The sequence below is a fragment of the Notechis scutatus genome, chromosome 2 (assembly GCF_049901735.1).
Source record: "Notechis scutatus isolate UNSWTSFEM ecotype Mainland chromosome 2, rNotScu1.2, whole genome shotgun sequence".
NCBI lineage: Eukaryota > Metazoa > Chordata > Lepidosauria > Squamata > Elapidae > Notechis > Notechis scutatus.
In genome coordinates, this window is record NC_142010.1 from 81,110,497 (window position 1) to 81,182,585 (window position 72,089).

A 72,089-nucleotide genomic window follows, 5' to 3' on the forward strand; every position below is an offset into this window, starting at 1 on the left:
AGGAGGAAAAACACTTTGTAATGATATATGCAAGTGTGCACAGTGCCCTCTACTGGTTGAAAATAATAACTGCACCATTTCTGCTAGCATTTCCCCTTTCAAGAATAAAGAAGTCTTTTTTACATAGCATATTGTGTACAGGTAAACCTCGACTTGCAACAGTTCTTTTAGTTATAACTGCTCTGAAAAAAACCTGACTTATGACCATTTTTCATGCTTACAACCATTGCAACATCCCCAGGGTCATGTGATGAAAATTCAGACATTTGGCAGCTGACTCATATTTATGATGGCTGCAGTGTCCTGGAGTCATGTGATAACTTTTTGCGATCTTCTGACAAGCAAAGTCAATGGGGAAGCCAGATGCACTTAACAACTGTGTTACTAACATAACAACTGTGGTGGTTCACTTAACAACTATGGCAGGGAAGGTCGTAAAATGGGGAAAAATTCACTTAACAACTGTCTCACTTAGCAACCAACATTTTAGGCTGAATTGTGGTCGTAAGTTGAGAACTACCTGTATTATATTTATTTTGAAACACATATTGTTACTTTATATAAATGTAATATCCAATTCACATTTAATATCAACTCTTTTTTTAATCCTATATATCCTGTATCTTTTATTTTGATGCAATTGGTGAGTTCATTTAGTTTCTGCACATTCCCAACCTGTAATCTGGCTTAAAGTGGGTAACAACAGAATAAGTTACACAATTAAAAAAGAAAAAGCAACGTAGTTTTGTGATGTTTATTATTCTAAAACTATAAGCAAACACAACAATTAAGTCAAAAGACATCACTCTTAAAACATAATAAAGAGCCTGACTGGTCTTTATGACCCCTTAAAATAGCATAAAGAAGCTCCACTTCACTGAAGTGTGTGTCTATGAACAAAAAGTGCTACATGAATAATTTCCTTTCTAAGAACATCAGAGGCTAGGGAAGCTATCAAAATTGGCAGAACCAATGTATACAAATATTAATATGTACACAAGATATATGTACCCAGATGACACACTATATAACTGAAAGATGGTTTTATTTTTTGTTTTTATTATTAAAAAAAGAATTACCATCTTCTTTAATTGCATGGAACCTATATTCATGAGTAATACATAGGCTGGAAGGTGGGGAGAGATGTCTCACTTCTAAACATATACCTCCCATGCTTTCATCTTCTTATTTGGAATATCCTCACCTTTCATCTCTTCTCAGCAGGCATAATAAACGTTTATACTTAACAACTCCTAGAGCATTATTACCACATCCAAGTCCCCTTAGGACTCTATTCAAAATTTTCTTCATTAGCTTCCAATCAGCTATTACTTCCAGTACAGAATGTTTCTTTACCTTAAATGGGGTTTGTTTGTTTGTTTTAGCCCTTCATTTGCTTGGCCTTTGTTCTGATGATGCTGATGCTTGCTCCCCAAGTCTATCAATAAATAAATAGACTCTTAATGGGCTTTATTCTTTGCTGAAAGTTACTATAAATGAAATCCTGGAAGCATCCATGGATCCACATTGTAAGTTTTTATTTCTTAGATATTATTTCCTGCATTCTCACTCAATAACAGGAGCAGCTGCTGCTGCCCGTGAGCAAAGATGCAACTGTGGCCACATAAAAGCACCTGAAAGTCTTACCAAATTAGGAACATTCGTACTTAAACAGAGTGATCAATATTGTTTATGTATTTCAGCTAGATAGGTATAAAATGGATTTTTAAACTATGTACAATTTAATATTGAGACAATTTTAGGATATGCTCATTTGTTGCAATAGTAGCAACGTAAATCTAAACTCAGAATCTTAATATTGTGCTATGTCCTCAGGATTTTGCAAATGCTAGATCAGCTAAATAGGTCAGGGTCATTTATCACTGCCACTAAACATGGCTCTTATGAACCAGTCCCAAAGTTTGACAGCTGTTCAAGAGGTCTAATTCTGAAAGAGAACTCGGAGCCAAGGAGGGCTGGAACCAATTAAGAGCCTGGGAAGCAGAATCCTCCAGAAAACAGCCTAGATCCTTCAGGAAATAAAAGATTCAGGAAAATCTGCAGCAGAGAGAAAATGCGTACATGTGCTTTGCATCTCAGACTGCAACCTTTTCCCCAGTGATGTACTCTGGCTTCCACCATTTCAATGGCTGCTCCTCCTCTGGCCAGATGCCTCTTGGCGGCTGTCGAGGGCCAGGGCCAGGGAGGCAGCGGACAAGGGGGACCCAGCAGGCGGCATCGCAGGGGATTTACCTGCGGTCCTCTTAACGTGGAGGCCTGGCAGCAGTGCCCCCTTGCCACTGGCTGTGATCCATTCCACTGCTGGCCCGTGACCAGAGAGAGGGCAATCAGTGGAGGGGGGCCCAAGTGGGGAGGAAGAAGGGAAGGAGGGAGAAAGATGGGAAGGAGGGAGGGAGGAAGGAAGGGAATGAGAGGGAGGAAGATGGGATGGGAGAGAGGAGGGAATGGAGGGAGGAAGATGGAAGGAGGGAGGAAGGGAATGAGAGGGAAGAAGATGGGAGGAAGATGGGATGGGAAGGGAATGAGAGGGAGGAAGGAGGAAGATGGGATGGGAGAGAGGAGGGAATGAGGGAGGGAAGGAAGGAAGGGAATGGAGGGAGGGAGGAAGAGGGCAAGGAGGGAGGAAGATGGGAAGGAGGAGGGAGGGAGGAAGGGAATGAGAGGGAGGAAGGGAGGAAGATGGGATGGGAGAGAGGGAGGGAAGGAGGAGGAAGGGAGGAAGAGGAAGGGAAGGAGGGGTGGGAGGGAGGGAATGAGGGAGGGAGGAAGATGGGAAGGAGGGAGGGAGGGAATGAAAGGGAGGGAGATGAGATGGGAGGAGGGAGGGAGGGAAGGGAATGACAGAGGGAGGTAGAAAGATGGGAAGGGAGGAAGGAAGGGAATAAGAGGGAGGGAGGAAGACGGGAAGAAGGAGGGAGGGAGGAAAGAAGGAAGGAAGGGAATGAGAGGGAGGAAGATGGGAAGGAAAGAAGGTGTCGTGCCGCCGAGCGAGCGCGCCGAGGCCCCGAGTCGGGGTAGGAGGAGGGGATGTGACGAGGGCTGCGCGCTGTGCATTGTGGGACGCGCTTGCACGTTCGCCTGAATCGTTCCAGTTCACGCGTGACGGAGCTCAGAGGGGAGCGGGAGAAGCCGGGAGGGGGGGACGCATTGCTACCGCTGCCGCCGACCCCGCTGCGCCGTAAGTGATCCACGCCGCGTTTCTTGCCCGGAGCCTCCAGGACGCGAAGGCTGCCCGGCGGCGGGGCTTGTCCTCTGAATGCTCGCCGCTCTTCTCTCGGTCGCTTGGGAAGGTGGGGTTGGGAAACGGCTGGCTCTTCGCTCTTTCTTTCTCTTGCCGTTGCAGCCCCGGAGGTGTCCGTTTTGCAGGCAGCAGCCCCTGTCTTGCCTGCCCGGCAGTCGCCGCCAAGTTCGGCTCTTGGGCGATCTTTGGGAGAGCTCAGCCGCGACTTTTTTTGGCATCTGGGATCTCAGTGGGGGGTGGGGCATGGGAGAGAAAAGATCCCTCTCTCGGGATCGACAGGGTTAAGAGAGAGCTGGAAGACTTCCCCGCTATGCCCTTAAAAGAGAACCAGGAAATAAACTCTCTCCTCTCTCGTTGCATCTATTCTCATTTTGACTTCAGCTCGAGCAGGGTCGGATCGGGAAGCGATCCGCAAATCCCGAGGAAAACAGCTCTGTTGCTCCCCAATGTAAAAAATTAAAGAAAAATGGTTTGGTTTGCTTCGGTTACGTTTCTCCTCCCTCCCTCCGACCGTCCTTCACTTTCCCCTTTCATCTCAACTCGGGTCATTGGACACGAACAGATAACGAACCGGGATTGCAAATAGAAATGCTGGGGGTGGGGAATTAATGGGGGTCATGTTCCTTGTTTCAGGGCAAAGGATGCTCCTGGCCCAAAATGCTTTGCTCAAAAGTAGCTTTTTAAAGTAGCTCATTATCAAAGGGATGGATGAAACAATGTAGCGGAAAATACCATGTCAGGAAAGGGGACGGACACACACACACCAAAACACATCTAAGAAAGTATTTTAGAAATCTGAACCAAAGCTGTGATGCTGAACCTGCAAGATTTACCCTGTCTTCTGAAGCGGGCAGCCATAATAAAATGAATAATAAATGTGTTTAGAAGAGCTGTTAATTGAATTATGACCTTCAGTTTATAAAAAGACTTCAGAAGAAGGTGAATTGTGGAAATAAGAGTTAAGAATTAAGGGCAGTCATAGCTCATACAAGAGAATAAAGTCCAAATTGTGGTAGCTCTGCTTGTTTACATGTGGGTCCCCCAATATTAATAAGATACGGTTTGAATCTGTTCAAAGTATGAAGTACACTTCTTACTAATTTGGATATTTCTCTGAAGTGTACATGCATGAAATTTCAAACTTACTTCCTGGCAAACGTATTTTGTCATTTTCAGTTTGGGGACCAAATTATCTTATTACTTATTATTACCCTGACTTAATTCATAACTCCATATGTAGATTTTGGCTGTGTTGAGTTATATCAGTTTTTCACGATCGGATATTTTGTTCATCTCACTAGAGTATTAATATTTATGCCTTAACGCCTATTGGGAGAATGTTACTTAGCAACAGGTGTATGGGGACTACTCCAGCTTACACGTTTCTTCTGTTTCTTAGGGTTTGAAAAGAACAAGCCCCAAAGTCAGTCATTCTTTCAATCAGGCAAGAAATGCATGAGTAGGTGAACAGAAATCTTTAGTAGGACTCTATATGCTTTAGATTTGATTTCAAAATAGCCATTTGGAGCATACAGAGGAGTAAATATAGCATCTGTGTGCAACTTTTTGAAGCAGCTGCATTTTCTCCTGGTATTGCATGGCTGTTCTCTGTAACTGCTATTATGAACCCTGGAAAAGATGTCACTGCTTTAAAGAATTGTAATAGGTATTACATTCATGCATCCTCATAATCCAAAGCAGTTTTTTGGAATCATATCCAAAACATGGCATAACCCTAATATTTAAGACAGTCAGAAACCAGAATAGTAGTTACTGATATTTGATAATACATTAATTTACTAAGAAACTTCTGTTGTGGATTTGCAATATATTTTATTCTTGACACATATTCAGCCATTTTTAATTGACTAAATCTTTCTTTAGATTTAACTAAACCTATACTTTTCTTTCTTTCTCTAATCAGATTCTACAAATAGGAAATGTGCAGTAATGCCTATACTATGTGTATAATTAAATACTTAATTATAAGTATTGATTATTATCAACTGCCATATATATTTCAACTGTTTCTACTGTAGCTTTACACTTGTGTAATTGAGAACAGAATCTGAATAACTTGGTTCAAGTGACAGTGACAAATTTGGAGTTTGCATCTGAATGCGGTCTGTACATAGTCTTTGGTTAGGGAATGTATCAGCAGTTGTAGAGTCATTGGAATTTAAGACATTCAATTTGGAATTCTGCCAGTCGCATTAGTAGATTTTAAAAGAAGATAATTGGAAATAAAACTGATGTACCATTTAAGAATTGAAACAAAAGTGTGTATGTGCATGAAAGCACCATCCCAGAATATCAAAATGGTTTAATAAAAACTACTTGACAAACTCGAGGAGGATGAATAACTGTCATTGTGCTATGCTTTTCCCTGCATTCTATGTATTTATGTTGTCTTGTGCTGAGAGTATATGTAAGCAAAATCTCACACTAAAAGAAGTGCATACATAAGTAGGCAAGTAGCCAACGTATATCTTCAGCTAGAGCAGTTTTATGACACGGTTACACAAAAATACAAAAATATTGCAGAATGAGGAAGTACATAGCATATATATTTCAACCATAAATATTGCCAACCACATCAACATTTTCTTTCACTTTGCCTCCCTGATTATATTTGGTTATGTTTTATTAGCATAATATGTTTTCCCTTCAGCAGAGAGCAATAAAATGGAAAGGCCCAGTTCCACCAAATATGCTTTCTGAACTCCATGTGTGTATGTCATTAATGCTTCATTAATAGCTTCAAAAAAGCAGATTTATACTCAGCTTAAAAAAAGATTGTGAGAAGGCTATAAGTACTTCACGCATTCATTCTTTTAAAAAAAGTTTGCCTAAGAGCTTTATGTATATACTGTAATAGAATCAATTGCTAGGTTGAGTATCAAGTGTAAGAATAGATAGAATAGAATAGAATACTTTATTGGCCAAGTGTGATTGGACACACAAGAAATTTGTTTTGGTGTAAATACTCTCAGTATACATAAAGAAAAGGTACATTCGTTAAGAATCAAGAATCATAATGTACAACATTTAATGATAGTCATAGGGTACAGTCAACAAGCAAATCATACTAGGAAACAGTCAAGTGGGAGGGGATGGGTGATAAGGAGTGGTGAGAAGATTAACAGTAATAGTAGTGTACACTTTGTAAATAGTTGAACATTGTTGAGGGAATTATTCGTTTAGCAGAGTGAGGGCTTTCGGGAAAAAACTGTTCTTGTGTCTAGTTGTTCTGGTGTACCGTGCTCTATAGCGTCGTTTTGAGGGAAGGAGTTGAAACAGTTTATGTCTGGGATGTGAGGGGTCTGTAAATATTTTCACAGCCCTCTTTTTGACTCGTGCAGTATACAGGTCCTCAATTGAAGGCAGGTGGGTAGTAATTGTTTTTTCTGCAGTCCTAATTATCCTCTGAAGTCTCTGTCCTGTTGGGTTGCAGAACCAAACCAGACAGTTATAGAGGTGCAGATGATAGACTCAGTAAGTTTGTTCAACTATGGTTTATTGATTTTAAGGGAAATTAAGATGAGGGTATTTAAACAGATTTGGTTTTGGTTCAATTTTTTTCAACAAAGAAAATTTATGTTCCATCAGGAAACTGTGAAGAACAGGAATTAAAGTTGAGGTTGACAGAGCCATGGGTAGAGAATGTTTCTTTTGAATGTATTTAAATCTCAGTGCATCCTAGGATACTGAAGTCTGGCTGAAATGTTACATAATACGTTTCAAAAATCTGCAGAAGTGGTGAGTACCAGATAAATGGAAAAGTATAAAGCTCTGTGTCTTCAAAATCAGGAAAAAGGGGGAACTATAATATGGTGTGTTGCTTAGAGGCACATACACACTTTTCTTTCAATTTTTAAGTGATAAGAAATTTTCATTTCCAATTGTCTTTTAAAATGCAATGCTACTGGTAGAATTCCAAACTGTGTACTACAAATTGAAGAAAATATGTGGGAAGAAGTAAGGAAAAATAAAAGACAACTCAATTCTGGAAAAGGGGAAAATGTGAGAAAGAAACTCAAAATAACCCTACTTTGATTCTGTTGGGTATAAGAATGGAAAGAGGGAAACTCTGCCAGTCTTCAAGATTCGGTACAATTCCTCTAATCCTTGCACTGTTTCACAACTTGGCCTACCTCAAAATATAGACTACTTGGGAAGATTCTAGACCAGATTACGAAAAGATTTATGTATGAGCACTTTAAAAGCAACACAAATTAACATATTTGCAGATAACACTAAATTAGGACATATACATTTATTAAAAGACAAAAGTAATTTTGGGGTTATTTTGATGGGATATAGAAATGGGTTGAAATTGCAAAATAAATATGTAATGGAGACTTATGCTTAGCTGTTTACATTTTAAAAAAATCAAATTCTCAGATGTAAGTTACTTAGCTTGGAAATAATACTTAAAGATTTATTGGAATGTGTAGTGCAGCTGACTTCTTACTGAATATGAGTCAGCAGTATAATGTGGCTGCACGAAAGCAAATGCAATGTGGGTGGCATAAAGAGAATGCTTGATCAGATCTCAGTTTCAATATTGATTGAGTATTGATAATCTCCAATTGTCTGGAGAAATTGTGGGATCTCTGTCGTTATATAAGTCCAAGAAGAAGCTTAATACCTGTATGGTAGGGATGCTTTAATTAGGATTGGGCTTGATGGCCTAAGGAACTCTTGACTTTTTTCAATTGACCTGAATCATAGTGATTTTACACAAAACCCTAAGCTAAACTCAAACCTTATTGTGAAGTACAATGTGTGAAACAAGTCTCCACCAAACTAAGATACTTTAAAAAGAAAACAGAATTTATGAAAAACATGCTAATGTTTGGTTATCATTCTGGATATATTTTATATATCTTGTTGTCGGTGACTTGGGACTGAGAGCCTGCTATTGTACTCAGTTTGTGATCTTCAACTTAGTGTCTAGATGCTCACCAAGATTCCTAATAACTCTTTTGTTTGATTCAGCAACAGTAACCGTATGTTCTTAAAGCTTGTTCTTACTTGATTTTCTCAAGGACACATAAAAGGATGTTAACAGTGGTGATTACTTTTCGTTAGTTAAACAGTTCAGGGAGAAAAATGGAGACCCTTTCACATGTGGGTAGTTCCAAAGAGATGTGCATCTTCTTTTGAAATTGGCAATTTATGATGGTTAAAGTTTTCCTGTGTCATAATAATTAGTTGGGGCCAAATGTACTGATTCTATAAAACATTTGAATATTCAGGGTTTATAGGGCTTGAAAGTTGCTTTGATTTCACTGTCTTAAATATACAGTATACAGTATAGAGTATAGACAAATGATTCTGCATAGAGTTGGAAATAAAACTTTCTTGAACAGACTCTGTAGTAGAATGTTTCAAATTCCACAATTCTGGGTAGAAAGACAGCTTCTAGCATAGTCTCTGTAGCAAGCACTGTGTTTTAAGTGCTGAATAAAGAGGAAGGAAACAGTACATTTTTTTTAACAAAGCCCCACTTTACACTGAGTAATTTTCTTGATGCTGTTACACAACTATAGTGCAGTATTAATCTGGCATTCTATCCTATCTGTCAGTAAGAGTGCAAGAGACAGCTTTACACTGTGGAGAAAAAACAGGAAACACCCATCTTCTGAGGGCCAGCTGTCAGTCTATTATTAAATTAACTTTCTTGACAAATATGCTTCAGAAGCTAGCTTTGTCAGTGTGAAATATGTGGCCCAACTTGTTCATTGGAACAGTCTTCATCTGTTAAGATCGTGAAGTGATCTAGTGATATATGGAAGTGGCCTTGGGAGAGGAGTCGGAAAGCTGCAGATTGGACAGTCAGTGTGTAAAAACTACATCAGCCCCAAGGAAGAGAGGGCATGGGAAATATTTCAGACGGGACCCATGTTAGTTTTCTGGAGAATAAAAGGAAAGGAGGGGAGAAATAACTTCTTTGCATGATTCTGTTAATATAATCTTAAAATAAACATAGAGCTACTATTTCTGGTCTGGGCTAACTTGCAGGGCTGACATCCTTTTAGTTGAGCTTCTGGTGACTTCATGGTCTTGCCATATTGTGGCAATAATAATATCTTCTTCAAGATTTTTCCCCAATTTGACTTGTAGTCTTAGTAATTCATGAGATATTCAAGTCCTAACCTAGTTCAATTCTGCTTAGCTTTTTAAGATCACTTGCATGCTATCTGATGTGGATACAACATTGTAGCACACCCAATGAAATTGGAACACGTTGGCATATACATACATACATACATACATACATACATACATACATACATACATGCCTTATAAGAGATCAGATCAGATATGACTTTTTTCTCCTGTCTTCATTTCTGAGCTACTAACAGAAGTTTAGCATCTTATTTAGAATATTATTTGAATTTAGTTGATTAAAATTATTTGAATTTAGTTGATTAAAATTATTTGAATTTAGTTGATTAGAATTTAGTTGTTCCAATTCTGGGATTCTGTTGGAAAATGGTAGATTGGACAGCTTTATGGAAATTGTCAAATTACAGTGATATGTATATTAACTTTAAGAAAATATTCAAACAATAACTTCAGGTGGCATTTGACTTTATAACTGTTATTAATAAACCAGCCTCTTTTCAATAACTGGTAGATTTTAAAAATTCAATAGATGTAGTTTTAAAGTTGTTTTAAATGGTTTAGATTGACATTTCAATATAAAATATGAAAAATATCCATTACTATTATTTAGTTGTGAATGGTTTTATAATGCTCAATTTCCAGAGTGATTGAGGCATCTATTGTTTTTAAAGACTGGTGGAAGAGCCAGAATTAACCAGATGTTTTGTTAGTTACATGCCAGTTTTCATTTTTATTTTAATTCCAAAAGAAAAAGAAAAAAGGAATGGAGTGAAGCTTCTTAACTTTTTACAATGCTTCATTAAGTTTCTGAACAATTGTTGTTGCTGTGAAAAGATTCTATATTCAGTTAGGACTGTCATGATAGCCTCAGTTGAAATAGTACGTCTGTTCTGCAATATAAACAAATTTCTATATATGGAATAATAAAAAGTTTAACTACAATCTGTCTGACATTACAGCCTTGTATGAAAACATTCATAGAAATAGTTAAATATTGGATCAATCTGGATAAACTATTTTGTTTGGAAATGCCTTTACTTGTGTTTTGATAGATCTTGGTTGCAAATACACAAAAAAGACTTAGTGATGAATTTGAACCAAGTGGGGTCAAAAAAGAATGGAGAGCAAGCAAATCAAAAATTCAAAACAGAGATATCATTATTTAATAACAGGGAAGGGAAAAGAAAGAGTGAGAAAAATTACTGTGAAATAATTTCATTTGATGTCAGATCAATTTTGCCTGAGAAGGTCAATAAATGCCAATAGGTTTTCCTTTGGTTTATAAAATTTTGTTTATGGAACTGTCTATCTCCACACTGGTAAAGGAAAAAAGCCACAACACGAAATCAAAAGTTTAAGTCTTTGGAAAGATTTTTTTTTATTTTTTTTTTAAAAACCCACCAGTTCCCAGCAGAGCCACAGTTTGTAAACTACACCTCCCCACAGAGCTTTTTAGCATTTTATGGTAATGCCTATACTTTTAGAAAAATGCAAGGTAAAAATTACAGGCACTCCGCAGAATTATCCATTAAAAGGTTGTGCATGGTAGTAAATTAACTTGCAGGTTTTGGCCATCCTTCATGGGTGTCAAGTGCAATTATGTTTGTGGAAAGTAGTTGTCAGACTGAAGTTTATGAAACTCCATCTGGGGAATGGCATAAAAGTCTGATTGGTAAGGAGATGAATTCCACCATTCCACATTCCAGGAATTTAATTGGAACTCTTTATCCTTTCCAAAAAGATAAAAGGACTATATATTGTATATGCAAGTGTTGTTTACAGGACTTAGTAAGAAGTAGGCCTTGCTAGCCTTGGAATTTGCTGTAAAGGTCAGTCCAAAAACTTAAAAGATATATTGAAGACTAGTGTACTTTCATGTGAAAAGTGCCGATAGCAAACTTTATTCAAGTGGGACTAACCAGAACCATACTGTATATCCTATCTTCTTCCTCCTTCCCTCCCTCCCTCCCTATCTTGCAATAATTGATAGAGGAAGTTTTCATGTCTTTATAAAAACAGGAAGCAAAATTACCCATTTCTAGAAACAACTAATAGGTGGAAAAATAGGCTAGGGAAAATTAGTGTTGTTGTATCAACAGGTTTTTCTGATCTGGATATTAATTGGGAATGTTATTGGCACATTGCCCAAACCCCAGGCAAGTTTTATGTGTTTGATGCACATGTATACACATCGGTGTATAAGTTTGTTTTTTGAGAATTTTGAATTAAACTTTACTTTTGCTTTAGAGATTTTATCAGGCCTTTTTTGTCTTTCTTCTATTATATCTTCTTTGTCACATAACCTAAACAAATCTACTATCCAAAAAGTTGCATCATGCAGTGAAATATTGTTTATTTTGGAAGCTGATTTTGCTTACTTACTAATCAGAGATGGTATTCAGCATGCTCTGACAAGTTCTGGAGAACTGGTAGCGGAAATTTTGAGTAGTTCAGAGAACCGGCAAATACCACCTCTGACTGGAGATTTTACAGTATCCTTCCCCTGCCACGCCCACCAAGCCACACCCACAGAACCGGTAATAAAAAAAATTGAATCCCACCACTGATACTAATAATGATTAATTCCATTACCATTGTTGAAATACAGTAAATATCCTGTGTTTGTGATAATGTGGCAATTGAAATTGCACAGTGCAGTTAGAAATCATGGACTTTATTTAGCTGTTAATATTTTGTAATATTCAGGTTTTATTTATTATTTGGAATAAATATTATGAAACTTATGGGTGGTCTTACTTTCTTCTTTATTTTTAGTGTGCTGATCCAGACCCCCTTGAAAAAAAATGTCCAGTAGGGGTGGAAAGAAAAAGTCAACCAAAACATCTCGCTCAGCAAAGGCTGGGGTCATATTCCCTGTTGGACGAATGCTTCGTTATATAAAGAAAGGTCATCCAAAATACAGAATTGGGGTCGGTGCTCCAGTATATATGGCAGCAGTACTTGAATACTTGACTGGTAAGTTCATTTTAATAAGACAATAGTGAGAAAGCAATAAAAATATAAAATAATCATAAACGGAATTCATGAACAAAGTGAGGAGGAGGTTTGGTATAGAAACATTATGCACATAATCCAGTTTGTCAAGTTTTAATCCAGGTTTCTTTTTTCTAATTCTTGGAAGTACAATACCATAAAATTTGAGCAGTTGTAAAAAAAATTTAAATTGAATTTACAATAGATTTCTCTGAAGATTTGTAGCTTTTGAATAATTGTTTGTAATATTTAAATACCCATGCACCCTTACAGTATGTAAGCTTCTAATAAGAATCAAGGTCAGGGTGTAACAGTGATCTTTAATGCATATAAAGTTTCTGCTCATAATTTGATTTTATAAAAGAAAAAGACCACAAATAGAAATTTAAGTCAACTTTTTAAAATAGAAGCAACTAAGATAATATTTTAAAAACCCTATATTTTTAAAACGTACAGTACTGAAAAATGATTGTAAGTATCTTTATGAAGTTTTGTTAATTTCACTTGGGCTAAATTCTGGTGAGGTATAGGTAGCTAGGGTTAGCAGGATTCTTTGTTCTTTGTAAACTTGTAAAAGTTAAACATACAACTTTTAAGAAAACTGAATTATGTTTATTTTTAAAAAGATGTAATACTGAGCTGCTTTTAAATATTAAGTAGATTAATATTAAATAATATCAGTATAAAGCTAAAGTATTTCTACTATTCAATTTATGTGCCCTTAAGTCTAATTCAATTACTGATTACATGGATACATCCATATTGTTTCTTGATAAAATATGCAAATTTTATTTGCATCATTGCCTTTGGGATTCCCCCCCCCCCAAACTTTTTCAGACCTGACATTTCCTAAGTTTTTCATCCAATTACTAATCAGGTTTGACCCTGCTTAACTTTTCAAGACCAACCATAGTCATCTAGAAATTGCCATTTGTTAAGACTGCCAGGTCTTCTGATAGTCTCTAAATATTTGAGATCAAAGTAGTATATTCTTGAGTTAGTATATTATTGTAATATAAATATCTAAATTTGTATCATTATGCATTTTTCTTGGGAGTAAAAGGAATACTATCAGACATGAAATCTAAATCACAATATTCAAAACTGCATGTCCTTTTACAAAATAATCTTTGCCGTGTGTCTTATTTAAAAGAACAACTTGCAACAACATGTATTGCTACAAATGTTTATGTGCAACACATGCCTCCAATTATGTAACTGTTTTCCTCATTTCTGTCAGCTGAAGTATCTTGAGCAGAGAAATAAAATGAAGCATGAAGATCAAATGTGGAGGTTGGCAAAGATGGGGTGGTAGTGTAGAAGTATCCGGCAACTTGGGAATTTGTAAACATGGTCTGCAATCACTAAGGAAGGTATTATAGAAAGAACTGAGAAGAAGCCATTGTCTACTTCTAATTAGTTCCATTATGAGGAACTGTGATTACTCTGTGCTTGTATTCCTGCACATGTTTTCTTTTAATTGCCTGCATGGTTTTTCTGTTTAACTAATTTTTTTTAAATAAGCAAAGTTCAGAAAAAGACACTTTCATTTGTCTGATTACTCTGATGACTGTGCCCATTTAAAATCATTATGATCAAAAGTGAAAATGTTTATTTGCAGTGGGAATGTGTCATTTGCTTTTATGAAACAAGCAAACAAGAAGTACTCCATTTCATGGTCCTTTGAAATCTTAGTCTAGAGCACCGACCTTTCAGAACTCAGGGACCACTAAATTCATAATTTTAAATCCCACAGACCAATAATATGATCTGCCTAATGACTGGCTGGTCGGGCGTGTCTAGATGGTCATGTGACTGGGTGGACATGGCCAACTTGATGTCGCTTACATTGAGGGGCACCTCGCCGGCCTCTACATAGGCATTCCAAGCAGAGGGAAGACCTGCGGGAGTGCAAAGCCACGTACCAGCGCCTGGAGGCTTAGCAGGCTGAGATGGTTGGCAAGTTCCAGGCCATGATGCAGTCCCACTGAAACAAGGCCTTCTGGCTCTTTGCCATCAGCAGCATTCCCTCCAGCCTTTGCCCAAAGCCCTGCACCAGTAGGCTGAAGCAGACCTCAAGTCGGAATTTCTGCTCCCCACTGACCCACACAAAAAGACCCCGAAGGGGGAGACTCTGCAGCAACACAAATGCTCATTGCATGTACCTGGCTGGTAGTACCCGGCCCAGGGGGCGTTTTTGAGGACCCCTGATTTAATGCAATATAACAAATGCAAATAATTTTTTTGTGGACCACCAACATTTTCTCGTGGACCACCAGTGGTCCATGGACCACCAGTTGTTGACCGCTGGTCTAGAGCACTGTTTCAACCTGAACAAATTTAAGATGCGTGAACTTCAATTCCCAGAATCAATGCCCACCTGAATGCTGGCTAGAGAATTCTGGAAGTTGAAGTCCACACATCTTCAAATTGTCAAAGTTGAGAAACTAGTCTAAATGATCAAGTAAAATTCATCCATTGTATAGCTTCTGTTCCCTATAATTAAGCAATGTTATCTAGCAGTAAGTAAGCAAGCAAGTAAGCAAGCATTCTCTGTTGCAGCATGTGTCTAGTGGGCCACGAGAAAATTTTGATGGGCTGCAGAGAAATGTCACCCCTAGAGCACCCCCCCCCCAAAAGCAATTAATCCAGGCTGCGCAGAAACACAAAGCTGCGCCACCCACGTGGCCCATGGGAACCCCCCCGCCGCCCACTCACTCTTTACCCGGCAAACTTGCCTGCTAAATTGCTATTTTTCCTTTCCATACATTTCTCTAATATACTTGGGATGTAGTTTGCTAGAAAAGTGCAATAGGAAGAATCCTAGAACTGTCTGTTTTGCCCATTAACTTTTTCCTCAATTGGAAATGAACTGCCAGTACATGCATTTTATAAATTTAAAACAAACAATGCAAAAAAATAAATAAATCCCAGGATTGTAACTTCTCCTTGGAGTTGCTGATTTTGAGAGTTTGTTCTTGTGTGTTATGGCATCACCAAAATCCTCAAGAAATTTCAGATGTAAAAAATCAGATTTCTGTAGAATCATAATTCATGGATGAAGACTTATGCTAAGGCATTGAACGCTTGAACAATAAAGCTCTCTCTTGCCAGTTTGTTTTACTTATCATTTTAAGTCCTCATTATGTTGGTTGTTCCATTATCTTGAACTCAACCCGCAATATTACTTTTTTCCTTCTCTGGAAAAATTGAAGTAATTTAAAAACATGGGGCAATTGTATCCGAGTCATAAAACATAATTTTTAAAGGATGTTTATTGCAACCTCTGTGATGTGTAAAACTAATTTGATTTGATGAATAACATTTATAAGTTTTGAATATTACTTAAAATGCATCCTAAGAGGGAATAAAAAGTTTTCAGTGAAAAATGACAGTATCCTTTTGCATACATGTCATTCCTGCATATGTTGCGTGGTATGATTTCTATTTATGTTATGCGTGTCCAAGTTAAATGGATCAACTAATACTGAAAACAAAATATACTTACTTGAAACATTCTCGGATTGATACAGCCAACGAACCCCTTCATAAGCAGCAAGTATATTTTTCTGGTAGCAAATGTCTAAAAATGGGTTCCATATTATCTGTGACCGGCAATGTTGTTGAAGGACTGAAATCTCTGAGCTCAGAATTGGTGACCCCCATCCAGAAGGCTTTCCACCGTAGTCAGATGATCCGCCTGTTTTGAAGGAAATCACATAAATCAAGCCGGCACCAGAGAGCACAACAGGCAGAGAAATTAGGAGGAAATTACAAAAGGTGATGAAGAAGTGAAATTGGGATGAGGAAATGCAGGGCCTCTAGGCAAGAATTGCCCTTGTGGAACTGTTGGCTCTTTATGCTGTTCTCTAATGTGGCAAGAATAAGCAAAGCATTTTTATAGTCAAAATTTTTGAAGTTGATTTGCTGCTGTCTTTGAAAAAAGGAGTCATGTACCTGGTCTTTGAAGACCATTGTAGGTAGTCCTTGACTTACAATAGTTCATTTAGTGGATGAGAAGCAAAACATTTTCAAGAAGAAAAACCAAGAAAGCCCACTTGCTTTTTGGAAAAGGACCCTTGGATCGTTTAGTGGCCATTCAAAGTTACAGTGGCACTGAAAACAGTGACGTGACTGTTTTTCACACTTAAAACTGTTGCAGCATCCCCATAAACATGCAAACAACATTCAAATTTTGTCATTATTTATGACAGTTGCAATGTCCCAGGATCATTTGACTGCCTTTTGCTACCTTCTGACAAGCCAAGTCGATGGGGAAGCCAGATTCACTTTACAATTATGTTACTAATTTAACAACTGCAATGATTCACTTAAAACTGTGGTGACAAAAGTCTTAAAATGGAGCAAAACTCACTTAACAACTGTCTCACTTAGCAATGGAAATTTTGGGTGCATTTGTGGTTGTAAGTTGAAAACTATCTGTGTTCTATTATTGTTCCGTTGAAGTGAAAGCCAGTGATAAGGTATGGATTAGGTGCATTTACAGCTTTAAAAAATGCACAAAAAAAGAACTTTACAGTTTGTTTTAATAATTACTATTACCTGACTATGCTTCACTTGTTTGGTTTTCAGTTCTAATTCTTGTATTTGTTTTCATCTTTCCCCTAATTTTCCTCCTGTCTTTTCAGCAACTATTTATCTCATATAAAAAGCAGTATTTAATTCTGCAGTTGCAACATATAAATGCTTATGGATGCTGCATTGAGGGTGTTTGGAAAACATAATGGCTTGTCAATGTCTCATGGTCACTTTGGCAGCAAGGTTAATGGACAATATAAATATTTGAGATTAAAATGTTCATTGCTATCTAGATCAGTAACATTTTGCATTCAGTATCAGAACATCTCTATAGTTAAATGTTAGTTTCTTTCCATTGTATCCATATTTTTTAAAAAATCTACTTGCAGAACACACACATATACATACATACATACATACATACATACATACATACATACATACATACATGCATACATACATGCCTTATAAGGCTGATTTTAATTTGATATTTTTTCTGATTTGATATTTCAGCACTATACTTGAATTTAATAACATACTGGGTCTTTTAGCAATGCATTACTATTGATTATTAAAATAAACTTTTATTTGATAACTTTTAAATATTATATATTTTAGTAGTATATTTTATTCTGTAGTTGTTGTTTTTTTCCTCTGTACTCAGTTTTACAAAAATTGAATAGGCTGTGGGACAAATCTCTCTCTCTCTCTCCTTCTCCCTTTCCCCCCCTCCCTCCCACACAAATCTGCCTCACAACCACACATTTCAATGTTCTGTTTCTGCTGCTTTTTAATTAGCCTTAATCCTTAAGGTAGGAAATCACTCATAAGCCCTATTCCTATGAAATTCTTGAGGTTAGAAGTGGGTAAGGTTCCCCCAGACCTTCCTGTGGTGCCAGCAACCATAACTGTGCCACTGGTAACTACTATATCAAGGTGTGTTTTTTTTAATTGGGGAGAAAGGAAAATAAAGTGAAGCTCAAAGACTAGCTTTTCTTTAGGAGACTTAGATTATTGAAAAATCTTGCCATTGTAGTACAAATCCAGCTATTCCCAATTGTGTGATGGCAAAACTGGGAGATTTGTTAATTTGTTCAAATCATGGAATAAGCACATAATAGGAACGACCGACTATGGCTAAAGTTAGGCCTCACTTTCTTTTCTACCTGTAAATGTTTCCTTAAGCAAGTGTGAAAGAGGTAACCCTCTGCTACAAGGACTTGTTCAATGTTGTATCCAAAGAAATTAGTACTTTGTGATCATTTATGTTAATGCACACAGGGGACACACATGCAATGTGATTGGTGTCTAATTTGTGTAATTACTAGTTTATAACAAGTGCCCTTGGAACTTAAGGATGTAAGCCAAGAGCAAATTTAAGAGCACAAGACCTGTCTTGAGTTGTAAACTAGTTGAGCCAAAACTCGCATACTGCTTTCACTCAAGCAACATCTGGCAGTTCTTAGTCTAATCATGTTTAGATGTGTTTAAAAGGGGGGAAAGGCATGTGTAAACTGTTAAAGAGTAACAATGAAGTGTAAACTGGTAGGCAAAGGAAACACCATTTTACAGACTAATTGAGAGAAGGAAAAAGAAAGAATGGGGTCAGAGGAAGCCGGTATGAAAGGATAAAGATTTTGACTTTCTTCTATTAGGGTTTATAAAAAACAACTTATATTTACATTTGTTAATCAGGTTTTGGTCTTTCTTTCAGTTCTGTTTTTTTTAAGCATCTTCTTAAAATCATATAATCATAGGGCTAAAAGATGTATTTTAGTCCAATCCCCTGCCCAAGAAAGGAGTCCTTATACCATCATGGATAAATGATTGTCCAATCTTTTGTTGAAAGCCTCCAATAATGGAGCACTCACAACTCTAGGAATTGATTAATTGTTCTTACTGTCAGAAAATTCTTCCTTATTTCCAGGTTGAATCCATGAGCTTTCCACCCATTGCTGCTTGTCCTGCTTTTAGTTGCTGTGGAGAATAAATTAACACTCTGGTCTCTGTGATAGCCCTTCAAGTATTGGAAGACTGCTATCATGTCTCTTATGAACTTTTTCTTCACTAAGTTAAACCTACCTAGGTTGATTGTATGAACCTCCAGACCCCTTATTATCTTCGTTACTCTTCTCTACACTCTTTCTAAGGACTCAGCATCTTTTTTGCATCATGGTGACCAGAACTGGATGCAGTATTCCAAATGTGCCCTCACTAGTGCAGTATAGCTACACTACATATTTCTTGTAGCTACAGTTCAAAATTAATTTATGAAAAAAGAAGTTCTACTGAACTCCATTAAGAGCTAAAGTAATATGGTGTTTAATAGTCACATTCCCATTTGGATGACTTTAGCCAATTGATCTCTCCAAACCCAATTTACTACACTAGGTTATTGTGAGGATAAAAACAGGATTTGAAATTTCTGTAGGCTATTGTGAATTTCTGATAAAAAAAATGTGATAGAAATGCAATAAATTGAATGTCTAAATATTCATAGGATCACACTCCTGTTGTAAAGTTATTAAGACCCAGCATCAGACATATCAAATACAATTTGAGATTCCAACAAAATTGGTGTGATGCTTCTACCATGTGCTTGTCCTTGCTTATTGTTGGAAGTTCACAGGAGTGTTTGTGTCCTAGTGACACAAGATTCACTAAGAAACCTAAAATAGATTTCCACCCAATGTTTTTTCCACCACTTCTTCTATGGCTAATTAAGACGGAAAGAAGAATATGGCTGAGCAAAGAATTTGAATGAGGTGCTTCAAAAAGTACATTATCCTGAAGAAAGTTATCTCTTTGAAGCATTAAACCAACTGTGTCCTTTTATGGCTTATATGGCTGCTTCAAAAGCTACCCCTGATTGGTTTGCATGTGTGCTTTCACAGATACTACTTTATGCTTCAAAGGGAAGTGCTTTGTTCACTTCAACATGTTTTATAAAACATTTTATCTGATTTCTATAGCACACAGCCTTAAAAAAAAACCATGTTCTTCCTTTACCTTCCTTTTTGCTTTCTGGAAGGCTACCTTTTAGAAGCACCTGCAATGTTGAAGGAAAGGATGAAATAGAAATTTGGCTTGGGGGGATTTTAATTCTGAGAGGTTTCTAAAGTGAAAATATAAATTCCATTAAACACGGTTCAGTCAGCTGCATGGTTAAAAGCTGTCCCTTAAACATATAATGCATGGGCAATTAACTGGGTGAACAGGTCTGTCAAGATACATCCTTGGAGTGATCATTGTTGACTCTTTAATTATGGCAAAGGTAAGCTTGACATTTTTTTAAAGAAGTATTTTTAGAGAAAAGAAGTATTTTTTTCAAAATAAAAGAAAAACAATGTTCAAGAATGTTCAAGAAATGTTCAAGAAAAACAATGCTAATTCTGTTAAAATAATTCAAAATTATAAAATGATTTAATCAATTAGTCACTTATAGAAGACTGATTTATGTATGTATGTAACAGAGAAAGGAAATACAAATGAAGTACCTATATGGCTTAGAAATTGTTTATTCTATTTATGGTTTCCTTATTAGAGTTTTTTTAAAAATTCTGAATGCTAATGTCCCTCTCTTAGTTTCTGGAGTTTTTCTCTGATTTCTTTTTGGCTGAAGGGTTGAGTTTCACACACTTTTTAGGCTTTTCTCTTTTGGCTTTTGGGGGTGTTGGAAATGCTGGCAATTGCTTAGTATGTCATCTGTTAGCTGTTACAAACTAAATTTTCTACATGATGACTTCATTGCAGTGAAGTAAAGAAAGGCAAATGTTTTTGAAATCAGAGAAATGGTTTTCCTCAAGACAAAATATCTACCCAGAAGAGGAAACAAAATCTAATCAGGCTTTGGATGAAGTCAGAATTCCTAGCTGTCAGGTATATTCACATTTGCATAGCAAAAGTCCAGGTCCTGAACACCTGGCAATTACCAAGGACTTTTTGCTTGAACTAAGTATTGAGAAAAGAAACCATCATGCAAATTTAGCATTTAACTTGTGTTGTGTAATGAACAACAGATTTGATTTGAGAGCTGACATTTAACCTACATTTAAATTTCAAATGTATGAAATTGCAGAATCATTCCATATAAATTTCCATAATATACATTAAACTTTGAGTTTGATCAGTTACTTCCATTTCAGTACTGATGTTTTTATATGTAGGACTCTGCTTTAAAACATCATGGGAGTTCTACAGTATTTGGAACACCATTACGAAAAAGAATGAATGGAGTTTGTTCAGAGCTCTGACCTTGGCTAATGCCATATATCATGAAGCTAGTTAGAAATCTATTGTGTATGTAAAAATGTTCACAAAGATCACAGATTTATGGGGTTTGTAACCAAAGTTGTTAGAAAATGCCTATTTCCCCCAGCTGACTGAGACCATAGGAAATAATAAGAACATGGTTATTGTGAAAACTACTACTCTTCTTAGAAAATTCTGAATTTTCCAAATTATGATTATGTTCACTTTGTACTTTCTATTTAATTTTTAAAACAATAAATAAAACTCTGACATACCAAACAAAACAGGTTAGCATCTAAAAGAGGAGGCATGGAATTCTTAACAAACTTTAACCCTTTTAAAATGGAATCCTTAGAATTGTGACATTGTTATCCGATTCCTGAGTGGGAAGCCAAATGGGCTGCTGAACGCCCAGATACCAGCAGTTACACAGAAAAGGTGCCAGGTTTTGACCTTCCTCACCAGCATTGGTCAACTCTGAACAGGATCCGTACCCAGCATGGTGTCTGCCAGTGGTGGGATTCAAATTTTTTTACTACCGGTTCTGTGAGTGTGGCTTGGTGGGCATGGTTTGGCTTGGTGGGCGTGGCAGAGGAAGGATACTTAAAATCTCCATTCCCATCCCACTCCAGGGGAACGATTACTACAAAATTCCCATTACCTCCCCACCCCACTAACTTGCTTTCCAGCTCCATTCTCCTGTGCAGGGCAACAAAAGAAAACCCAGCTGATCATCTGTGACTCGGGAAGCAGAGAATAGATGAGGCAGGGCCTGTCAGAGGTGGTGGTTTTTGCCGGTTCTCCGAACTACTCAAAATTCCCGCTACCGGTTCTCCAGAACTGGTCAGAACCTGCTGAATACCATCTCTGGTGTCTGCCAGGACTCATTGTTTAAGAGGGGTCTTGTCTCTACCCCTCAGTGTGACTGTGGTGCTCCTCGACAAAATATCCATCCCATTGGGTCCAAATGTCCCATCAAGAGCTTACACTGTCCCAATGTCTCATTTTTTTCAATATAGACCACCCTGTCCTTGAATGGCTGGGTGGACTGGACATTAACATTTGAACCACTATAAGTCCATGTATGTGCCATACACTAAATAAATAAATCCTGAGTAGGAAGCTCTCCAGTTGAGTTTTAAGTAAAATGGGGAAATACCTGCATTTCAAACATTTGCTGGTAGCCTTGCCTTCCCCCTGGTATGTTGCTAGTAGCTTGGATCTCAAGTTTGTGCTTAACCCTGATTATTTATTTGAGAACTGACCATGGCTATGGTTTTGGATTTTTGTGTCTCCCTGGATACGAGCATTTGGCTGAACTTACTACTGTAATGCTGCTGTTACTGACTTTCTTCAAATTTGATCTGATTGATTGCATTCCCTTCAAGAGCCCCAAACAAGATAAAATGCCCCCAGCTCTAACTCCTCAGAATTGGGCAAGGAAAAAGAACTTATAGGGAAATCATAATTCCCAGCAACTGTTAGGCATGTTGTTGAAAAGTTCTTAGGCATGTGTTGCAGAACAATGTTTTGTAAGTGTACAGTATATCTTTTTTCCTGTGATCCAATATCCCCCTATTAAACCTTGGAATTTTAAATCTCGTAGGCTTTCCCTGCTCTGATATTTAATACTGTACATACTTTCAAATTGGGCTAGCCCTGTGTCAAACTATATTAATGGAAATCTGGTATAAAAACCAGAAGGTTTCATGAGAACCAGTCAAACAGTTGCAGGTGTAAGTTACATGTGAAGTTTCTTGTTTGCTACAAGCTGGAAAAGTTCTGTGTGTCTGTTTCCTATCTTGAAGAAGTTGCTGGCTTGGGGGTTCAGGTTTTTAAGTAGTGGGTTGAAGGTTTGGTTTGCTTTTTGTAAAATATAACTTATTGGTCACTTCTTGTATCGAAAAAAAAAGTTCCTCTCTGTAAAATTCCCCAAACTAGATGGAAAAATGTACTGTTATTATATTGTGTCACTCAAGGACTGTGAGAATGAAATGCACGTGTTCTTCTTCTGTACTTATATTCTGTTTGCTATATCTCCAATTTAAACTCTCTAAGCATGTCTGCATCTTGTATCTGACAAGAGATTGAGATAGCTAAAGATCTCAAAATGATTATTTGGGACAGGGGGTCCTTTTTACAGAGGTAACCGTAGAAAATCTGAAGAGATGGGTGAAGGACAAAAAATAATTCCTATAGCATTTCAGAGAATACTTATAGAGTGTAAGATATGACTTGTTGTATGTTTATATCAGCTGTTAAGTGAAAATCTATTTCTAGACTCTGATAAAGGCAATGAATGGAATTGGTCGCTAGCATGTAATTATTAATATAGTTATGGAAGAGAATCCTATCCCCAAACTGAGCAGTGCAATTCATCTTAATAGATATTGACAACAAGTACAGTGGTATGTGAATTAAGTGCAAGATAAAATTAGTAAGACTGTCATCATTTTGACTGTGTCCATCAAGTTTTTAATAGTGTTCATTGCTGCCCTTTTTAAAAAAAAACATTGAAAAATTATTTTGTTAATAATTAAATATAATCCACAGCTTGTCTACAAGTAGTCACATATTTCCCAATAAACTTTAATGATCAGATTATTTGTAAAAAAAATCCAAAAAGCATCTGATAGTTGTGTACATGCTCTGACATTGTTAAATGTATTCCATATTCATTGATTACTGAACTTATACCTGGATTTTCATATATTCCAGCGCTGAAGCAGCTGACAATGAAAACAAGTTTAAGATACCAGAAAGCTGATATAATTAAAAGCAACATTAAAATGAGCCATTAAAATAATTAACAGAATTTCTGTAGAATAAGGCGCTTACTTGAAGTTGTTTAAACAAAATCTATTATTGCTTTTAAATATACCAGTAACTAAACATGTTTATGTATACAGTATGCATACTTTGTTTATTAAATCATCTATATCCATTGAATATTCTACTTGCTGATTTTGCATCCTTTATCTATTCACTTTCTTTATAATCATCTGTGTGACTCTTTCCATTTAAATCTTCTTGCTTCCTTTACCTGCAGTTGTTTTTTAGTGTACATTGCCACGAAACATAGAATATTTGGGTATTTCCATTGTTTACTTAGCTGGACAGCTAATTCTTGCTCTTCCCTTACATATGTTATGTATCATTCCTGTGCACAGTTGTTAACTTTTTCCAGATCAAGTTATTATTAGCAAAACCCTTAAAAATCTGGTTGATGTTCAAGACTAGAGGTCTTCAAACTTGACAGCTTTAAGACTTGTGGACTTCAGCTCCCAGAATTCCTCCTCCAGTCGTTAGCTCAGAAATTCTATGAGTTGAAGTTCACAAGTCTTAAACTTGCCAAGTTTGGAGACTCTTGTTCAAGACTGTCAGACGTGCTAAATATATTTTAAATTCTTCATGAAAGTATTTTTTTTGGAGAACATCTTTGGAGAAAACTAGCACAGATGAATACCTCTGATGTCACTTAGATTTTGTCCTCCATCTCTATGCTGAAATAAAATGTTACCAGATTATGTGCAATTAATTCTTGCCCCATTTATTTATCCTTAATATTGTTTTAACACTTATAGTGCTTTTACTGATTTTAGGATTGCATTTTTTAAATTCCTGGATAAGGTTATGCGTTCTATTTTGAAAATAAGAAAGAAGAATCAATTTTATCTTTCTTGGCAGCGGAAATTCTTGAATTGGCTGGAAATGCAGCACGAGATAACAAGAAAGGCCGTGTCACCCCTAGACATATCTTGCTGGCTGTAGCAAACGATGAAGAATTAAATCAGGTGAAAATATATTCCATGGTTTTAGGGGTTTATTTTTCTTTCTTTTTTAAATTCCTGCTTATTCTGTCTAAAAATGTAATTCATAATCTGTTAAATAAGTCAATATTGCTTCAGTTGAATTATATCTTTAGAAAATATATTAGCAGTGGTTAACTCTGAAATTGTCATAGAGTTCCATCACTCAATATGGACCCAACTCATAATTTGGGTATTTCATTATCCTTTTCTTCAGAATCAAAGTTTTAGTTTCTTCAAGTTTTAAAACCCCTCAGAGATACCTTTTTGTTCCACTTCCTTTTAAGCTGTTGAAAGGTGTCACCATAGCCAGTGGTGGTGTATTACCAAATATTCACCCAGAGTTGTTGGCCAAAAAGCGGGGTTCAAAAGGAAAATTGGAAGCAATCATCACTCCACCTCCAGCTAAAAAAGCAAAGTCACCATCACAGAAGAAAACTACAACAAAGAAAGCAAGCACAAAGAAAGTAGCAAGAAAATCTAAGGTATATCTACAATTTTTTTGCCGGTCTTATGCATTTTTGCTCAAAAATATAGTAATTAAGTTGCTAGATGACTAGTAAAATATATCACCAATCTAACATAAAGTAAAAGGCAATTGCACAGAATTATTCTGATTCATAAGAATACCTACAGGTCCCACTGCCAAAGCAGAATCAAGGCCATCATAGAAGACCCCTCACACCCTGTCAATTATCTTTTTGACCTCCTGCTGTCTGGATGTCGTTTTAGGTCAATAAAATCCCATACCACTAGACTAATAAATAGTTTCTTTCCCTGGGCCATCTGAACCACAAATAAACACGAAGTCACTATCTTACTAAGATGTGAAATCTCAATACCCCATTCAGATGTATAATAACATAATCCATCTCTTGTGTATTATACTCGGCTAAGCATTACAGTCAGTGTTGGATGTATATTTTGTGTATATTTGTAGATATTATACTCTCAAATTGCAAATGGAGACATGGGTACTCTGTTTTTCTTCATTTTTAAGTGCTTTGGTTTTATTGTATTGCGAACAGTGGTTGGGGTGCATCTACAGTTTCGTTGTACTTGTACAATGACAATAAAGTTCTTCTAATTCTTCTAATTCTACATTAGATCTAGGTATTTCAAGAGTGTATATGTGAAATATTGACTTTTCAGATACATAGTAATAACAATTCAGCTTCTTTTATAGATTTAGATGTATAGATAGACTATAGGGCTGTGCAGTTACATTTTCAATTCTGATTTATCTGCACATTCATTTTTAGCTATAGAGACCAAAAAGTCAGCTGTTTTTGGTGGTGATATACCAATTACTATTTATTTTTTAACATAAGAAAATAGGTGCTACTCTTTAAAAAAAAAAAAAGATGTAGGAGGGACGACCTGACTTTAGCATTTAAGTTCTAAAAAACAAGATTTTGCTATTTCTTTCCTTTCTGGAATCTGCTCATCCCAGCATATAGTTTCTTTCTTTCTTTCTTTCTTTCTTTCTTTCTTTCTTTCTTTCTTTCTTTCTTTCTTTCTTTCTTTCTTTCTTTCTTTCTTTCTTTCTTTCTTTCTTTCTTTCTTTTTTCTTTCTCTCTCTCTCTCTCTCTCTCTCTCTCTCTCTCCCCCTCCCTCCCTCCCTCCCTCCCTCCCTCCCTCCCTCCCTCTCCCTCTCTTTCTCTCTCTCATATATACAGACACACACATATATTCATACATACATATATACACACGTGTATGTATATTAGTTATGTAATGTTTCTTTAAAATTGGATTTGCTAATAGACTGATTGGTTAACTGATTTATATGTGAAAAGAAACAGGGAGAAGTCAGTAAATCAGCAAGCGCTGACAGCACAACAGAAGGTACCCCAACAGATGGTTTCACTGTCTTATCCACGAAAAGTTTATTTCTTGGGCAAAAGGTAGGTTTGTGCATGTATTCAAAATATTTTTTGTATGTGTGCACGCATGTGTGTTAATTGAACCTGGAGATATATTTCTATGAATATCCTCAAGTTATTTTCAAACATTTATAAATGATATATATTAATCAGCATGCCATCAATTTATAAACTGCAGTGGGTTTTTAAAAAGGCCCCACTCCAAAAGAGAGAAATTTAAACAGACATAAGATTAATAATAAATATGAATGAATACAGTTATGCATACTTGGAACTCGCTTACAATTGGGAATAATGATTAGGGGGTTAATCCAATAGTCTCAGAAAAGACAGGTCTCCAGGGCTAGGCATCCCCAATCCTCAGGCTGTGGTCCAGCACTGGTACACAGTCTGTCAAGGATTGGGCTGCGCAAATGAGTGAAGCCTCATGTACGCAAATGAGGGATCCAGGCAGCATGTGAAACGGTCCACAGAAAAATGCTCTCCATGGAACCAGTCCTTGGCACCCAAAAGGTTGGGGGCAATAGGCATTCAAAAGTGGAAGACATACTGCCTTATATTTATTGAGCAACCCAAGAAGAGACAGATAGGAAGGTAGTCTTCAAGTAGATTATCCTGGCAGATTAGAAGGAGCCAAAGGCTAGGCAGAAAGTTTTTTTAAAAAAAATAGATGAAAATACAGCCATGAAGAAGTAAGGACATGGCATTTATTTTGATATAAAACAGAATGAGAATCTTGTAAAGGATGTTGATAAGCAACAACATTTGGACAAATAATGATTCATAAAACTGAAAAATTTTGGTAGTGATTTAATAGAGATAAAAACCTTAAATTATAATTGTAAGGAAAAGGTTTCAGTAGTCCAGAGTAGCAATAATTTAGCACAACAGAAAGAAAGAGGAAAGTGGGCAAAATCAAGCTTAGAATTAAGGTTATCTTCCTGGAAATAAATTACAAGCATCCATAGAGACAGGAGGGGATTGACATAGTAAGCCAGAGTCACAAATTAATATAAATAGAATAATTTATATTATAAAAGAAATATGCATCAGTTTCTAAAAGAGGTTTGTTGCTATATAGTAAATGATAAGACTGGTAAGGGAGACATTGCAAGAGGATTCTACAGTCACAATCCAAAGAACTTTTACATTGGCTGAAGCCAATCTCAACTCATACACTGTATGATCTAAGGAAAGAAAGAATTTGGGAAAACATTGGAGAGATTGGTGGGTGAGAAAGACATTAAGCAGTTCTTTATACCTGATCTCCCCACTTCCTAGGTTTTTCAAGGCATATGTGGACTTAAAAATTGCTTATTTGAGCATTCACATGTTGCTACATGTTTTTCTTGCAGTTGAAAATTTAAGGCCCATTTTCTCCAACCTGAATTACATCAAGATTAAGTGATTTAAAATAAAGTGTGCTATGTTTGGTTACAAAAATTGTAAACAGATTTCTTCTGGTGTCATAGTGTCACATTTCATTTGCTAATTATATTGCACTGAAATAATAGAGTTTGATATACATACAAGAAACCTCCAGAGAAAATTTTTCACAAAAATAGAGAAGATTGTAAATATGTACAAAAACAATTGTCTTTTAACATGATTTATATGAATATGGCTTCTAATCATATTATTCTACTCTACTGGCATGATGATAATTGAAATTCTTTGTCAAGATACATCCATAAATATTAAGAGATATTTGCTAAAGGTTGAACAATAAATATTGGTTTATAAGTAATGATGTATGGAGAAATAACATATATTCAGATGGAGAATGTTTTTGTACCTAAGAAGGCTTCGCGTATATATTTAGCCATATTTAAAAAATTTAACCCTAAACTTTCCATGACTTATTGCTATTCTAAGTATTATTGTTTGTTATCACAAGCTTTGAATACTGAGCTAAAAATATTTTTATATTATATTTATTATATTATATTATTTATATATTATTATCATATTATTACTTCATTAATCTGTGTGAGGCCAAAAAATATGTTATGTATTGATGGTGGTTAAATGAAAGTGATGCCAAAAGAGTATTATGTGGAGCATTCTTAATCTCAGCCCTCTTAATCCTGTTAATGTCATGGTGTTCTAACCACATTCGTTTCACAAGCTGCTAGTAACATGTGTGGAAGCCTTAAGAAATCTAAGAAATGTATGGCTCTTGGAAAAACTGTAATCTGAAATGGTGGCAGTAGATAATAATAGAAATACCTCTCTTTTTTAAGTTGTTGTATAATTGGAATTATATCATGTGCAGACTGGTTTCAACTAATGTTTATCCATGACATCATCAATCCATATAGCTATCATGTGCTATATAGTATAAATTTATATCAATATTGAAGAGAAAAATGTCTTTTGTGACAGTGGGGGCAGCCTAAGGGACAATATTGCTATCTGCCAAGCTTCCATTCAAAATAACTCCTTTCAACAAGCAGGCAAGTGTTCTGCTGTCTAATGGGGGGAGGGCAGGGAAATGTTTATGTACCCACTGAACATTTCCTTTGAGAAAAGAATTGTTTTGCACAAAATACAATTTGTTGTTTACAAGCTTAAGTGTGCAAAGCCTCCACTAGACATACAACAGGCTAAATACATTTTCTTTTCCTCTGTCTTTTTTATTGAGTCTAAATGTATAATTGGAAATTTATTTTCAAATTAAGATCTTTCTCTTCCTGGATTTGTACAGTAGGCTGTCTTCCAGTATATGCTTATTACTTATGGCATTTTGAAAACAGTGGAATATAAGCAATGGATTGATTCAGGCATAATGTGTGTTGATTTAACTGAAGTTCAGAAAGCAGGAATAGATGACTGGAATGAGCATTTCCATGCTTTCTTTACTTTGGGCAAATCCACTGTAGTATTTTGCCTCTCATTTAGTTACAAATGAAATATTAAAATAATAATTAAAACTATAAGCCAGCCAGAATTTTGTACATATATATATCATCATGAACCCTTCCTTCATTAATATTTCATTTTCTTTTTAGATGAGTCTGGTTTTTTTTCTTCTCCTACCTCTTCCCCAATTTTTATTATTATTTTGGCAATCTTAGTACAAGTTTCAAACAACAGAACATGAAAAAACCCAGAAAATATTAGAAATGAATAAAATAATTTGCCATATCTCTGGTGATGTTTCAGAATGGATATTTATATCATTCATCTTAATACAAAAGTAAAATTTTAGAGTGGAAGTACTACATACAGTCAAACTTTTCAGGGCATCTCTGAATTGTTTATAGGGCAGTCCATCCCATATCTTCCGGGGACTACATCCTATTGGCTTCAACTGAAATTACTCTTGAGTTTTTGGATGCTTTTATTGTTTAACTCAAAACTACCTAGTTGTACTCATTCAACTCTGTCAAAAATTTAAACAAAAATGATCTGTCTACCAATCACAAAAAATAGAACATGAACAATGTGAAGGAAGGCTATTTTCACATCAATTTAAGTGGATGCTATGCATAATTTCAGCTATTATGATCAAGAGATGCCCCTGGGTTGCATGAGCAAGAAGCCCGAAGTTGTTGTAGCAATACCTAGCTTTTGCAGACCCTTCCTCATCTGGCATTACAATTTGTAAACTAAGCCATGTTCTGTCAAATTTTGACTTCCCATATGGAGAATTGTGTTAGTTTCTAGAGTTTGAAACATATTCTGTGTTTGTTTATAAGCAACTTTCTTTATGACCTGCTGTTTATTTTTGCACATTTGCCTTCAGAGATGCTATCCTCATCTATGTTGCAAAGCTTACTTTTACTGCAGCTTCTCTGTAATTTCCCAACTGTCCTGTTGTTATTTCCTACCTCATGCTTTTCTTTTCAGCTGAACCTAATTCACAGTGAAATCAGTAATTTAGCCGGCTTCGAAGTGGAGGCCATTATCAATCCCACCAATGCTGACATTGACCTTAAAGATGATCTAGGTAAATGGGGAATGGGTGGCTATAACTAACAGTCACATGAAAATTATGGAATTTGCAGATTATTTTCATGTAATAAATTTGATATTTTATCGTGCAACTCAGTGCATGTTCCTCAGATACAAATTCCATTTGATTGCAGGGGGACTTAACGCAGGTAAGATAGAGGAGTGCATCTTTAGTACTCAAAATACGTAATAGAAAGACTGTTAATATGTGTAGCATTCTCCAGATACTACTTGCATGAAAATGACTCTCTGAGTAACTCTGAAATCATTTAAATGTTGTTCCATAATAATCAGATGTGACTGTTGGTTCCCTTGGGAATATTTTGCATATAAATTCTGTGAGGACTGAAATAGCGCTTTATATCATCGTTGGCTTCAAACTAAGCAGTTTCTCCATTCTGATTTCAGTTTTCTATTTTCCTTGCTTTAGCTAAAGACAGAAATGGATAGACATAGATAGTTAAGGATGCAGACTTACACGGGAAAAAAACTCCATTGAATACAATGAGAATTGTTTCTGCATACACAGAAGTACTAAAAGTTATGTATTTGATGTTCCTGTACCTTCTTTCATTCTCCCTTTTCTCAGTATACACCTGTACACAGACTCTTAATTTTTTTTGAAATGCTACCATGTATATTAATCTGCAGAACATAGGATTATTATTTTTTTATTATTACATTTGCATACACTGAAGCAATTGGTTAGGATAGATACTATAAGCTCTGGAACCTTCTGGAGTTTTTCCCCTTATCAGCTATGTTATAGCTTTTTTAATGTTAAAATGATCTATGTTAATTATAGTTTTAAGTATCATTTTATCAAAGAGAAGTTACCAGGCACACAGATTTCTTTTTTTATATGAGAACGAGGTAAGAGAGAGAATAGTATTTAATTCCCACATTATATGGAAGTTGATTAAGGTGAAAATAGTACAGTAGTTTGGCTTGATTTAGGTGTTTTATGAATAACTTCTTCAACCACATTTACCATTTTTAATGAGAGATTACATTCTATGATTGGAGCACTCCATTTCAGAATATTGTTCCTAAATCGTTGATATTTGGTGTTTTTTTTTTAAGCCATATCCCATTCATTGCCAAGGACAATCAAGTGCATATTATTGTATATCCTGATCGAAATTATAATGAGGATGTGAAATCGGTGTTAACTACTTAAACAATTTTCTGAAATGCTACCATGTATATTAATCTGCAGAACATAGGGTTAAAATATTTTTTATTCTTATATTTAACTTAAAAATCAACTTAGGAAAGGCATGGTAAAATTAAACACAAATAATTAAAATATAAAAATATCACATTTTGGAACTTAAATTATGAAATTAGCACTTTTTTCTCATTAAAAAGAACAACTACCATGGTGAATTCCATACTATCCTATGTTTCTGTTTATTTAGAAGTTATAGAACAAATATTATGCTGAAATCTCTACATATATTCATTCTTGAATCTTCAGTTCCTTAGTCATAAGTCTACCACTGGGAACTCTAGAGTAAAGGTAACTTATAATCTATTGTTTGCAAATTATTTATGTCCTTCAAAAACCCAGCACTCGGTCATATAGTTTCCTATTAATAGATTCAGAGGGAGAATTTAAGAATTTTGCCTCAGGATAACATGGCCATTGCTTGTTGAGGCCAAAATGAGCCCAAAGGACTATCGCAAAAGGTTATGTTTCATTTCATCCTTTACCTCCATGCCATTCAAGATATCTGCCCCTTTCAATGGGGGTGACATATTCAGTAAATAGTTATAGCATTGCAAGCTGAAAATGCTCCCAGAACCTCTGGGGAGTTAAACTACACATTGATTTCTGTAGGTCTTAATGCATAAATATTCCCAACATGATTAATAAAATCATGTTGGGAATATTTATAAAAATCAAGGAATATTGTAAAGATAGTGTATCAGAATGGAGAAACAGTTGCTTTGTCAGATTTGATGAACCAGATTGGATAGAGTTATCATAATGTTTTTTTAAGATTACATTTTTACAGGTTCTGCAAAACCAAGAAGATGCTAGCTGTTCTTTATATTTCCTTCCTGAAATGCAGTGTCTTTGACCTATTGGTCAAGTACTAAAAGTTATGTATTTGATGTTTCTCTACCTTCTCCTTTCATTCTCCCTTTTCTCAGCCCACACCTGTACACAGGCTCTTAGGTTTTATTGTGATGGTTTATTACACATATTTTGGAGCCCAAAAGGTAGGATAAAGAAGGATGTTGGCATGTACATAAATGTAGATCCTGTTCCGGGTCTTTGACCAACATGGTTGATACACATTTGTTTACCTGTTGTAGTTGCAAGTTGTTCAGGCTGACATTGCCACAATCGACAGTGATGCTGTCGTTCACCCGACAAATTCTGACTTCTACACCGGTGGTGAAGTAGGTAATGGAGAGTTCAGTGCTGCAGACTTTGTGTGTGTATGCATGACCAATCAGCAGCAGCAATCTTGTCCCTGCTCTGCAGAGCTGCATTCTTTTCTCACTTCCAGCAATCCACCTCAATTCCAACGCAAATTTCAAATGGTTAAGTGAAAAAAGCTCTTTGATCAATACAAATCAACCATGACTGATCTTGGGGGGGAAAAAACCTAACCAAGGTTGGACATGGTGGTGCCTAGATGCAAATCCATCTGAAATCCACAATTGTCTACAATAAACTGGCAAGTTCATAATAATAAAAAAGAGTTCTAGAAAAAACACGGCAAGAAAATCCATGTTCTTGTAGTTACTAATAATTAATTTATTAATTTTGGGAGATTTCAATTTTACCTTGATTACATAAACAGTGATTCTGCCTCATTGTGTAGTAAGAAGAGTTGAGTCTCTGAGCATACAACTTAAGAGACTTCCTTGCCCTGAAAACTAGAGCTACACGTGGAACACTTAAGAGAGGCACCATTTAACAGAGGCATTTCACCAAAGTGTAGTTTTTGGAGAGAAATGCTAATTTCACAAGCTTAAATCCAATTTTGATTATTTTATTATGTGACATCAAGTTGGTATGGACTCTTAAAGACCACACATAGGTATTAACCGACACAAATATTAATTCTGTAATGGACCTGTGGGAAGCATGGAATGACAGCCTACCAATATATTATCAAATTAAGGGACTGTCAATATTAAAATAATGATATTTGGGAGACAAGGATTCATAGTATAGCAAATTACAATGATGTAAGACCTCCTTCCTGGAAATACTAGGAACCACTATAAGATCAAGATACAATAACATTAGTTTTTGAATGCCAATAACTAGGAAAAATGTCCAAAACTAAATTGTGTGCAGAATTTCACACGGAATATCATAGATCAGAAACCATATATATTTTAAAGTAATAGTTTGATCCAGTCTACCTTAATAGTTCTTATTTCCATTGAAATTGATGGAAAATTTTACTTATGCAATATGTCCTTTATTTTGACTTGCAGAACCCATAATTTCTAAAAATAGCAAGATGTGCTTCAGTATCAATATTTGATTTGGGAGAGGAAGAGCGGAATTATTTCATTCAGTATAACATATGGTCTTCTAATTGCCTGTGGCTGCTGGAAGAAAGAATAGAAGTGCATACATGCTTAGCTTCAAATGATTAACTTTTATTTCTATAAAGACCTTTCTAACTGCAGTGTATATTGGGGAAATATTTCACAAATTTTATAGACATCTGCTGTTGTCACCATTATGCCAATGCCTGCTTTGACAGCATGAAATAGTGACATTATTCTGTGGGAGTTTCACATATATTTATGCTTGCGTTGAGCCACTCAGCTGAAAGCTGTAGAGCATGATGAAAAGAGAATGACACCCCCCTTCTAATGTAAAATGGAGACAGCATTTCATTCCTTAAATACAAGTTAATGCTTCTGCAATACCATTATATACCCACCAATACTAAAAAAAAAAAAATTATCATAGGTCTTAAAGTCATATGAAAAATGTAACTCCAAGGAAGATTTTTGGAAGATAACTTAAATTTTTTTGTTAGCCCAGCCTTAATTGGCAAACTATGTGTATAAAAATAGCCTTAGGAAATCGATAAAAGCCCTCTCCACATTTCTCCAATCAGCAAGCCTCCCAAGCTTAACAAAATAAAAGTGAAAATATATTTTCTTTAAAATCATTTCAGACTTTCAAAACCGATTTCTGTGAATGTTTGCATTTGGCCATGATAGCATCTTCCCAGGTGTGTTTTCAGTCACCTTTGAGGAACTTACAGGACATAGTTCCTTTATAGCCAGTGTGACCACTTCCTAATTAATGGTCACTGTTCCCAGAAACATTTCTGTCAAGTTTACTGAAACTGAATCAACTTGGGTTGAGTCAGACCATTTCATTTAAAGTTCTGTGCAATGAGTGTCAGCAGCTTCACACATTTCATATCTTTGGCTCTCCCTGTCTTTTCAGATATTAGGAGAAAAGCATGAAAGCTTTTACATGCAAAACATATGCCTTACCATATGACAGCCCTCATTTCTATCTGCTGTTACTACTGCAAAAATAGTTTGAAACTCAAGAACCTGCTTATTATTTATTTATTAATTTTTTATGCTGCCCATTTTACCTGTAAGGTGACTCTGCAGTCAATCTGTTGATCTGGAGTTTCCTACCTGTAGTTCAGCAGTGTAACTCCTGTGGAACTGAGAAGCAGTGCAAACAAACAAAAAGTATCAAGAGCCACAACTTTTGGATTGTGGACTCACAATTGTTTTTAAAATGTGTGAGTCATTTATATTCTTTTCATTCAATAACTTGATTTTGCTGCTCCCAAGGTCAGTTTTCCAGGAACTGAGGACGTGTGGCTTTTATCCATGTTTGGAGAAGAAAACGCTTGGGACCCTCCTTAATGATAGAATGGGTCTTGTGATAAAAGGAAGGCAGAAAAATGCATGTATTAAATCAGTGTTTTTCAAACTTGTCAGTTCAATTCCCAGAATTCCCCAGCCAGCCAAAATAAAACCAATAAAGTTTAGGCTGTGATATCAAGTAATGCATAATAGATTCCCAGTAGTTTTAGATACTTGGTTTCAATACGTACTACCAAGTTAAGTATTTTTCAACGGGCATATAATATGTGGACTTTCATTAGAAATTACAGCCCTCTCCCCTGTATCATTTGAGTGAATTCATTTTGGAAATATTGTACTAAAGTACCAAAAGCCTGACCCTACGCATGTTTACCTGGAAGTAAGCTTTGATGAATTTGGCACAGGTTGCAACCTGAGGCATTGTTCCTACGTATCGTCACAAAATTCTCTTGAAATAAGCCCCGAGTTACTTACTAGGTAAATATGTTTATGATTAGGCTGCAGGGATCAATTTGCAAAGTTACTGCTTTAGTCCAGAATTAATCCAGTGTCACTGTCACTGTTTCTTTGCCTCACTCCTTGTATAATCATGGAACAAATGCAATGTGATTTGGGTGCTTCGTTAGGAATGAACCTTTTCCAGCTACGTTCTATTTCCTCTGTATTAAAGTAAAGCTGCAAAATAAGATCTAAACCAGTTCATGGTGGACTGCCTTTGCGCAAACCTCAGCCCGTAATGGAAATGATGCAGCTCCCTTCCTAACTCGAGCAGCATTTGTTACACTTCCGTAGCTGTAGTGAAGCAATTCAGTGGAGGGAAGTGGGTACCCTAGAGAATCTCCTTATTTCTGAGGCTCTTCCTCTTGGTTAAAGGTGGTTCAACAAGCCGGGCAGTTGTCAAGTAAAGCAGCCAGTTGCACTCACAAGACTGTTACACTCCCGGGGGCCACCTGTTGGGGTCAGGGATGAAGATGAGGTGAGTTTCAAGTTCTTATTATGGCAACTTTGTCTTTAAAGCAGTCTGTAACAGAAAGGGGGGCCTTGCCCTCCATGGGAAAGCGTTGGTACAACAGTCAAGTCTCATTGCATTACCCGTTCTCCGGAAGGCATGTCTACCGGTGGTTCTATGGAAGCAGCAGCATGATACGTCGCTGCCCTGCTGGTTGGCATTGCAAATTGTATTGGGATAAATCCCGTGGGAGGGTGAATTTTTACAAAGATGGCGATCAAGAGGGAATTGTTACTTATGGACCAGTCCTCAAAGGTTTAGATCTTACTTTGCAGTCCCCCACCCCCATTTTTTTGCTCAGAGAAATCTGTGATGTGTAGCCACCTGAAGTGATAAATGCTCTGTTGGATGTGGAACAGTCACCACTCTGTTCTTGCACAGGGAGCACATTGGAGAAGCGGGGTGGAAAAGAATTCCTGGAGGCTGTTGTTGAAGTTCGCAAAAAGAACGGGCCATTGGACACGGCAGGAGGTGCATTTTAAATTCTTGGGAAATGGGGAACATTATATCCTTGTGTACCATAGGTGGTAGTTCAATTTAACTTGGATTCTTTTAATTAACCAGAATGTCCTCAGCATGTCATCGACAAGGATTGTGTCAAAAAGGCCTTTGGACCTGGGTTTATAAGAAGGCATTAACACTACATTGAAAATAATAAAACAAGAGAAATGGGAAAAAGAAAATAGACTACATTCAATTTCAAATCACTACTAGCATATGCACTAATTCAAACTGCTATATTTGTAAAAAAAATTAAAAAAATTAGAGGCATATAGTCCTATGCAAGTCAACTGCATGTGGAAGTGTGAGCATTGAAGGAGTATAGAATCCAAGGTATTCAAAAATTACCTAAGTAGAGCTTACTTACATAGTATTATCTATATATTAATGGTAAGCATTATATCATTTGAGGGGAAAATCTGTGTGAATTTGTATTGAATTTGTATTTCACAATTGACCTAACTCATGTGAATACAACCAAAGAGTGTAAGTATGTAGAGTACAGGGCATGTTTGCCCCTCCCGCCCAAATCAAATTATAGTTTAATGTTATGTCCAAATTTACCACCCAGCATAAATACAATCATATTCATTGTGCAGTATAGGTGATCCACTGGAGTAAAAAACTATATGTATCCTTCATTGCTGAATTATACTATCCCAATAGTATTTTCCAAAATGTTAAATACACTCTTATTTTTTTCCTCAACCAGCTGTTGTCAGTTCAGGACATGGATTGCCTGCAAAATTTGTCATCCACTGCAATAGCCCCAGTTGGGGTTCAGACAAATGTGAGGAATTGTTGGAAAAGACAGTGAAAAACTGCTTAGCACTGGCAGATGAAAAGAAGCTGAAGTCAATTGCATTTCCTTCCATTGGAAGTGGCAGGTAAACCTGGAATTCATCCAGTTTGTACCAAGTCTATATTCATACAACATGCTAGGCAATAAACTGATTGTTTTTTTGTGGCTTGGCAAAATTGTGGTTTATAAGGCAAGGATTGTGTTTTAGCATGATAAATTACTTACACTATAAAATTCAGCAAACCATGATTTAGTATCAATATGATCCCTGGAGTTCTGATTGCTTCTGATTGCTAACCACTATGGAATATATTAAGCCACCATTTCCTTCTGTTGATTTAAGATGAAGTCCTTACAGTTTCCAAACTAAATGATACTTTTCTTTTCTATAAAACCCAAATCCATACAAGTGTGCCATAGCTATGATGATCCATTATAGTAGCTTCTGTATCTCAATAAATGCTACGTTGCAAAATGATTAAATCCTTGCAGTTTATATATTACAGCTTACTATACACTACTCTTTAATGTTGGCTTCGCCGTGCTTTTGAACGGCCCCTTAGTGAGACAAATAATTAAGCTGGGTGACTCAGCAGTGCCCTCTTTGTCTTTGGCAGTGCAAACAATAATGATGCCATTCATTTCTGTCCACAATCTCTAGTGAGGTCAGACCTATCACCTTGGTAACATTTTAGCCATGACTAGAATTTTAGGAAATGGTGCAGTTAAAAGAGCCAATATTATGAAAAACATTTTTTCAGATAAAATATCTATAAAACAATATTATATTGCTTCCTTGATGAATGGAATTAATTCTCTCTCACCCTCTCTCTCTCTCTCTCTCCCCCCCCCATGAAAAAAATGTTTACTGTTCGATAAAGTTCTCTTGTGTGGGGCTGTGTATGTTTATAGAGGGAAGGTTAATAGTATTGAATCGGATTGATATTCCAAGTGAAAATGTGTTCCTTTAAAGAATAGCAGACTCATCTTGTCAGTTCAGTTCAATAAATCTGAAGAAGAGTAAATAAAAATCTTAAAACATAAAAATGTTTTTTAAGAGCAGCATTTTCTCTCAGTCCCAACACATGTACACAGCTGTTCCAGGACAGGCATCTGTCAACCAGACATTACTCGTTAAATCTGTATAAACAGTTCTGTCCAATTTTATGGATAAAACATGAATTTACATGGGGTGATTCATTATAAGTGTGTGTATTTCAAGAAAAGAGGGAAAGGGGGAGGAGGCACAATGGGCAATCTATAATCGTTATGCCAGATGTTCTGCAATGTCTAATTTCAACAAAACCAAATTTGTAGAATGGCATTTTAAAAGTTCAAAGTTCTATATACTCTTCTCTAAAGCAATAAGTACCGTTGTTTAAATGTAGACTTCAGAGCATATCTTCAAAGTCCTTTAAAGCTTGCCTTTTCATCTATTCATGTTGGAACTGCTCAAGAATCTCCTTTCTCCACTGCTTGTTCCTTGGGATTTGCAATCACTCAGGAAGTTAGGGATTCCCTGAAAAGCGCACCAACGTGCCTACCGTCCCTGTCCTATTGTTTCTTTTTATTTTTCTTATATGTAACCATTTCATGTATTCATAATTATGTCTATACTTATACCTGTAATCTTATAATTGCTTGACAAAATAGATAGATAGATAGATAGATAGATAGATAAATAGATAAATAAATAAATGAAATATGCAAAAACTTGCATGAGTTGTTTCCAACCATAAGTTCACCATTACTGTAGCATAATGGTACATAACATTTTTAGACCAAGGGGATAAGAACATACTGTTGACTCTGCAACCCCCAAATAAATCCAGCAAAAAAAAAAATTGTTTCCAATTAATGCACATGACATTAAATACCGTTAATTAAAATTTAGTTTAGAATATTTCCCCTTCTGTCACATTAAAGATTACCATTTATTGAGAACATTTGGAGAAGGTTTGAAAGGGGGGTTGACCATAAATTTCTAGAAATCCACTGATTATATTTTGCTGCCTAAGTAGAATTGAGCCCAGCTTTTCCAAGCTTTTCCATAGCTTATGTTTGATTATTCTCAATGGCTGCTTTACAAGCCATGTGGTTTAAGAAGCCACACTACAAAGAGAAGATAGAAAGAAAAAGGCTGCCATTTGTATTTGTCTCTACTCTTCAGATAAGTGAAAAAAGAACCAGGGTCTGCCTCATTTCCTATTGAATCTAACCCGTATATTCTTCCTTCAAGCTTCTGCAAGATGCACAGCACATGTCTGTATAATATATAATATAGTATATATGTCTACTCAGAGATTTCAGTGGACGTACTCCCAAACATGCAGTTACCCGAATTCATTATAAACGTCATTATAAAATTAATTAATAGGACCTTTGGTATTAGAAAACTACTTTTTGTTACAAGCCTCATGAGGATTTTGCCACATTTTTGAAACGTAATGAGATTCCTATGCCACTTTCAACTTTTATTAAACAAATTGTAATTATCTTTTGTCTCCCAAATTTTTTGAATAGGAATGGTTTCCCAAAGCAGACTGCTGCTCAGCTGATCCTGAAAGCCATTTCCAGCTATTTTGTATCAACGATGTCCTCTTCAATCAAGACAGTCTATTTTGTTCTCTTTGATAGTGAGAGTATAGGGATTTATGTGCAAGAAATGGCCAAGTTAGATGTCAACTAAGTCTAGAAAGCAAATGATACTTGCCTCTTTACCCAGCCCCTCTCCTTAAATTCCTCATTGTAAAACAGATAGCCCCTTATTTTAAATTTCATTCATCTAGGAAATAAAGATGGGCTTTTTTTTTTACTTTTAAAAATGTTTTATGTTGGCACTGATAGTTGACATTACTGCTGTTTAATGCACTGTATTCCAGGCATTATCTGAAGTTAGTGTAATCTAGGAGATTTTATAGTTTTATTTTAATGAATTATGGATTGATTGGAAAGTTGTTAGCAGTACATAGTCTTTTATTTGTGAAAGAAACCGGCAGATCCTATTTTGTAACAGTGTTGTGGTGTTCTTATCAGGTGGCATTCCTTTCTCATCTCTTTAAAGAAGGAAAAAATGCTACATATCTAATTTGTGTTTATTTCATGTCTTAATGATGAATCCAAGGAGAAAAGTACCCGTTGCCCTTAATTATATTTGCAATTTGGAACTTGTGTGGATTGATTTAGTAAAATGTTTGAAATGGTCTTGGTGTCGTCTGAATTAATGATTTGTAAATCTTAGATAAAAATGGTAGGGGACTCAATGACTCAGCAGTTAAAGACCCTGAGCTTGTCAGCTGGAAAGCTGACAGCCCAGGTTTGAGACCCGAGCACCACATGATGGAGTGAGCTCCCATTACTTGCCCCAGCTCCTGCCCACCTAGCAGTTGGAAAGCATGCAAATGCAGGTAGATAAATAGGTATCACTTTGGTGGGAAGGTAACAGCATTCTGTGCTCCTCAGAGTATAGACATGCTGGCCACATGACCATGGAAATGTCTTCAGCCAAAGATGGCTGGCTCCCTCAGCTAAGAAACCAAAATGTGCAATGCCCCCTAGAGTCAGACAGAACTGGATAGGAGAAACTACCCTTATCTTTAGCTGTCCATTTGGATGTTACCAAACAATGACTGATAACTTATATTTCAGTGAAATATGCATATTAATTCTCATAGCTTATGATGGAGAATGGAGGTTTGTGCTGAGTGATCACATTTTCAACCCTGCCAGGATAATGCATGTGTGACACGTAGAAAGGGGCAAATGTTTTGATCATGTGGTTATGGCCATCATCTTGATTTCTTTCTTTCTCTCTCTCTTACAGACACACATACACATACAAAGTGAGACCACTTTTCCTCTGTTCTTTTTTTTTTCTGTCTGTTGCTTCCAGTGAGAGTCCTTAGCCTAGTGGAATTCTAAAAGAAGAGCCCGTTAGATGAGATCCTGTTTCTGAGAAAAAGCAGAATAATTTAGATAAAGTGTTCATCTAATCAAGAATCTTTCTTCCAGGATGATCGCCCAATTGATTCTGGGATGTCCACTGCAGAATCAGTAAACAGTGTTAGGTGTCATGCAAGAATATCTAGTTCAATTCTTCTTTCCTATTCATGCAATAATTCTCCATGGCTTTTCAAATTTTACACTTGAAATAGTGGTACCCTGTTATTGTTTGTCTTTAAGATTGGATATTCTCACAAATAAAGCCTTTGTTTTTATTATTACAAAATTATAGCCTATTCATAATGTTTTCAATGTTAACACTATATCAGCAATTGAAGCCTTTGGGAGTCAGTTGGCCTGAACTTATTTGACTCTCGCATACTCCAATATTCAGCAAACTCAATAAAAACAATATAGAATGGAACCCAGCCTTTCCACGTGCCTAACTAAAGCTCTTGTTCAAGTCAGTGGAGCTGCTTAAAAACTGGATCCAGCCCATAGATCAGAACTGGAGATTTATGGCTCGCAATAACCTTTAGGCAGCTTAATGATAGGCTTAATGTCAGGATACAAAGTGCCATTGTTTTAACAAGAAAACACTAGTGCTCAGAGTAGACCAGATTCTCTCACCTCTCCAAAATAATTCATATTTAATAATCAAAGTTATATGGATGCCCATGTCACAGAAAATGTCTCTGGGCTGTGGATAACAATCTACTAATCCAATAAATTAATTCCTATTAATGTAAAACAATCCTTACTTAAAACCCATTATATAATAATAGTTGTTTTTAAAACTATGAAAGAACTAAAAAAGAGATGAAGGGGTGCTAATGACAATGGAGCCACATCACATGTTGCCTCTTAAATTGCCTTTTAAATGGCCTGTTAATTTTGGCTACATTGCACTATTGCGAAAGTTCCCATGTAAACAAGTTTATCAAATTAATTGAGATTTTAATTATATCATTCTTTTTAATACAATCAAAATGTCATGTCAAAATCTATTTAAAAGTAGAGGATTATTTAACAAATAATAATTTGCTAGCATAAGAAAATACAAATATATGTATTTGTATTTGATTCTCTAAAGTCCACTAGATGTCACTAGAGGGATTGTAAGAATCTGGAAAATATCAATTACCGCTTTGGAATATTTCCTATAAAAGGCCAAATTTAGTTTGTCAGTAGCTTTCAGATGAACATTATACTTGCAGCCTTCCAAACACAAATGGAGAATCAGATGTCTTATACACTATTTGCGAAGAAAATGCTGCGGGTGTGAGAATTTAAACCATAATATTAGGTGTCAGAATTGTGAAATAACTGGATGCCATCTTATATCATTTTTAGCCAGTAAATGAAAAGCAAATGTTCTTCCTTCAGCCCAGTCTCATTGTACAATTCAAATACAATAAAGAATAAAATATAGTTTATAATATCCTGCAACCTGAATACATTCTTGATACATAATGTGTATTTCTACAGTTACAAAGACTGTGAGGATATTGAGAACTCTCAAGCAGTTTTGAAACAGACATTTGGCAGAAGTTAAAAATACCTACAATATATACCCACATACTTGTATGGAGTTCCATCTTTGACAGAAAGATATGTGTGCTATTTCTCTCATGTACACCAATAGCCTAATGCAGCTGAATCAAAATGTATATATAGCTAAATGGGAGAGTCTAGCTCTCAGGAGTGGGCTTCCACCAGTTTGCACCAATACTTGTATTTAGGGATCACAAATACAACGAATGTGAAGCTGTGGGACTAACACCCACAGTAGAAATTGTGGGTTGCCTCATTTTCACTGTTTCTAAAATGTAGCCTGTCAGTCAGCTTCAACTCACTGCTTTAACTTAGTACATTGTCAAAAAAAAAAGATGTGAGATGAGGGACTATATAAATTTACCAAATAAATAAAACTCAAGCCAAGGTGTACTTATTTTTGGCCACTCCCATTTTTAACTACCGTATTTTTTGGAGTATAAGACGCACTTCCCCCCCCCACACACAAAAAAAGTGGGTGGAAATGTCTGTGCGTCTTATACAGTGAATATGGGCCCATTTTTGGCCTCCCAAAGCCTCTTTGCATCCCGTTTTTGCCCTCCTCAGCATATAGAGGCACTGTGCAGGCCAGTTTTTGGTCTCCAGAGGCCTTTGCGGCTCCTGTTTTTGCCATCCCTGGCCGGGGAGGGCAAAAACAGGATGCACAGAGGCTTTGGCCCGTTTTTGGCCTGCAGAGTACCTCTGGACACTGGGGAGGGCAAAAATGGGATGCAGGGAGGCAAAATATTTTTTCTTATTTTCCTCCTCTAAACCAAGGTGTGTCTTATAGTCCGGTGCATCTTATACTTCGAAAAACACGGTAATGTCAGATAAAGCAGGACCAGTGGAAAAGAAATCAAGATGTTGCCACAGTTTCTGTAGGAGAGCAAACTTCATGGAACTTTGTAGTGTAGAAGAATGACTGTTCACAGTTGAAAGAATTTGCAATATGCTTAAGAGAATTGCCTTACACAAAGCCAACAGAATTTAGATTTGTCTATGACTTCTCTTGTGGAAATTAATAAAGCTTTCTTAACACCTATTAGCTGGAGAGAGACTAATGGTTTCAACATAATTCTCATACTATATGCCACCATAAAAAGAGAGAGATGAAAGTCTTCCCCTGCAAATGTTACTAAGCAGGGGCGTTTGTCTTAATGAGGTTGGAAATGAGATGCTGAGTCAGACTGATTGGTTGGATCTAGTAAAAACAAGCCTTGGGTTCTTGGATTGTATTCAGTCTTACTAATGGGAAAGTACATGAGGTAAGAATGATCTGCTAGTGTTTGCACAAACACTAGAAGCCCAACTGGCCCAGGCCACACCTAGCCCAATGAATGAGTGAGTAATGAAGTAGTTTGTGCATGTAAAATGAAAGTATTGGGACTTAATAGCTACACAAGGGTAACATGAAGTTTACATAAAATCTGTGGTTGCTGGATTATTCTGTTGACTTACACTCTCAAGAGAAAGATTGGCTGTTGTTTTTACATGACTTTATTGGTCATGGTAAAAGTTCAGGATGTTTTTTCACATATCCCACCTTCCAATATGTTATATGCAACATAATAATATCATACAAGTCTATTCAAACATTTATGGTTTGATCACATAGTTGACAACATTCCCTCCAACATCACACATACAAATATTTTGAATGCTGTTTATTTTCCACTTCACCCAGTCATTAATCTACTGGGAGGATAATCCAAGCAGATTTATTGCTGTGACGTTAGCCCCAGACATTGCCTTTGCATATTCAAATATCCCAGATGTTGGATTAAATATCCAGACTTAATAGTCTGCAGAGTTTTTGTCCAGTAAGCAGGGTTATCAATATCCACCAAACAAAGAAGACAATAGGATTTCCTTCTATGAAACTGTAGGCAAAATCAAAGAGCCTTTTTTTCAGAGCCAGAATACACATGAAATACAGACAGCAATGCATTCATCCTTCAAATCCTATTCATAGAATATATTATGTTATGAGAAAGGGAAAACAGCTATTTGAATTCTGCAATTTCATTTCCTACATTCTAAAATTAAAATACTACATTGCACTTTTTCTCTCTTTGGGGGATATTTTAGTTTAATGCAAAATCCGTTGCTGAATAAGAATTGAATAAATCTGACTAATTTACAATTTTGTGGATTCCAATAAGGCCACTACCTGCATCCTGTAACTATTTTGTTTTTGTTTTTAATGCACCACTATAAAAAAAGTCAAAGTAACTTCACAGCTTTGTTTCTGTGGCTATTTTCCTTGTAAACATGACAAGGCAAGTTATTCTTTCTCGTACTGGGAACTGAGTGAGTATTTTTTGGGTGTTTAGTGTGATCCAGCAGAACTCTCTTATGTTCATAGAATTTGAAGATAATGTACTTCACAGGGCCAGATTAAGGCCAACTGATGCCATAAGCACAGCCCAACCATGATGCCCTTCACTATTTCCATTGCTTGATTGACAGGATATTAAAACCCAGTAAAACTAAGGGTAACAATGAAAGAGTTAACAGCATGATAGTTGTGGTGCCCCCCTTCCATTGGTGCCGTGAACATGAAGCTTAATGGTTCATCTGAGGCTGGTCCTCTATAAAAGTGTTTTGGCCTCACCGAAGATACTGAATAAGCCAACTAGGGCTTAATTACACACAGATAATTGAAGACATGTGATAGATTCAGCAGAACCAAGGCGCTGGAGATTTTACTGCACAAACTGTACAGAGTAAGTTATCATTCAGGAAGACAGCTGTTGTTCAAGCCCTTATCTGTGATCAGCTGAGATCCATTTTAGTGCCAGTCCCTAAGCAGACAGTAGTGGTATCTCTCCATGATTATAGACCAGTAGCTTTAACATCTGTTGTGATTAAATGTTTTGAGAGACTGGTGTTGAACTACATTAAGGCTAGTCTTCCATCTACTTTGGACCCATACCAATTTGCATATAGGAGGAACAGATCAACTGATGATGCTATGTCTATTGTTGTCCATACTGTATTGAATCATTTGAAACAACAGGGAACACACACAAGGCTGTTATTTGTGGATTATAGTTCTGTCTTTAACACTATTCAACAGGTTGTTTCTTAAAATTTGGGTATAAATCAGAAGATTTGTTTGTGGATAAAGGATTTTCTGATAGATAGACCACAGTCAGTAAGGATGGGATCTCACCATTCTTCTACTCTGATACTAAGCACAGGAGCCCCCCAGGGTTTGTGCTAAGCCCCTTCCTTTATTCTTTGTACACACATGACTGCACCCCATTGTGTAACACAAACACAATTATTAAATTTGTGGATGACACAACAGTGGTGGGACTCATTAATAAGAACAATGAGTCTGCTTATAGAAAGGAAGTACAAGGGCTGACACTGTGGTGTAAAGAAAATAATCTTACACTTAACATCCAAAAAAATTAAAGAACTTATAACTGACTTCAGGAGGAAGAGAGATGTACATTTACCATTGTACATAAATGGTGAGGAGGTGGAGAGGGTTGATCGCTTGAAATTTCTGAGCACTTATATCTCGGAGGACCTCTCATGGACTATGAATGCTAACATGCTTGTGAAGAAGGCACAGAAGAGGCTGTACTTTTTGAGAATGCTCAGGAAGATAAATCTATCTCAGCATCTACTTCTGTCCTACTACCACAGCATCATTGAGAATGTCCTGACATATGGCATTCTTGCATAGTATGGGAGCAGCTCTATAGTGGACAAAAAAGCTCTACAGAGAATAATTAAAACTGCCCAGAATATCATCAGGCTCCAGCTACCAGCCCTGGATGACATCTTCGCATCTTGCTCTTTGAGGAAGTTGCACAACATTCTCAAAGACTCTTCCTGTGCTTACAATCTTTATAAACTGTTGCCTTCTGGCAGAAGATACAGAACAATTAAAACTCAGACCACACGTTTTCTGAACAGTTTTTATCCCAGAGCTATAATTGCACTTAACAATGAACTTAAGGACCACCATCAGTGAGCTGTTGGACAGTATTACTTGGTCTGTTGTGTGGATGCTTGTGTGTTTTTAGGACCGGGGAATTTTGGCGGGGGGGGTTGTTCGGGATTTTCATGTGTGTATGTGTGTTGGGTCTGGTCTCTGGGTGTTATGTTAATTTCATTATATGTATACTGTGTATATAAGTACAATGACAATAAAGAATTCAATTCAATTCACTTCAATTCAATCTTAAATAAAGTCCAAGTAATGTTTCATCTTGGTTACTATTGCCATCTGAAAGAAAAAGATCTTGCTCTTTCTAAATTCAGATTCTGAGAAACTTCAGAAAAAATATGGAGGAACACTTGCCTAAGCAGTCAGATCATGGGAAGACTACACTAAAGTTGCAGGATAGAAGAGATGAAGGCATTTTGAATTGTTGGATAATAAGTTCAAACAAGCAAACTTGTGTTGGGAGTCTCATACTACACCTGGGCTTTGTATTCAAGCATTTGGACTACATGTTTACATCATTTATATCTCACTTATTTGTCTTTTTTTACTAAGTATTTATTTTTATTTTTTTACAACAAATGCATATTTTTTTACAACATGTCTCAGTACAATTTAAAGCTTGAGCAAAGATCATAGCTAATGGAACATTATAAATTTTTCAAACAGTAAAAGTACCAGATAAGGATGTTCAATTTCTCTTCTATCTTTAGACGTATTAGCAAATATTGGAAAGAAATACACAGCAATATTCAGAATTTTAAAGGAAACAAGCATTTGAATTGACACACACACCCTGATTTTTTTCTACTAGAATCTTTCCAGAATAAATCAACACAAAATATCATAGCTGATTTAAGATCACACTGATAGCTGCAAAGACAAATTTGGTTGAACATTGGAAAAACAATAGCTTGTTGACAATATCAGAATCAGAAAGCAGGCTTGAGAAATATGCTAGAATGGCTAAATTAATGGTCTGACTAAGCAAGAAGAGCTTCCCAATATATTACATATAACCCAACAAGTCAATTTCAAACATTTAAATTATGTTTTTTAAGGAAGAAATATTCAATGTAAAGGTGGTAACCAGAACCAATTTTAACATTTATGAATATTTGATATAATCACCAGTCAAGCAAAGTAGAATGTAATTTAGAATTTAAATTGTTTTTATTGATTTATTTCTCTTCTTTATTATTTATTCATTTTTCTTTTCAACAAGGTCATTTGCACTTTTTTATATAAATAATGATAAATAGTGATGATATTTAAATAAATATTAATACAGTTTTCTAGTGATTTTCAATTATTTATTAAGATGATATGAGTATATAAGATGATATACATATTCAGTTCATTATTTAATCAATCAAATGATGGATTTTAAATATTACAATTGTAAATTCTTGTTCATTTACTGAGATTTTATTTTATATCCACTATGTTTTTAATATTTATTCTTTTTTTCCTTTTATGTAGTCATTTATTTGGTTCCTTCAATGTTTTTAGATAACTTTTAATTTTAAAAAAAAAGATACTGTGACTGGTATATAAAGTCATTCATTGAGTTTTGTGGCTGAAAAGACTTCAATTTTTATGTCCTCTGTGCCAGTTCAAATGTTGGAGATTTAAAACTAATTTCATATATTACACCAAAACTTTATATTCTACAATTCCAAGAAGCAAAGATGAAGAAATTGTTTTGCTCTGAGAATTTTGTTTTGTTTTAGAAAAAGACCACAGTTTGCCAGCTGTTATAGATGCAAAAAAAGATCTTTTGAATTCTAGAGCCTCTGTCAAGAAGACAAAAAGAAAAAGAAAAAACAAATTCACGAAAAAGTATGAACAAGTTTTGAGGTGTCATGTTCTGCCAGTGAGGAGGGGACTCATCCCCCCAAAGAGCAATCAACTTGCCAACCAGCTGTGCCAATTGTCCTGGCACCCCAGAAATGAGATTCAAGCAAGCAAGCAGTTCCACTAGAGAAACCAGTGATCCTTTTTTGTGTGTCATGTCAAATCCAGTATTGGAGAGAAAGCAGTGGAAAAGTAAGAACTTAACTTTAAAACAGGTTTTTGTCCTAATAGTTTATGTTTTGGGATAGGAAACTTCCTGCATTGGTTCTATATAATTTGGCCATGTTATTGGACAATTTAGATGCTGATCAATCATTTCTACCCCAGCCTTAAAGAGGAACTTTCAAAGGTATATTATGGTGAATTCCTTGAAAACATCCAGCTGAATCAAGGTGTACCATCTAAGTACAATGCCATCTAAGCAGTCAACCGTTCCTGCTATTTTCATTTCAATCTATCCAAACTGAAAGAAGCCTTCATTGCTTCCCCATTATAGACCACAGTTCATTTTTCTTTTTCGGGTTAAATCGTGAAATTTAACCCAATTTGGATAGAACCAGTTTGCTGCTGACTCAGAACCTCATACTGAATCATTCCCTTTTAAATTATGTCACATCAAGATCTGCAGGAGAGGCCAAAAAAAAAATCAACATGGAGGTTACGATTGCAGCCCTGCCCTTTTCTATGTTTGTGTAACATCAGTACATACAGGAGAAGGAATTGCTCAGTCACAACCACAGTCTTGTGAACTCTCTCCTCCCATGGATGCTCTTGAATCATCTTTAAGCATTTAAATCAGGCTTGAAAATTAGCAAAATGATTAAGGTCAAAACAAAGAATTTATAGAAGAGGATCATGAGAATACTGTTTTCCACTGACTTATTGTCGACTTGCAAAATTGTGGATTATGAACTAACATAGCTTGTTCATTAGAAAGAATAGCTCTCTTAGTAGTGTTCCCCTTACTTAGTAGTGTTCACTTATTCCAATTCTTCCCAGAGTTTTATCAGCTCTTCAAGGTAGACCAGGGAAGGAAATATACTCCACAAATTCTGTAATTCTGCTTTTTTGTTGCAAAGTGTAATAACAGAATCTTAAATGTATGACATAGCCTCTCCCTCCCTCCCTCCCTTCCTCTCTTCCCCTTCACTAAACCAGGTGTGGGCCTGGCCAGTGAGTTTGACAGCCCTGAAATAGAGCATCTTGAGTTTTTTCTCTCCTCCTTTTAGAGCTCTTCTGATGAATTCATTCTTCAAAGCCATTTCTGTACTCCTCTATAATACTGTATTTTGCAATTCAGTGAATAAAAATGTGAATGGAAGTCTCCATAGAAAATATCTACCTGACAACACAGGTTTATCACTGGACAATTATGAGATTAAATGCAGATAAAATAATGTTTCATATCAGCTTAATATGACACATGAAACGTAGTTATTATTTCAGGCATATGAGTGTTGAAAGAAAAGCACTAAAATGCAATGTGCTAATGTGGGAAGAGGGAACCCCATCATTAGTATTGGGGCAACATCTGTGTCATCATCATACCAATGTCCCTTGAATTGTTACTGGTGCAATGTTAAGCCCTGAATGCTTGCATTTTTCCTCAAAATATCTACTAAATAAAACCAAAAGTATGGAAGAAAATTAAAATTGATGCATTTGTAGAATACTTATTTATTGAACGGTGTAAAAATAACAACACTGAACCCATGAGATAGTAACATAATGCAAATATTTTAGTAAATAAAAATTATAATGAAAAGAGTGACACTTTTAATTTTTTTGCAAATATTCTCAATTTCTGGCTAATAATTTTGATTTTGAAGAGCCCTGAAAGGGTCTTGAAGGGTGAGCATGAGTCCTTGGACCACACTTTAAGAAGACTGATCTGATGGTTCAGACAAGAAGGTGTTTAAGAATGTATGTGAATGGAGAGAATGGCCACCGGGGCAATAGAACTACTATCATCTGAAGATGGCTGAAGGTGAAAAGAGACACAGTCCTATCTGTGTAGAAGTTAACAGGTTGGAAAGAGGCACCCTTATTGCTAGTGTAAAATTAGAGTCTGGCTCTTTTAGATAAATGAGATTTTCCGGTTGGTAAATGCCAGGAACCCTATGAATCTCAAGCCATCACAGTCTTGATAATCTGCTGAATTTGGCTCAGCCTATTTTGCCTTATGGGGATAAATCATCAACAAACTCTGCAACATGAATTCATTACACTGCAGAACTTAATTGCTTCAATGAGCACAAAGCATGTCCTTTTTTTTCAGACTTGCAAGCTGACAACACTTACTTGAGATGAATGATATCATTTTAGTCTGGATATTAGCTACGTTCAAGTATCAGTCTTCCCCTCTGCCTAACTAGCCTTATACTTCGTTCTGTATGTCCTTTGCAGACAGCCTTAAAACCTAAAGCTGGAACTGCAACTCAGAAGCAACAGCAGCATAATTGATAGGCCTGAAGAGTGCAGGTAAGTAGAAGGATTGTATTTACATCCCTGCTCTGAACTCCATGGGGAACAAGGCTGGTGCATGGTGGCTACAAAACTTGAAAATTGCCACAAGTTCCTTTCTGTGTTTTGCTCTTTGGAGATTTAGTTCATTCCTCCATAGAATCCAACTTAATGCCTTCACAGCTCATGTTTAACCATTATCACTAGCAACTGGTTCATAAGTGTCTTTGCTTTGGGCTGAATCTCACAAATAGGAATCAAGGGGAGATGATATTTGCTGTTTTCTAATAGCAAATGAATAGTGACAACATCTCCCAGCATAGCCTATGAAATCCCAGTTCCGCTGCATGTGTTTTTCTGCCGACTTGGTTAACACAGGAAAGGTGATATTTCTGTACCTTGAAATGACTAGGCTTCTTAGGCTTAGGAGAATAAATTAAAGTTGAGCCAGAGTATGCCTCAGCTGCAGTGGATGGGCAGATTGATTTGCTTTCCATCTGGGAGATTAAATTCTGCTGCCAAAAAAATGGCACCAGCATAATTAGCTGTCAGTCAAGTTGCAAAGAGACAGACTATGTGGGATAATTGAAAGCCCTGTAGCTTCTCATTACTTACTACAGTAGCTCTATTTGCAAATTTTCACCTTGAGGTAGTTCTCAGAATGTTGTCAGAAATTATAGTCATCCCTGCTGGCACATTCTTCCCAGTGCAAAAGATGAATATCAGCCAAGGTGTGGATTAATACATTTTCACTTAACCTAACTTCATTGTAATGTATTTGTCAACAACTGTTGACAGCTCCACTAGGCTTGAATTACAGTCTTATCCACCCAGCTAGAAGGAAATCATGAGTTCTCCTTTGCATCTTATAGATGTTTGCAGACACAAAAATCTCCTCCATGACTAGAAACTGGACAAAATAACATGACCTCATGTAAACATTTCCTGAAGGATCATTGTTAACTTGCAACAAAACTCACCAAAAGTTTTCGGTGGCATCTTGGAGATAAGTAAAATATGATGGTGTTAAATTTTGGAGGTTCTAAAGCATTCCATTAGATGCAAATGAGGTGTGGAATTTGAGATATATTGATGGAATAAGTTATAGCTTTTGAGAAACACTCATTAACCTGGATGAGCTGATGACAATAATACTGAAAATGAGACCATTACATTCCTGTCTTGGAAAGATGCTAGAGCAGAAATGGCAATAGCAGTGGCACTTAGATTTATATATCACTTCACAGTGCTTTACAGCCCTCTCTAAGCAGAGTCAGAATATTGCCCCCAACAATCTGGCTCCTCATTTTACCAACCTTGAAAGGATGGAATGCTGAGTCAATCTTGAGCCAGTGAGTATCGAACCCCTGGCAGTCAGCAGAATTAGCCTGCAATACTGCATTCTAACCACTGTGCCACCACGGCTCTTACACTAAATCATACTAGAAATCACAAGAAATCACACTAAAAAGCCTATAACTTGATCTGGAAGCCTCACTCTTATTAGGTATTATGTGATATTATTAAGTATTAGGTGATATATTGTTGATTGATGCAGTTCAATGATTTAGGTTGATTAGGAGAACCAAGCCAACTTAATTCAAGGCTTCAACACAAAATGTAAAATCAGGCTGATTTGATTTTTCAAATCTGGAAATGTGCACATTGGGAGGAAATATTAAGAAAAATGTACATAAAAGACTTTGGGGGGGAACAGTTACAACAATGTGGGGGATAGGGGGAAAGGACTTTCTTTAGAAAAAAAATGGAAAAAATTAAAAACTGAGGAACAAAGTTGCCTAGTCTGTCTTTAACAACTGTCCATTCTCAAAATGTATTTATCCAGACAACTGCTGTAACTCCTCTCCTGAAGAATTATAGCTTCTCACAGAAGAGGGAGCCCATGTCATAACACCAAACCTGAGAAGACTTTCCCCACCACCTCTAACTTTACTATGCTACTACTTTCTAAGCTAATAATTTCTTCAAAGAGACTTTTTATGACAACTGTAATTGGATATCTCACACGGCTGCACTATTCCCAGCTTTTTTGGTGTAGCAAATCAAGTCACATGTTGAGTTTTCCTAGTTATCATTTTTTTAGCAAATGCCCTGAAAAATCTTCTCTTTGAAATCTGGATTTCAGTGCTGAAGATTTTTACATTGAAAAGAAGTCAATAGTGACAGCCTCCTTTTCCAATCTGGACAGCCCAGAAACAGGTGTACCTACTCTTTCTCTTCGTCTGGAATTTGTCAGCAGGAACTTGCCAAATTATTGTACCACAGCAATGAATGTTTCCATAAAATCAGGATGTAACAATCAGGAGAAAATGGGAAGTAAAATGAATGGGCTTAATCATTAAATATTATAATATGCACTGATCTTATGTTATGATATTCAGACGTTACTCTGATTGTTCAGTCTGATTGCAACAGATTGTTAGCCTTGGAATAAACAGACTAGAGACACACACAAGAAAAACAATTGGTTTTCTCTATTACATAGTTCCCATTCCTCCCTATACCCTACCAGGGTGTGAGTGTGTGTGTGTGTGTTTGTATTTGTGTGTGTTATAGATAGACAGATATAGATAGATATAGATAGATATAGATGGGAGTGAGAGAGGGAGGGAGAGAGAGAGAATTATCCTTTTATTTCCTGTGCCACAATCTATGACCTTGAACTAACAAAAGAATTCTATTTTGTCTACTTAAAGCTACTCAATAAAAATCACCCCCTCCCACTTTCTCAAGCTATGTGGCAGCAATGAATTAGGATTCAAAACTGACAGATATTTGCATGTATACAGTATCTGTGTGTGTGTTTGTGTGAGTGCACACATATAATGAAGTCTAAGATAAACCTAGATGCTCTTTAGTTTTGAGAAAATATTACAGTCATAATGAATTTCAGTATTTATTATTTCATATAGATATAGATGGGGGGGGAGAGAGATTTGCATGCATACAGTATGTGTGTGTGTGTTTGTGTGTGTGTGCACATATAATGAAGTCCAAGATAAAGCTGGATGTTCTTTAGTTTTAAGCAAATATTACATTTCCCTAACTTTAAGTCATAATGAATTTCAGTATTTATTATTTCATTTTTAATACATGTAACTTTTTTCACTGCATGTATTAACCAGAAGCTTTGACTGGGCTTTTATTTTTAACTCTCATAGAAATATACTGTATTTGGGCAATGTGTCGGAAAGCAATAAGACCATAAAATGGTCAGCAAGGGTCAGTTTCCATAAAAATGAAAGTGCCAATGTTGCTGTTGGCATTTCACAACATTTCTAGAAATATATTGCAGAAAATACCACAATTGGCCAGGTCATTAAAAAACAAAAAACAAATGACACAAAAAAATACATTTGGTTAAGTGGGCTAAAGGGACAAGAATTAAATTTTTTTTTTTTTTTGAGGAAGTTGCCTAAAGGATTGGAGAATGTAAACTGTAGAAATGGCTTTGCTGTGCTGTTTTGCCTGCCCAATCTGACAGTCCTTAGAGCATAGGAGTTGTTCCAGCGATGCTTGGTGTCATGGAGTAAAACCTCTTCATTTCCAAACCATCTTTAGCAGTTAGCAGAACATCAAATAAGAAGCTTCCACAAGGAGGTGGAAGCTTCCACAAGAACCATCTTCTGCATTTATTTCTTGCTGGTCTCCTCTTAATTAGACTCCATGGTGGAGGCAAATTATTTTTAGAGTAGTCCTTTTGTCATGAGACAGTGGCTGCAGCAGATGCTTCATCTTGAGTTTCAAGTACCACACAGCTGTTCCACAAGCAATTAGTCTTCCTATGCGCACATGAAACTCCATCATTTTCCCCTTTCCTGTCTCTGCCTGATGTTTGTTCAGTCTAGAGACCTGTCTAAACTCAACATCTGCAGTGGTCCTCTATAAATCCACTGAATGCACATTGTGATAACATTACTCCTAACAGCTTGATAAGCACAAAACAACTAGTCTGTGTTGGACTCTGGTTCATGGTTCCAAAGGTTTATTTGCTCTTTTCTCTTAATGAACCTTCAGGCATGAACTCATTTCTCGCAATAGAGGAGGAATAGCTGAATGGAAACTGACAGAACTTGTGTAAACAGAAACACAATGAGTGGTAAAGCCTGACCTTTTCACCTATGCTTTAAATGTGACACTAGTAATTTTTAATTGGCAATCTGTTCTGATTTTCTTTGTATATGTTCATGATAGATTTTGGCTGCTTCTTCTGAGCCTCGGGGATCAACTTATATTTATGATTACTACTTTCATTTAATTTCATTTAATTTATTATCAGCAAGCACACATTTATCCTAAGCCAAGTAATATTGCTATATGTTTTACATATTTAACAATGTCAATCATTTTAAAATATGTGGAGTTCTTTTTAATGTTAATTTTTAGCAATATAAAATATGTGAATAACTGAAGGAACTGAAGGATCTCAATAATGTATTCCAGATTGTGGTTTCTTTTTCCATCTCAATCCATCATTGGACCATACACAATCCCACAGTTTTTGGAACATGAAGATGGTGAGTTTCATCACATTTTCTTCAGTGGTCACCTGTAAAATCTCAATAGTTTCCTTTATCTTTTGGAAACTTTGTTCTTTTCTTTTCTTTTTTTTTAGAATTTTTTCATTGCATGCACAATATACTTTGGTAAGGATCAAACCAGATATTATTTATAAATGATCCTGTATTTAAAATACCTTTTAAAAAAGGCAAATAATTTTTTGACATAACTGTAAATATGAAGAAATTTAAGCTTTTCTTTACTAGTATAATTAAAAAGGTGTTATTTGCTTTAGAAGAAATTATAGTGTGGAATCAATAAAGGATTGTCTCTTGCTTCCCAGTGGGAAAAAAGTTTCAGAAGGAGTGTTTTCTCAGAACAAAAGCAGATATGGGCAAAAATAAGAGCTCATCAAAATAATAATAATAATAATAATAATAATTAATAATAATAATAATAATAATAATAATAATAATAATAATAATAATAATAATAATAATAATAATAATAATATTGTGGTTGATCACACAATCAGCCAGGTGTTTAGACTAGATTTGGCATTTTATTCCTACTTACTAAGTCCTTTCAAAGAATCTAGGATAGGCAGATGTTGTTATTTAATAATATGAAGGTATCATCACAGGGTGTAAAGTGTTTCAAGTAAGCTGCCTTTTGCAGTTGACTGGTGTTGATTTTGTCAATGTTGATAGACATTCAAGTGGTGCTCCAGATATTTTGGGATGGCACCCAAGGGCACCTATTACTATTGGTACCATCTTTGCACCACAATTGTTCTACCTCCATTTGAGGATTTTTGTATGTGATTTTCTCCAGTTCTGCCTCTTCTTTTCTGCTGATTCCCGGTACTGCCACATCCACTATCCAGACTTTTGACTGTCTTATCAACCATTGCTAACTCTAGGATACACTCGTCAGCTTTAATCCCACCATCACAACCATCACTATGACCACCACTAAAATGGCTCATTTCTTTCATTAAAACTGAGGTGTGATAAAATGGATTGAGCAGAGCCACTGGGAAAGAAAGCAGGGGAGAAAAGATTTTACTCCCATCACAACTCATGCTTTTGGCGTTTCCAGGTTGGAGGAAGCCACTACAAAATTTAATTTTGTTTTACTTTCCTTTATTTTAATTAAAATGCAGTATAGTCAATGTGATGATTGATCATATTGACTATATTTATTGATCATATTGACTACATTGCATTTTATTGATTGAATGATATAATCACTGTCCCTCTTCTGCAGTGTCCCACATTACAGCTTAGAATGAGATCTCCAGGACCATATGCAACTGTGGGAGTTCAGCTTATGCCCGTCTGCCTTAGTGAAAAAGGGACACAGCAGACTAGCTAATAAGTTTATTTTATTTATTTATTTAGGTCCCAAGACTCTTCATAAAAAAGAAATTCAACAACATAGTAAATAACAAGATAAGATTATGAACATCCTGAAACAGCCCCAATAGAAAGAACGAGATACCAGACATTTCAGAAAGCTATGACTGTCAAAAGGAATTTTGCAACCTTCTTAGTGATTTCTGAGGACTGATGCCATAAAAGAAGAACAGAAACCTCCTAATCCCAGGAGCAATTAGAATTACCGAGAAATGGGACTAAGAGTTTCGATTGCTGTTGGGTGTATATAATGGACATGTGAATAGCATGTGATATAGATTCAACCTTTTATTTCAGCACAGACAAGTACAGATTTCAGTAGGGAGGTTAATGTGTCTACCAATCATCCTAATGGGTGGCACCTCAGATTGTGCCATGCGAGGACCAGGTAAGAGTAGAAAGAAATATCTAGGCACAGTCCGATGAAGGGTGACAATTACACTGTAGGAAAAAAATGGGAAACACGGCTTTTATTGGTCTGAATATCTAAATCCCAAATCCTCTACTTCAATTCAGCCAAAGTATTATCAGGGCCAAAGGCAGAAAATGCTAGTAAGGAAACGTGACATTATATGATATCATTAATTTGCTTCCTTGAGGTAGTTCTAAACCTGTTGTGGGATGAGATGGACCAAGGAGATTATCAAGGTACTTGCTTCAGCCAGAATTGAAGTCGTCAGATTTTTAGTCAAGCCCCAGAAGAGATGAAGCCTAGTTCTAACAATTTTAAAGAATTAGAAATCAAGTAAAAGTTTTCATAAATCTTGATTATAGCTTCTATGCTTGGATTTCTGTTATAACTACACAGTTGAGCTCCATATATTATTGAACCCTAAATTTTGGATTTAAATAATTTGATAGTTACCAAGACATAATTATTTCCATAATTATTTTACTTGTAAAATTATTATGACAAACTTCTCTCTGACCACTAAAAGGTAGTATCAAAGTATCATGACCAAATGAAATGAAGAAAGTCAAGTCCTTCAGTTCCCTTAACAGAAAAGTTACAGAGAGACCAGTCTCTCCAAGAAAAGGATAGGATACGAGCAAACAGTTTGATGAGAATTGACCATCCAATTTCCCCCAATTGCCATCAGAAACCACCTAGTACAAGGCAACACATGACCCAATGAGGTGTTCTTCTGATTTATGATTGCTGATGATTTGACCCGCCAGATCACATTTATAGGACCTGTAATATGTCTTCTCTGCAATGGGATGAGGAGATGTAACTAAAGAAAGGCGGTGTCTCAGAACCTGGTCCCATGCCATGAAGGGCTTTAAAGGTTAAAACCAGCATCTTGAATTTGACCCAGAAGCAAATAGGCAAGCAAAGCAGCTCGTTGATCAGAGGTATGACACATACTGTAACTGTCCATGCCACTTTATTCTATACCATCTGAAGCTTCTGGATACTCTTAAAGGCAGCATTACAGTAGTCCCATCTGGAGGTGACTGGGACATGAGTGACTGTGAGCAGAGCCTCCCAATTTTAAATCTATATTATCCCTGTCTCTTACAAAATGCCACTTATGCCCTGGCAAAGTGGGATGAGCAGAAGCATTTTCCTGTACTCATGACCATGTCATGATTTTAAGTGATGTTTAAATATCAAAGTGCATGTTCTCAAGATATTTTACTTTTTAAAATCAAATCTGGAGAAGGAAGACTGAGCTGTTGGGGATCGTTGGGATCTAACCATCAGGATTGCAAATGGTACAACTGGGTTGGGGAAGAAAAGAAAATTATTACTCATGGATAGGGTTATCCAAGAAAGCACATAAGAACGATAAATTCAAGGACTAAAGTTACTGAGTTGTATGTAATTCCTACTACATAGCTTTGATTGGTGAGTATGCTTGTGAGTTTTACATTCTCTCTCCACTGAAAATATTTTGGATAAGACAACTGAAAAGCCAGATGGGAATCTTTGGCACTCTGCCTTTCATTCTGCATTTTAAAATGTTGCTTTGTTTCATTTGTATTAATGTCATTTTCCTACAGATGTTAGATTTAGAACAGCTCTTCACATAACTCCTCATAAACCTACAAAACCCCTATAATCTGGATAATTAGTACTCTGTATTTTTAAATGTCCCAAACATTGTACAATATTTTAAAAAAACTGTTTTCAAAATGCATAGCATGCAAATCAATTTTTGCTTTGGAGTCTGGACTATATTGTAGATAAGAGAGGAAGCATCACTGCTAAGGAAGGGTTTACAGGAAAAGTGATTTAGATTAGATATTGAGAAAGGGCTCCTAACCGTAAATGCAATTGGGCAATGGATGAGGTTGGCTGGAGTATTTGTGGAATCTACTATCATAAAGGTTTCAAAGAAAATCTGGAGCATTCAGCATCAACTTAAAGTCTTTTATTGAATTACCATTCAGATATTATCAAAAAGGGGGGGGAGAGGGACATAGGCATATTTTTGTTTGAAAGTCCTGGCTCCAGCTGCTCTTTGACTTTTTCCTGTCTCTTTTCCAGACCCTTCACCTTTTCATTCCCTCAAAAGTGAATCATAGAAAAGTGAAGGCCCCAAAGGTAAACAATATTGTCCATTTCCAGTTCCAAAGCTGGACACAGACATCCTATCTGATTCTATCTATTTCTATACTAGCTTTGTCTGTCTTTGTTTCTTGATTATATAATTATATTTATATAATAGAGTAGTCCAGTATTAGGATCTGAAGTGGGAAAGGGGGCTTCAGATGTGGCACAAGCACCCTGTTGTATCTGTCAGCTGCTCCTTAAAGAAGCTTGTCTTTTTCAAGAGTCAAACAATAATAATAATGCCAATCAGTATTTCTCATCTTGGCAACGTAAGACACATGGACTTCACCTCCTAGAATTCTGTGAGTTCAAATCCACATCTCTTAAAGTTGCCATGGTTGAGAAACACCTTGGGTGTACATGAAAGAAAATATGGTATTGAATTAAGGAGGCATTAGGAAGGTAGCAGGAGAAGCAACCAACATTCCCTAAAAATATTTGTGGATGGGAGGGTATGGGTGAAAAGGTGGGTACAACAAATGCCAAAGAGATGTTATGGTAAATGTTTCCTTAAGTTTAGGTGAATATATTCTAGTGCAGGGGTGTCAAACTCACATCGTCACAACATCATCACATGACATATTAGGACTTTTTCCCCCTTTGCTAAACCAGCCATGGGTGTGGCTAGCACATGATGCATTTGGCCTGTGGGCAGTGAGTTTGACAGCCCTGTTCTAGTGCATAAATGCCCTACCTAGAAAGTTTATCTTTTGAATGCTGACAGATGATGTCCCAGCTGTTAGAGTGTGTGACCAAAACACCCCAGATGATTTCAGAGGCTGAAGTCCATCTGACAACTGTCCTGATTCCAAATGTTTCAGGGCCTTGCATTTGTAGGTTTGTTTGATATTATTATTTTCACTCCTCTGCTTTTATTGCAATTTATTATACACCACACTGAGTCTGTATGGGTTGGAGCAATCAATAAAGGTTGTTAGATAAATAAATAACCAAAACCTGAACCTGACTCAATAGTTAACTGACAGAGAATTTTTGAAAAATTTGTTTTCTGGCAAGTGCAAAAGTGTGATAAAACCTACCATGTTTCTCATATAATAAGGCCGGGTCTTATTTTTTTTTGAGCCCCGAAAAAATGGCTAGGTTGTCTTTTTGGGGGTGACTTAATTCCCCCCCCTGCATCTTCGGGCGGGTGGGTGGCGACGGCTTGGATGTTGACCTCGGCATTGGTGGGGCACTTTGTATCGGGGTCAACGCAGGCAGCACCATATATATCCGGGTGTGCAACAAGAGTACTTCCTAACGGCAAGCCCCCCCCCCCCACCATTCCCATTTCGCATGTTTTAATATAGGCCTTAATTTGGGGAGAGGGGCTTAATTTCATTTCATGCCTATAAAACATGCTGGGACTTCCTATTGGGGGAGGCCGTATTGTTGGAGAAACAGGGTAGTCTTTGTTCAACAGAGCTTGATCAAGCTAAGTCTTATAAATGAAGATGTCATTGATTGTCCTAAGTATATACTGTCTTTTGGATTTCTGTAACATTAAGTGTTGATGGAGAGTTGATTTTTTTTTTTAAAAAAAAGTGCCCATCGCTTTCAAATCCTTTATTTTTATTTTCCTGTGAGACTAGTTCAGGCATACTTTTGCAAGCCAGTTTGATTGGGTCATTATCATAATTACATGGCAACTTTTAGAACCAGAGGACCTTAGTAAATGTATCCCCAAGTAGAATCCAAGTTCCAGGAAATAATACCAATTAATGCTTTCTAGCTGCCTCTTCCTTCATGGCTGGAGGCACATGATACATTGGCATTATTTCTTGCTGGAGGCATGAAAGCTGAGTGACTTCTTTTAACTGAATTACCATTTGTGGATTACTACCACCTAGGTGGCTAATACCTATGAAAAGGCTCATTTGTCTCCGAGAAACCCTCTGATTCCAATTGAACAGCTTTTTTATAGATTTGTGTAACCTGGAAAGTGGACTTGTAATATGTTTGCACTTCATTAACTTAATAGATTTGAAGAGAAGCAGAAGTATTTTCATGCCTAGCCAACCTTTGAAAGCAAAAAGGTACTTTGTTAAGAAGGAGGGCTTGAATTAGTTATCCTTTTGTCATTGTTAAGGAACGGTGCTATGTCAAAGCAGTGATCCAGTAAAGATTTATGAAACAGACTATTTGGAGTGTTCTCTGGTTTGTGCTTCCCAGAAAATAAACCTGCTGAAGACTCTGACTGCAAGTAGATTTTTTCTAATTTGGTTATTGATATCTTACTTTATACAACTCAGGGCAACTAAATCAGCAACTAAAACAGGAAGCTAAACTGAAGAGTAAAATCAGCATAAAAATAGAGTTTGTAACACATGCATGGAAGAAGCAGAAGAACCAAGTATAAAATAATAATCTAAAGTTAAAAAAAAAAAAGCTCCCCCTGCTCTAAGAGATTCACCCGGAAGGATTTGTGGATGGGAGTAAAACAGCATGTGGAAAAATAAAGATTTGCTTTATATATGGGATTCTGAATTATGAATCAGGAACCTCCCCATTTGAGCTGTGCTTAACCTTTCTCATTCTCAGATCCACCAGTTTCCTTCTTGAAAGGTTCTATTTTTTTTCTCCTTTACTTGAACAATGGAGGTTGCTGCTGCTGCTAATTATAATATGTTCCCTTATTAGAATGCCTGCTCAGAAAATTATGATAAGCTTGGAACATTAGGAACTATCTATTAGTTTAGTCTAGTTTACTTTATTGTCATTGCACCTCCTACAATGAAATCAAACACCATCTTCAGTGCACATCATGACCATGACCATGAAAATAAACACAAACACACATCCTTCACCCTTCACACATTGAACCGGAAACCCCCGACACCACACCAACACTGCACTATGCAGCAGAATTCAAAAGAGCTACTGCCCTGGGATAGAAGCTGCTTTTCAGCCTATTTGTCCTTGTTTTTATTATTCTGTACTGTCTGCCAGATGGTAATAGTTCAAAAAAAAGGTGCCCAGGATGAGATGGATCTTTGAAAATGTTTTGGACTTTCTTAAGGCAGCGGGAGCTATAAAGCTCTTCCAAAGAGGGGAGAGGGCAACCAATGCTCTTCTGGGCAATTATGTGTGCATAAGAGCACCAATGTGCCTACCATCCCAGTCCTATTGTTTCTTTTATTTTTCTTATATGTATCCATGTATTCATAACTATGTTTTTACTTATACCTATTATCTTGTAAGCAATTGACAAACCAAATAAATAAAATAAAAAATAAATATTGTTCTTTATTGGTCTATTTTGTTTTTAATTTGCATAAATTAGCTGTTCTTAAAGATGATTGCGCAATCTCAAGGGAAAACTAGATTAGAAAATCTACAGTAATTTCCCCCATCTTGGGGAAATTCCCCTTCCTGGATTACAATCCTGGGTAGCATGGGAAAAGGTTGTTTTGGCTGTGAACTGCAAAATGTGAAAGCCAACTGTGGAAGGCATGAGGATGGGGAATGCTGACTCATGGCAGAACATCTTGGCACAGAAATAGTGCCTGTAAGAAAGACAAATGAAGAAGGCATACAAATAAAACAATGAATTAAACAAGGCAGGGAGCTGCTAAGTGGGAAATGAGAAATTGCAGAAGAAAAGGGATTAACTAATCCTGAAAGAAGAAAAGAAGAGGGGTTCTTAGTTCGTTGAAAAAGAAGTGGGGCTGCGCAAATCTAGCCCATGAAAAGGAAAATTCCTTTGTGTCTTCTAAGAATGCAGAAGAATTAGCTGTGCTTCTCAAAAAATAGGACTTGGATGAAGTTTATTCTAGTTGCCTTATTTTCTTGGATTTGAAATATGCACACATTGGACTCCAATCTCTCTGAAGGATAGTGAAAACTATTGAATCCCCTGCCAGGATCCTGAATGCCAAGTTAGCTGCTTTCATTCCACACTCAGGTTTTTCTTTTAAGTAGTGCTCTGATCTGTTAATTTGTTTGGCTAGAAAGCCAAGAAGACATTTAGACTGGTGAGAACTATGTGCTAGAGAAACATTCGATTGAGAAATGGTCCCCAAAATTACTTTGGTGGATTGTTCTTAGATTTATTCAGCAATTTCCCACTAAGTGATTGAAATTATGTACTCCGGCATCTTGTACTAACAACAATTTAAGTCCCTCTATTGTGAAGACTTCAGATCTTCTTTCCATGGCTTAATTAGTATGGGGTTTTATGGACACTTTTGAGTATGAACTTATGTAAGAAAGTATAAGAACTGCAATTGGGTCTCTATGAGTTCAGCTGGTTCAATTCTATTTGAAGCAGTTCTCTCTTTATCTGAAGGATTTTATGGGCACATATTTTCAGTTTATTAAGATAGCCATTCTGGCATGGTGGTTAAGCACCAGGCTAGAAACCAGGAGACTATGAGTTCTAGTCCCACTTTAGGCCTGAAAGCTGGAACAGCCAGTCATTCTCTCTCAGTCTATGACATTATGCTCAGGTGACAAGCCAGTTGGTCAATTTCTGTCACAACCAATGGATCAACACTTGATTAACTGACACACAAAAAGCATACTGCATTTGCGGGAAAATGCTAGGAAGAAAAAAATAAATAGCAATTTATCTCCTAAAGATCATGCAGTCACTTTGATCCTATAAACATCACCTATTCAAGGTAGTAAAATAGTATGAGCTGCCATTGTTTTGTAGACAATCACCATTTTCCCTGATACCACAAACACAAACAAAACCTCTTACAAAGTGAAAACAAATGGAATGGAGAGGACTGAAGTCAAATGAGAAAAAGATGTTTTCAGTTACCATAAATTTTAAATATTAATAATATTTTATATTATCTCCCCAAACCAAAGCCCAACTATTCTATTTTCCCAACATACAAAAAAATCATGTGGTTAAGAAATACAGAAGATACTTTGATGAAATGATGCTTTTGATGCTATTTCAGCATTCCCACTGATTCAGTTCCAAGAGATTGACCATGCACTAAATTGCATTATTCTACAGTTAGCAAAATATTGCTTCGTTTTATAGTCTGTTTTACCACAATAGTTGTCGCGCAAATAAAAAGAAGCCTGGAGAATAATTAGTCTCATTTTATTTACTGCATATTGCTAAATATGTTGCAAGGATTGGAGCCTCGCTTTCACATTGTTTCTTTGATCTTTGGTGAAGTAACTCCTTTGGATATCCATGAGTAATTGAACAGATCAACGTGCAGCTCTCTAGTGTTCTCAAAAATATTAGCATTTAGGTGGAGAGTTTGTGTCTTGCTCTGTTATATTACACAGAATTGTTATATGCTGGGCATGCCTTCAAAGTTTAGAAGTAATAGTGGGATTAATGCATACTTTCTTTGAATGAAATGTTCACAGATTAATTATTTATAGTCTTATAGATTAATTGCTTATTGCAATCTTATTAAAATGTCCAAGAAGAATTTCTGAGGAGTATTGTAATTTTTTTAAATGTCTGAATCCAGGGGGAGACGTAGGCAGAAAAAAATCAAGACAGCCAGTCCAATTGTCCAATAAAGCCCTTGCCCATTTTTAGTATCTGTTGTTGAATTCTGACTGAATGCAATAAAATCAAAAATTTCCAGGCTTGTCTTTCTTCCTGCAAAAGTTCATCAAATTATTCTATTTAAATGGTATTGCAATATATGTCTTAGACCCAAGGTAGATGAAATGTTAGTGACTAATCATTGTACTTGGTTTTATTTGACCAAGAGTTACTTTCAAAAAGTAAGCAAGGCTATGATACAATAAAGGGTATATTTTAAAAAATAAAATACAATTCAATTTTTTTTTAAAATGTTTAAACCTTCCCTTCTCCTAATTCATTGTTATTCCAAACAATTTAGAGCAAGCAACAGACTGGGATTGGAAGACTCTAACAATAATGTATTAATGTAATATTTTGAAGGAATATAAATTAACAAAATATGAATATATACATAGAACAATATGAAAACAACTAATAAAGTACAGATAATCATATCCTTATTAAATGTTAAATTGAACAAGTTGGTTAACACTATTGAAACTGTAAACTATAAGCAATGTTTATAAATCAAAATAAAATATAATTATATCCAGTACATAGGGAAACTTCTGATATGGCACAACCTTATATAATATTAAAATCCAAGAATGGTTTCCAATTGGAATTAAATTCTGCATCAGATTATGTACATTTTAAGTACAAAGTCACTCTTAACATTGAAGCATCTTCCTATAATTTAATTAGGCTATTCTTCTAAAGAGATCTGCATCCACCCTTCTCACCTTCCATAAAGCCTGGAGCCCCAAAAGGGGCTACATAATGCTGGAGGTGACTGACAGATGAAGACAAGAGCCTCGGGGCATCCTGCTCCTTTCCTCCCCTTCTTTTAATTGTAAGTTGTTGTTACTTGGTTATTTATTGTTTTTAATGTTGTATTGGGTTTTAATGTTGTAAGCTACCCAAAGTCTTCTCTTGGTGAGATGGGTGGGAAAGAAAGAAAGAGAGAGAGAAAGAAAGAAAGAGAAAAGAAGGAAGGAAGGAAGGAAGGAAGGAAGGAAAGAAAGAAAGAAAGAAAGAAAGAAAGAAAGAAAGAAAGAAAGAAAGAAAGAAAGAAAGAAAGAAAGAAAGAAAGAAAGAAAGGAAGGAAGGAAGGAAGGAAGGAAGAAAGAAAGAAAGAAAGAAAGAAAGAAAGGAAAGAAAGAAAGGGTAAAGGAAAGGGAAAGGAAAGGAAAGGAAAGGAAAGGAAGGAAAATAAATAAATTATCTTTTCCAATATAAACAATTAAAATATTGAATCCTTGCAATCACAGTCATATACAATGCTAGTACTTCGATATATTTTGAATGCATGCATGTTATGGTGAAGTTTAATAACAAATATCTCAGGTTGCAATGGAATTACAATTCTCAAAAGCTATTTCATTCTACTATGAATTATTTTCCAGTATTTTGGGGCTGTACAACATTGTATCATATATGAATAAAAGACCCACCTGTTTGTTACATTTCATTCCATTATTTAGAAAAAAGAATTATTTGTTGTAGAATCAAGACTGGAGTACCAACCCTAGAACATCTTATACCAATCTGTTTTAAGTGTGTTTTTCAGGGTAGATTTAATATGGTTATTCCATTGAAATTCCCACTGTGCAGCAACTGTTCGAATTCTGTATCCACTGAATCATACAATCGACAACTTGTTCAGATTCTGAATCATACTTTAATTTATAAATTATAGCTAACAGATGTTCAGTATTATGATTGATTAACCACATGGGTAGAAAATAATTATAAGATTTTCAAATTCGGTCAAAGGTCCCAATGTTTCTGCTTGTGTCTGTTGTTCTTTAATTGCAGCGCTGCTTATTTTGAAACAGTGAAGCTAATCAAACATAGCAGAGCATTGTGTGGTAAGAGATTTCAAATGTTTTCATCTTTCTCCTGTTAAGGATAAAATCTTGCAGTCTAAACATGTTGTCTTTCCACTGACTGAATTCCTTAGTATATTCATCTCCGTGACAGTAAGCATTAAATTCTAGCAACTATTAACTATCCCACTTTTACTCCGATGATTTGCTTTTTTTGAAGAAGTCTGGAAATGTATAATAAATTCCTATTGTTGCACTCCAATAGTGAAAGAATAATTTTGGAACATGTAGGGATGCCCCCGTTGGGAGCTGAGAGTATGGCTTATCAATTTTCCAGAAATTCTCCAGCAGGGAGGAAAAATCCCGTACCAATTGCTGAAGGAGAGGAAATTTCCATAGCAGATGTAATAATATCCATGCTGAAAACCTAATCCTACCCTCCTTATAAAAATTACCTTTTTTTTTTTTTAAACTTTTAGGGTCCTTTCCAGTCTTTGAAAATAAATTTGTATTTATTTTCAGAGTATTGAGGAGTTATACTGACGGCCTAAATCAAATTGGCATAATGTTTCCCAAGCCTATCAAAGGCTGATGCCATTTTTTAAATTGTGAAAATGGCCCAGAATATTGAGAATGGGTTTGAGATGCAAATGCATTTAGACTGCCACAGCTTTTTGTTGCCTCTAAATCAAAATATTGGAAATCACTTTGGCAAGTGAGTATTGATCCATTCTGCAACTTTAAAATGTGGTAATTTGAACTTGGAAAGTCATTCCTTGTGACAATGGGTCAGAAGTAACCTAGCTATCACTGAGTTCTAGTCACCTGGTTTCAGGAGCACACTTCTTTTTCCTAGCAGCAATCTGGTCAAAAAAGTGAACCATTGCCTTAATATGAGGTACAGCAAATCAATAATAAAGCAAATAGATCCTGGAGAACAGAATTCATCTCTTTAAATGAAGTTTATACATGGGAATTAATAATTCTTATTAGTCTTTTGTCTGTGTTCCCTGTAATAGAAACTCCTGTCTAGACTGAATGGCTACCCCACATAATCCCAGTTAATATCCAGTAAAATCACTCTGAAATGCGATAGCCATAGTTATCAGCAAGAGGCAGGATTAAGTTGATTGATTGAACAATGGACTTCTGGTTTTTTAACATCAGTATAGCTCTCGGAACATAAAGTTATATATGCACACACATGCATGTCATGTGAGGAGGGAGAAATATTTTATTGCAAAATAAGTGATCATAATCAGTAAATGTACATGACCTAGGAAGGGAGGACTCGACAATGTTGCCAAAGAAGATAAATGGAGAACAGGCAGAAATAAATGCTTTCTTTTTCAAAAGTGAGCACTCACGCACTCTTGGGCATTCAGCATGAAGTCATTTCTGGTGACTAGCTCAGCTCTTTCTTCACAATAGAAAGCTGGCACACTCCATAAACTCTACCAAGCTCCAGGGCCTAGAAAAATATATATGCTGAAACTTGTATTTCATCTAATAAAAGCAGGCCACCTTGACATACAGGGTGCCCTTTTGCAATACTTCATTTAGTGCATCCCCCTCAAACCATATTTGTAAACACTCAAATGGACTTTTCTTCGCTTTTTCATTGAAGATGCTTCTCTTCTCACCCAGACAGCTTCTTCTATTCTGACTTCTTCTTCAGTCCAGAAGTTCTGAATGGGATGGGAAGAGAAATGTCTTCAAGGAAAAAACAAAGAAAAGCCCAGCTACCTTTTGAAAAAGCACCATTGGGATATAACCATGACTGAGAATGTCCATAGACATAAATAGTCAACATATTGTATATCTTCTTTTTTGGATAACCTCTTTCTATATAACAATGTCATGTGGCTTCTGAACTATTTTTTAATGCCACCCTCCTATCTGCTCCTTTGTGTAATGCATGATTCTGGTGGGGACCTGAATCCAATAATATTGATCCTATTATTGTTTGTCATCCAGCCAAAATGAGGAAAGAAGCTTCATAGTAGCAATGTTTTAATGTTCTGAAATGGCTGCTTGGACAAGAGATCCATGGCATTTTGGAGGAAAGGTAAAAGCATTCTAGTGGCCTTGTGTCCGTTTCCAATTGTTTCCAGTAACACATTTTAAAAATTGCCTTTCTCATATACAGACAGGGGGAATTCTAAGTCTATGTGGTTGCCTTCGTGTCCACTTAGCCAAGTATTTCCAACACTAAGAAAATGAACCCATTTTAACAAAAATCTTTCAGTATGGGAGGCTCCATATTTCCAAGTGCATTAATATACTATAAGGAATCTCTCAACATTTTCTTGTATAAATCACTCTCTGTTCAGTCAATCAGTTCAAATTTAATTGAGCACCTAATGGAAATGTTGTGTTCATTCTAAGAATCCCAGTAATTTAACTCTAATCCAGTGCCACGGCTACATTTTTTACTATTTTCCAATACCCTGTCATGATATCCTTCTTTGAAACCTAACACATGCAATCTTCATTCTTCTTTTGGCCACTCAAAGAGATGCCCATTAGGTCAGGGGTGTCAAACCTGATTGCATCGCAAGCCATATGGTCACATATTGGGATTGTTTTTGTCTTTGCAGGGCTAGGGTAGGCATGGCCTGCATGGGCCATTTCCAGCCCACAGGCCACGTGTTTGACATGCCTGCATTAGGTGATCAGCCACCTGACTTCAAAAGTGAAATTTTCCCATTACGTTTAGGACTAAATCCTGCATCAAGGGCTTCCCCAAATGTTGCAGGATAAAAACAAAGGAGAAAAATGTTGGCTCCCCATTTTTGAAACTATAAAAAGCACTTGAAAAACCATCTAATCTTTGGGGGGGGAAAGCACAGCTCCTTCATTAGATAGAAAGCAGAACATGATTTTATTGGTAGATCTTAATATTAATTTGAATGCTTCAGTATGATTAGAAGATGTATAAACAATCCAAATCTGATTATCTCACAGGAAGAGAATGCATACTATGAAAGCATAGCTTTCAGAACATCTTCTTCTTACAACATGAAATCTCATTTTTGACCCTGTAACTGAGAGCAAATGTGCCTTAAACACCAGCCATGATTTCCATTCACAGTTTCATTTTTTCATTTCCCCCCCACCCTCAATATTTTGTCAAAGTTGAAGCCATGGTCCCTGCCTTGTAAACCTTGAGATCCCATAACGAAAATATTGCTCAAGGCAGATTACAGCTTTTTGTTTTTGTTCTTTCACAGTCAAAATGGCTGCTTTGCTTTTCCTGTTTTTTTGGGCAAAGAATTGTTTTGACATCTAGGTTAGTTGTGGTGGATGATGTAAGAAAATCTGCAAAATAAGAAGATGAAGCAGGAAATTCAGCTGTGTCTCCCAGGTGGGTGGGTGCTACCTGTGATTAGGGTTATTAGGTATTAAAAAAAAAAATAGAAGTGAGCATGAATTTGTATATGACATCATCTGCCTTATTTGCTGGCTTACTTTAAGAACATTTAAAAGCATACCCATGTGGCACAGATGTCAACAAAGCACAATGCTTTGGAATGAGCTGAGTTAACTTGTGAGGAGCTCTTAAGAGATCATTTAAGAAGACCACCCATGGCTGCAACCCGGGAGGCATGGTAGATGTTTAACTGCATATGAAAAATCAGCCACAGTCCCACCTCTGATCTGCGGTATCTACAGCAATTTATCCCTGCAGACGGCTGTGAGTGGCTTTTTTCTCAGCATCGCTATAATAGGGGTATAGCTATGAATCAAATATTGCATGATTCTTTCTCTCTTTCTCACCTTCAGCTCAGTCTAAATCTTAGGAAACATTATGAAAAATCTGTGAGCCTGATCTTCAACCTCCATTATCAATTATAACGCAGGGCAAAGCAGCAGTCCCTACCAATTTACACTACAGAAAAGGGGGGGGGGCATTTGGATTGGCATTTTCATTTCACAGTGATTCTTTTTTAGCTTTTTCAGAGAAGAATTGACTTAAAAAGAGGAGAAATTATTCACCCTATTCCATTGTGCCAAGGTGGAGCAGGAGAAATAAGCAAAATGCTGCCCAGTTCCAGTCATATAAACCAGTGTTTCTCAACCTTGTCAGCTTTAAAATGGATGGACTTCCATTCCCAAAATTCCCCTGCAGGCTGGCTGGGAAATTTTGGAAATTGAAGTCCACACATTTTAAAACCGTCAAAGTTGAGAAACACTGATATAAACAAATGGATTTTGCTAGTGATTTCTTTCAGCTACTCTGATTTGGATCTCTGTGAATATTTAAAAGAGTTTCTTACTGTAAACCAGTTTCTTACTGTAAAAGAGTTTCTTACTGAATCTATAAATGGTAATATTCTCCTCCTTTTTCTTTTGTTCCTTTTTCTTTTTCTTATCATTCTGGTTGTCAGGCTTTTTTTTGCCTTTCAACCCATCTTTCTCAAATATCAATATTATAGGCTACAGAATAGGTACAACATGATAGCATTTGATTTTTTTTTCTAA

General features: G+C 36.2%; 1 protein-coding gene across 3 annotated transcripts; it reads left to right on the plus strand.

Annotated features, from left to right (window-relative positions):
• Positions 1–3,104: 3,104 nt before the first annotated feature.
• Positions 3,105–41,191, plus strand: MACROH2A1 (macroH2A.1 histone). Of its 3 annotated transcripts, none has more exons than XM_026687064.2 (9): positions 3,105–3,199; positions 12,173–12,373; positions 24,869–24,975; positions 25,278–25,475; positions 26,790–26,897; positions 30,729–30,828; positions 37,066–37,155; positions 37,898–38,072; positions 40,511–41,191. In XM_026687064.2, the coding sequence occupies exons 2-9, from the start codon at positions 12,202–12,204 to the stop codon at positions 40,674–40,676; spliced, it is 1,116 nt and encodes a 371-aa protein (XP_026542849.1). In that variant the 5' UTR covers positions 3,105–3,199; positions 12,173–12,201; the 3' UTR covers positions 40,677–41,191. The 3 variants fall into 3 exon arrangements, with proteins under 3 accessions (XP_026542849.1, XP_026542814.1, XP_087811407.1); XM_026687029.2 differs by lacking the exon at positions 30,729–30,828 and adding an exon at positions 33,159–33,249; XM_087955281.1 differs by lacking the exons at positions 3,105–3,199; positions 30,729–30,828 and adding exons at positions 3,625–3,710; positions 33,159–33,249.
• The last annotated feature ends 30,898 nt before the right edge of the window (positions 41,192–72,089 follow it).

What these genes read in the sequence shown, in the direction of transcription:
- MACROH2A1 (XM_026687064.2), top strand. Translation starts at nt 12,202, where the DNA reads ATGTCCAGTAGGGGTGGAAAGAAAAAGTCAACCAAAACATCTCGCTCA. An exon ending in AGTACTTGAATACTTGACTG is followed by an intron (nt 12,374 to 24,868) that starts GTAAGTTCATTT and finishes CTTTCTTGGCAG; the next exon opens with CGGAAATTCTTGAATTGGCT. An exon ending in TGACCTTAAAGATGATCTAG is followed by an intron (nt 30,829 to 37,065) that starts GTAAATGGGGAA and finishes GTTCTTGCACAG; the next exon opens with GGAGCACATTGGAGAAGCGG.